The 72089-nt window shown below is 42.6% G+C and overlaps 1 protein-coding gene across 1 annotated transcript; it reads right to left on the bottom strand.

The window, feature by feature from the left end:
- Window positions 1-35147: 35147 nt before the first annotated feature.
- On the bottom strand, window positions 35148-38892 carry LOC111898611 (ruBisCO large subunit-binding protein subunit beta, chloroplastic). Its single transcript, XM_023894508.2, has 12 exons — window positions 38749-38892; window positions 38149-38391; window positions 37776-38039; window positions 37344-37682; window positions 37006-37240; window positions 36677-36924; window positions 36515-36586; window positions 36339-36443; window positions 35889-35981; window positions 35704-35796; window positions 35488-35611; window positions 35148-35385 (listed from the first exon to the last, which is right to left on the bottom strand). The coding sequence occupies exons 2-12, from the start codon at window positions 38389-38391 to the stop codon at window positions 35372-35374; spliced, it is 1830 nt and encodes a 609-aa protein (XP_023750276.1). The 5' UTR covers window positions 38749-38892; the 3' UTR covers window positions 35148-35371.
- Window positions 38893-72089: the final 33197 nt, after the last annotated feature.

Below are 72089 nucleotides of genomic sequence, written 5' to 3'. Positions count from 1 at the left end.
TTTTACAAGATTCAAGAGATGAAAAGAAGATATTCTTCAAGTGTTCTTGGCCTCCAAAAATGCTCCAAACTCCAGAGAGAAAGTATGAAAATCGGACCTTCAAGATAAGGCTAAAGAGGCACACCAAACTTCCCAAAATAGAGCTCTAAGAAAAATCCCGAAATTGCCCTAGTCAGGAACCCACGCGGGCCGCGGGGAATCCTACGCGGGCCGCGGGCTCTGACGGGTGATTTTGGGCTTCTTCAAGTTTTGGGCCCCCACAGCTAATCCATTGGCCCAGTTCGAATCCAATCAACTCCTAGCCCATTTTTCTTCAATATTTCTTCAATTAAATCCCAATTTGTCTATCCACATCATTCTAAACTTCCGCAAACTCTTAAATATTGATCTTGCACACTTAAGAATTCTCCCGCGTCTTTCAAATTTAAAGCTCAATTCTTCCAAGACTTCAAGCAATTGACAAGTCCACCCCATGAATCACCTTTACAGCCATCAATCACGAGATCCCCAATTCCTTTCAAGCCCAATCGCCTCCCAAGAGTGCCGCCCCGCTAGTTTCCAAGAAAATCTGCAATAATGCTCAAGAAACTAGAAAGTACCCCGAAATGGTCATAAAAATAACAAAAGGGAAAATATGCATGGAAGTTAACTAAAATGCGAATGAAATGTACTAAAATAAACTATAAAAAGAAGTAAATAAAATGAAGCTATCAGCTTTGCTTTGGACTTTTGGACTTTGGGCCATTAGTGGGCTTGAGAGCTTATCCAGTGTTGGGCAGGAATGAGTTAAGGGTAAATTGGTCAATTTATCCTTGGAAGGGTATTGTTCTTAGCCTAATGATTATTTGTGCTATGTTGGCTAGTTCGGGATTTTCGGTGAGTCGGTGATTTGAGAATCTGCTTCTTCAGTTCAGAGTTTCGGCAGTGGCAAGGTGAGTTATCCTCACTTTATCAACAGGGTCTAAGGCACCAAGGCCGACCCTTTATCGGATTGACATCCGAGTATTGTTGTTATGTTATTGCTTTGATATGTTTGCATCCTAGTAGCTAGGATGTTATATGTTAGAGACCCGGTTAAGGTCGGTATCCTATTATGTAGGGTGATGCTATGCTAGTGACCGGTTAGGTCGGTATCCTGGTTAGGATGATGATATGTTATGTGATCTGCTAGATCGGCTTGTTGACTGTGAATTGTTATATGATTGTATGTTTATGTGCACATGGTTGTTTGGATTGGGGTTGGGTTGAGGCGGGTCCTGCTTTGTGCTGTAGGCTAATATACCCAGGGCAGACCGGTTGTCCTGAAGGCCCAGCAAGCGGTTTGGATAGGCTGTAGGCCCCAAGAGGGCGGACCAGACGTGCCGAGGCTCGGAGAGTGGACCAGGCCGACTGAAGGCCCGGTGCGGGCGGACCAGTCATACTGTAGACTCGGAGTGTGGACCAGGCCGACTGAAGGCCCGGTGCGGGCGGACCAGTCATACTGTAGACTCAGAGAGTGGAGCAGGTGGATTGAAGGCCCGGTGCGGGCGGACCAATCACACTGCAGACTCTATGTATATGGCTAGACTCGGAGGGTGTACCAGGTGGACTGTTGGCCGGTGCGGCAGACCAGTCACACAGTAGACCCGAAGTGCATGGTTGTTATGTGTTCTGATATGATATGGCATGTTATGCGTGTATGGTATATGTGGTTGGTATTTTGGAAATATCTCACTAAGCTTTCGGGCTTACAGTTGTGGTTTAATGTTTTTCGGGTTCTTTAGGAGACCGTGGAAAGGAAAAGGCATGATCGTACCGCTCCTCATGATTATGTTTTATGATGTGATTCTGGGAAGACTCTAATAATAATTGTATTGAAAACCTTTTTGTAATAACATTGAGAAAATGGGTTGTTTTTGAAAAGTTAAAAATTGGTTGAATTTTTATGGTCGTTACAAGTTGGTATCAGAGCCTTGGTTTGAGTGAATTGGAGGGACATTCGTGTGAATCCAGTCTCAAATCAGGGAGAGTTTTTAAAAGGGAATTTAAAATGGTTTTCAAAATGAGTAAAAGGAGGACGCGGAGGTACGATCAGCCGGAGCCAGTAAGTAACCCCAAAATACCATACATGATATTTGTTTTTGAGCTTTGATAGAACATCATGCTAGTACTAGGCTAGAGATCTTCAGGGTTTCATGATAAGTGTTGCCTGATTTATGATGCCTGCTCGCCTAGGGTCCTCTATGGGAGATTTCCGGTGTTCCTCTAGGAGTGAGGATTGAGCGTTTGTTATGTATGTTTTCACTAGGGTGTTGTGGTAGTACTTCATACAAATATGGGTAGGTGTGGAAGGTAGTATGGGCCCGTACTACTGAAAGTACAGGACCCATACGCGTATCAGGGAAACCATGACTTCTAGGGTTGGGTTGAGAGTTGGTTCCCAGGATAGTGGGAAGTGTCTGAGATTTTGTGGTGTTTTTCAGTATGGTGGTCATGAGGCATGCTGGGAGTGGATCCGGGTCAGGATCAGGAGACGGAGAGGGCGATCAGAGTGGGTCGGTACCGCTCGAGGTTATGGGTCAGATGAGCACAGGCGAGTTGGATGCTAGGATTCATGAGATTCTGCATAATGAGGTTGTTGCGTTGTTCCGGGCTGAGTTGTCGGAACTGTTTGGGTCGATCAAGACCGCCATGGTTGAGTATTTTGATGAGCGCTATGCGGCTCTCACTGAGACGGCTGCCACGGCGGCTACAGTGGCTGTAGCAGCGGCAGGGGGAGGAGCCGGTTGAGGTTTTCAGTATCGAGACTTCGATAATATGAAGCCTCCTACCTTTGATGGAGTTCAGGACCTGATTGTTGTTATGAGGTGGTTGTCGGACGTGGAGGGGTGTTTCTTCACGTGTTCATGCCCTGCTGATCAGAGGGTGAGGTGTGCTCTGAACCTGTTGAGGCTCGGGGCGAAGGATTGGTGGAGATTGACCACGGGGTCATATTCGGATGCGCAGAGGCTGCGGTTTCATGGGATCAGTTCAAAGAAATGTTCAGCACTCGTTATGTTCCGCGGGTTGAGAGGGAGAGATTGGCTCATGAGTTCCTTGAGCTGAAGCAGGATTCGGAGTCGGTGACGGAGATCACCAGGATGTTCACTGGGAGGGCGATGTTTTGCCCTGAGTTCGCTTCGGAGCAGGCTCAGATGTCCCGATATCTGAGTATGCTCAAGAGAGATATCAGACAGTTTGTGTCTATGCAGAGGTGAGAGACTTTGTTGGAATTACAGGAGGCCACCAGGCGGCGTGAGTTAGAGATTGAGTTGCAGTTGCGCGAGCTGAGGCAGGCTCCGGTGCAGTCACAGCCGGCGCCGGAACGGTCCAAGACCGTTGATTCTAGGGTGGGAGATCAGAGCAGCCACGCTTGTGGGAAGTGTGGGAAGGGTGACACCGGAGTTTGTAGGGTCGGTGGTGCTTGCCGCAAGTGCGGAAAGGAGGGGCACTATGCGAGGGAATGTCGACAGTCAGCCCCGGTTCGGGATTTGAGGATTTGTTATCATTGTCATCAGGTTGGACACTTGAGAGTCAACTGTCCACAGCTTGTTGCAGGACCGGTGCAGGCTCCAGCACCGGCCACTTTGAGGATCACGGGCGGAGGTCAGGGTGGAGCGGAGCCCCCAAGGGCTCAGGGTCGTGCTTTTCAGCTTACAGCAAAGGAGGTTAGAGAAGTGTCGGATGCAGCGGCAGGTATGTTTCTTTCTTGATATCTTGTTATGTTGTGATTATTGTGGAGTATTGTTTATCTGCTAGTCTTGTTGTGTGGTTGTCGGTATGGTACTCGTTGTTCTTTGAGGGTTATGGTATGGTTATGGGTTTAGTATTGGGAATTCCATTGGTTATCATTCATGAGGGTTATTAGTGGAAATATGACGGCTGGTTTGAATGTCGGGTAGCATCTACATTCTGAGGAGTGGTTAGCTGCAAATTGAGTTTCTTTCAAGCTCGGGATGATCAGTGTTGTTATGTGATTTTGTGAAGGTTGCTCGTGCTAGTGGGGATCAGTTCACGTGTAAGTGTTTGTGTGGTGTAAGGTGGTTGAGGGAGGTCGTTGATGACGACCGGTGATAGATAGTCAGTGCTACAAGTGGGGGAGAATTGGAAAATTCTCCGGAAGATCGATGAGCATGTGAGGTTGTTTAGCTGCTTGGGATTCAGCAGTGTTCTATCAGCAAAGAGCGTAGGCTGGTATGAGTACATGGCAGGCATGCGGGGCGGGATACAGACCAAGGGTATTTCATTGTGGAGGGCCTTGGATCAGGCCGGGATTGAGTGTGTATGATGGAGATAGAGTTCGGAACCCCTAGAGGGCTAGAACAGTATGCATGGGAGGGTTTCCCGGAGAGATAACTCAGAAGGATGAATGCTAGTTGAGCGGTCCGGGTAGACTGAAGGCCGGTAGGCGTACCAGTAAGGCCGAAGGCTCGGAGAACGGTCCAGCCAGGCTGAAGGCGCTGGAGGGCGGTCCAGATTGGCTAAAGGTTCTGAGAGTGGTCCAGATTGGCTGAAGGCCTGGTAAGGCAGTCCAGTCATGTTGAAGACTCTGCAGGTATTGTTAGATCGGTTCGAGGAAATGGATTGAGTATGTCGTGATGTGTTAGCATCAGAAGGTCTGGCCCTGGGTATTGATCTCGATTAGTGGAGATAGTGCATGGACTCAAGAGTCCTTGCGAGCAGATTCAGAGCATGTGTGTTGCATGGATAGCGGTTATGCTATAGGGGAGTGGTGTAGCGTTGGGCGAGCACCGTGGCACTTGTCGCAGTGACAAGGCGGCCAAGTGGATTTCCTTGGTAAGGAAAGAGAGAGGAATGTAGTTCCGAGAGGGAGTGTAAATTCACGGAAGTGAAAGCGGCAGTGCAGAGTTATGATTGGAGTGATCCAATTATGGTCATTGAGCAGCGTGATTGCGACAGTGGTATGGAATCACATCCGGATGGGATGTCTGCTGAGGTTGCGGAAGGATTTCCGCGGGGGTAGAGCCAAGAGGCTCGGAAAGGATGCAGGGATGGAGTCTTGGATTCCCAGTTTGACTCTGATCAAGGAATTGTGTATGTAGTGGTGATTCATCCTGGGGAATGTTTGGAGGTGTCGTCAGTGTGACGGGTTTTCCCATCCCGAGGGTGCTAGAGCTAGTTCAGCATGTGCATGCGATTGCAAGAGGAGAACTCATGGGAATTGCTCTGAGGCTGAAGAATGTGTCATTCTGTCAGCATGGAATGGATAGAGTTGGACTCGGATCGGGAACCCGGTGGTTCAAGGTTAAATCTAACTCGTAAGAGTCAAGTGATTGTTGTGATTAGGATTGAGAAAAGTGCCATGGAGTGGTACTCGGTTGATAAGTGTAGAATCTGATAAGTGTGGTTATTAAAGGGTGAAGCCGGTGGCTGGCTTGAGGCAGTGGTCAGAATACCGCAAGAAAAGGGAAGGTTGAGTTTCGGATTTCAATGGTTGTGTCTTAAGGAACCAGGTTTGGTTAATGCCAGGTGGTGCGTTGCGGGAGAAGTTCTAGAGTCGAGTTGTCGCAGGCTTCGAGGGTGAAGCCTAATTTAAGTGGGGGAGAATTATAACGCCCCGTTCCTAAAAGTACTTATTTGTGAGTCCCCGAGATTTAAGAGGAAGGGTATTTTGGTCCTTTTGTGGGAAAAGTGGAAAAAGAGGGCCAAATATGAAAGTTCGGACACGCCGAGTACGCCCATCGTAGGCTGGGTTACGCCCAGCGTAAGTGCGTAATTGGACGCGGGTGCAAGGTTGAGTACGCCCAGCGTACTAGAGGTACGCCCAACGTACTCTCAGAGTTCTAAAACCCTAAAATTAGGGTCAGCCACTATATAAGGAACATGTTGGTTCATACCCTAGCCTCCATAAGCTCTCTCTTAACCTCAGAAACCCTAGATAGCCGTTCCACCTCCATTGTTGGGTGTGTTTGGCCTTGGAAAGCTTATTTTGGCAAAGGAGAGGCTAGAAGAAGAAAGAGGAAGTTGTCAAAGAAGGAGTTGAGTGGCTGGAGCTTATAGATCTGGAAAGATATCATCCTTTGGAGCCTATCTGAGGTATAAAGCTTCTTGCTTGTCATTTATATTGCATAGATCTAAGTGTTGTGAAGTTTTGACATCATTCTTGTCCCAAAAGTCCTCATCTTGATGCATGTTTTGAGTTGGTCGAGATTATTTGTCCTTTCATACCTTTGGAGAGGTCTTGAGTGAGAAAAATGAGGTCCCAAGGGCTTTGGTTGCTCCATGTGTGAGATAAGTAGGTCTTAATGGATTAAGACCTTGGATTAAGAGCTTTATGGACGTCCCAAGTGATAAAGTTTGAGACTTTATGAATCTTAGGCATATTTGGCCTAAGGTCTAAAGTTTGGGCTCAAGAGCTTAAGCCATTAGGAAGTTATGAGGACTTAATGAGCAGCGAAGTTACGCCCCGCGTAACAGAGGAGTACGCCCCGCATAGCGGGTCAGTGCCCCGATCCCCGGTTGCGAATCAGCGTGTACGCCCAGCGTACCAAGGAGGGTACGCCCAGTGTACTCCCTTTGTTGGGTTTTTCATTTTGGGCCTTAGGGATTGGGCTTTTATTGGGCTGATGGATTTTGGGTCGTGACTGGACATTATGGATGGAGTATTGTGGACCCATTAATTATATTGGACCATGGGTCTAGGCCCATTTGGTGAGGTGGGCCCAATTTAGTAAATTGGGCCAATAGTGGGCTTTGCTTTGGACTTTTGGACTTTGGGACATTAGTGGGCTTGAGAGCTTATCCAGTGTTGGGCAGGAATGAGTTAAGGGTAAATTGGTCAATTTATCCTTGGAAGGGTATTGTGCTTAGCCTAATGATTATTTGTGCTATGTTGGCTAGTTCGGGATTTTCAGTGAGTCGGTGATTCAAGAATCTGCTTCTTCAGTTCAGAGTTTCGGCAGTGGCAAGGTGAGTTATCCTCACTATATCAACAGGGTCTAAGGCACCAAGGCCGGCCCTTTATCGGATTGAGATCCGGGTATTGTTGTTATGTTATTGCTTTGATATGTTTGCATCCTGGTAGCTAGGATGGTATATGTTAGAGACCTGGTTAGGGTTGGTATCCTGTTATGTAGGATGATGCTATGCTAGTGACCGGTTAGGTCGGTATCCTGGTTAGGATGATGATATGTTATGTGATCTGCTAGATCGACTTGTTGACTGTGAATTTTTATAATTGTATGTTTATGTGCACATGGTTGTTTGGACTGGGGTTGGGTTGAGGCGGGTCCTGCTTTGTGCTGTAGGCCAATATACCCAGGGCGGACCGGTTGTCCCAAAAGCCCAGCGAGCGGTCCAGATAGGTTGTAGGCCCCAAGAGGGCGGACCAGACGTGCCGAGGCTCGGAGATTGGACCAGGCCGACTGAAGGCCCGGTGCGGGCGGACCAGTCATACTGTAGACTTGGAGAGTGGACCAGACCGACTGAAGGCCCGGTGCGGGCGGACCAGTCATACTGTAAACTCAGAGAGTGGACCACGTGGATTGAAGGCCCGGTGCGGGCGGACTAATCACACAGCAGACTCAATGTATATGGCTAGACTCGGAGGGTGGACCAGGTGGACTGTTGGTCGGTGCGGCAGACCAGTCATACAGTAGACCCGAAGTGCATGGTTGTTCTGTGTTCTGATATGATATGGCATGTTATTCGTGTATGGTATATGTGGTTGGTATTTTGGGGGTATCTCACTAAGCTTTCGGGCTTACAGTTGTGGTTTAATGTTTTTCAGGTTCTTCAGGAGACTGTGGCAAGGCAAAGGCGTGATCGTACCGCTCCTCATGATTACGTTTTATGATGTGATTCTGGGAAGACTCTGATAATAATTGTATTGAAAACCTTTTTGTAATAACATTGAGAAAATGGGTTGTTTTTGAAAAGTTAAAAATTGGTTGAATTTTTATGGTCGTTACAAGCATTGTTAGCAAATATCAGGGGAACCCTGGCAACTGTAACGACCGAAAAATTCCAACCAATTTAAACTTTTCAAAAACAACCCCGTTTCATTAAATTATTAGAAAAAGGTTTTCAATACAATTAGTTTTAGAGTATTCCCAGAATCACATCACAAGATAAACATGAGGAGCGGTACGATCATGCCTTTGCCTTGTCACGGTCTCCTAAAGAACCTGAAAAACATTAAACAACTGTAAGCCCGAAAGCTTAGTGAGATATTCCCAAAATACCAACCACATATACCATACACGCATAACATGCCATATCATATCCGATCACAGAACAACCATGCACTTAGGGTCTACTGTGTGACTGGTCTGCCGCACTGGCCAACAGTCCACCTCGTCCACCATCCGAGTCTAGCCATATACATCAAGTCTGCAGTGTGATTGGTCCGCCCCCACCGGGCCTTCAATCCTCCTGGTCCACTATCTGAGTCTATATTTTGACTGGTCCGTCGGCACCGGGCCTTCACTCGGCCTGGTCCACTCTCCGAGCCTCGGCACGTCTGGTCCGCCCTCTTGGGGCCTACAGCATATCCGGACCGCTCGCTGGGCCTTCGGGACAACCGGTCCGCCCTGGGTATCTTGGCCTACAGCACAAAGCAGGACCCGCCTCAACCCAACCCCAGTCCAACAACCATGTGCACATAAACATACAATCATATAACAATTCACAGTCAACAAGCCGATCTAGCAGGTCACATAACATATCATCATCCTAACCAGGATACCGACCTAACCGGTCACTAACATAGCATCATCCTACATAACAGGATACGGACCTTAACCAGGTCTCTAACATATACCATCCTAGCCACCAGGATGCAACCAAATCAAAGCAATAACATAACAACAAATACCCGGATCTCAATCCGATAAAGGGCTGGCCTTGGTGCCTTAGACCCTATTGATATAGTGAGGATAACTCACCTCGCAACTACCGACTGAACAGATAAACCCGAGCTGTTCCGACCACTGATATGATCTCCACCACCGGCCAACCACCAAAACACTGAACTCAAAACAATAACCAACAATTACCAAAATTCTCCCGGAAGATAACCGGACCACCCTTGGTCAAGGACAAGTCAAAGTCAACCCCTGACTGACTCTACTCGCCGAGTCAACCCGATGACTCGCCGAGTCCCCATGCTCAGAATTCCCCCAATCCATGACTCGACTCGCCGAGTCACCACGAGACTCGCCGAGTCCAGCAACTCTGAGTCCTTCCCCACTCGACTCACCGAGTCATCCCTTGACTCACTGATACACAACTCACCCTGAAGAAGGATTAGGACCTCACGACCAGACTCGCCGAGTCTAAGGCTATCTTCAACCTACTCGCCGAGTTGTTCTTCCAAATCGCCGACAATCATATAACAATTCACAGTCAACAAGCCGATCTAGCAGATCACATAACATATCATCATCCTGACCAGGATACCAACCTAACCGGTCACTAACATAGCATCATCCTACATAACAGGATACGGACCTTAACCAGGTCTCTAACATATACCATCCTAGCTACCAGGATGCAACCAAATCAAAGCAATAACATAACAACAAATACCCGGATCTCAATCCGATAAAGGCCGGCCTTGGTGCCTTAGACCCTGTTGATATAGTGAGGATAACTCACCTCGCAACTGCCGACTGAACAGATAAACCCGAGCTGTTCCGACCACTGATATGATCTCCACCACCGGCCAACCACCAAAACACTGAACTCAAAACAATAACCAACAATTACCAAAATGCACCCGGAAGATAACCGGACCACCTTTGGTCTAGGACAAGTCAAATTCAACCCCTGACTGACTCTACTGACCAAGTCAACCTGATGACTCGCCGAGTCCCCATGCTCAGAATTCCCCCAATCCGCGACTCAATTTGCTGAGTCACCACGAGACTCGCCGAGTTCAGCAACTCTGAGTCCTTCCCCACTCGACTCACCGAGTCATCCCTTGACTCACTGATACACAACTCACCCTGAAGAAGGATTAGGACCTCATGACCAGACTCACCACGTCCAAGAATAGACTCGCCGAGTCTAAGGCTATCTTCAACCTACTCGCCGAGTTGTTCTTCCAAATCGCTGAGTTCCAGTCCATCTTCAAGCAACTCGCCGAGTACACCTTTGTGACTCGCCGAGTGCCTCTAGATCTCATCCCATACAGAAGCCTTCCAGGCCATGCAATTGATCCAAAACGTAGATCTACCCTCCTACAACCCATCCATCACGTAAAGTGGCAAACTTTACGTGAATCCAAAGAGATCTAGGCATTTTACACTCTAGGGCTAGGGTTTGGGACAAGATGGCTTCACCAAACACTCAAGAACAGAGACTTTAATGCACTCTAGACCTTCTCCATTCCAGATCTGAGGTAGCAACCTCAGATCTATCCTTCAAACTCAAAATACCACAAGCTAAACCTCCCACACATCCCAAAAATGATGAATCTAGATGAATAGCAGCCCAAGAACGAGATAATACCTCAAAAGGAAGGCCCAACAGCAAGGAAATCTGAATCTTAGCAAAGCCCTTTGCTCCAAGCCTCCTAACTTTCCAAGATCTCCTCCAAAATCCCTTCTCCAAGGCTCAAATGCACTCCAATCCTTCACAATTGCGTTCTAGGGTTTTTTGGACTTCAAAGGAGGGTAAGGAGGCTGGGGAGAGGATATAATGTCCTTTATATAGGGCTCATCCTCCGAAATTAGGGTTTTCTCCACTCGGCACCAACTCACCGAGTCCAGCCGCCGACTTGCCGAGTTGGCCACTTAACACGCGACCAAAATCGCGACCCTACTCGCCGAGTCCACTCGTGGACTCGCCGAGTTGCCCTTTCCCAATTACACTTTTAGCCCTTCAACTTTACTCTTGATATTCCGGGATGTTACAATTCTCTCCCACTTAATTTAGGCTTCGTCCTCGAAGCCTATGGCAACTCAACTCCAGAATTTCTCCCGCAACACACCACCTGGCATTAACTAAACCAGGTTCCTTAAGACACATCCTTCAAAATCCGAAACTCAACTTTCCCTTTTCTTGCGGTGTTCTGACCACCGCCTCAAGCCGGCCACCGGCTTCACCCTTTGATAACCACACTTATCAGATACTACATTCATCAACCGAGTACCACTCTATGGCACTTTTCTCAATCCTGACCACAACAATCACTCGACTCTTACGAGCTAGAAATAACCCTGAACCACCGGGTTCCCGATCGGAGACCAACTCTATCCACCCCATGCTGACAGAATGACACATTCTCCAGCCTCAAAGCAACTCCCATGAGTTCTCCTCTTGCAATCTCATGCACATGCTGAACTAGCTCTAGCACCCTCGGGTTGGGAAAACCCGTCACACTGACGACACCTCCAAACATCCCCCAGGATGAATCACCACTACATACATAATTCCTTGATCAGAATCAAACGGGGAATCCAAGACTCCATCCCAGTATCCTTTCCGAGCCTTTTGGCTCTACCCCCGCGGAAATCCTTCCGCAACCTCAGCAAACATCCCATCCGCATGTGATTCCATACCATTCCCGCAATCACGCTGCTCAATGACCATAATTGGATCACTCCAATCATAACTCTACACTGCCGCTTTCACTTCCGTGAATTTACACTCCCTCTCGGAGCTACATTCCTCTCTCTTTCCTTACCAAGGAAATCCACTTGGCCGCCTAGTCACTGCGACAAGTGCCATGGAGCTCACCCAACGCTAATCCACTCCCTTATAGCGTTACCGCTATCCCTGCAACACACATGCTCTGAATCTGCTCGCAAGGACTCTCGAGCCCAAGCACTATCTCCACTAATTGAGATCAACACCCAGGGCCAGACCTTCTGATGCTAACACATCGCGACATACTCAATCCATTTCCTCGAACCGATCTAACAATACCTGCAGAGTCTTCAGCATGACTGGACTGCCTTACCAGGCCTTCATCCAATCTGGACCACTCTCAGAACCTTCAGCCAATCTGGACCGCCCTCCAGGGCCTTCAGCCTAGCTGGACCATTCTCCGAACCTTCGGCCTGACTGGTACGCCTACCGGCCTTCAGTCTACCTGGACCGCTCAACTAGCATTCATCCTTCCGAGTTATCTCTCTAGGAAATCCTCCCATGCATACTATTCTAGCCATCTAGGGGTTCCGAACTCTATCTCCATCATACATACTCAATCCCGGCCTGATCCCAGGCCCTCTACAATCAAATACCCTTGGTCTGTATCCCGCCCCGCATGCCTGCCACTTACTCATACCAGCCTACGCTCTTGGCTGACAGAACACTGCTGAATCCCAAACAGCTAAACAACCACCCATGCTCATCGATCTTCCGAAGAATTTTCCAATTCTCCCCCACTTATAACACTGGCTATCAACCACCGGTCGCCATCACCGACCTCCCTCAACAACCCTACACAGGACAAACACGAACCCGCGAACTAATTCCCTCTAGCACTAGCAACCTTCACCAAATCACATTTCAACACTGATCATCCCAAGCTCGAAGAAACTCAATCTTCAGCTAACCACTCCTCAGACTGCAGATGCTACCCGGCATTCAGACCAATGCCAGATTTCTACTAATAACCCCCATGAATGATAACCAACGAAATTCCAAACAATAACCCATAACCATACCATAACCTTCAAAGAACAACGAATACCATAACGAAAACCACACATCGAGACTAGCAGATAAACAGTACTCCACAATAATCACAAGATAACAAGACATCAAGAAATAAACATACCTACAGCTGCATCTGGCACTGCTCTCACCTCCTCTGCTATAAGCTGAAAAGCACGACCCTGAGCCCTTGGGGGCTCTGCTCCACCCTGACCTCCACCCGTGATCCTCAAAGTGGCCGGTGCTGGAGCCTGCACCGGTCCTGCGGCAAGCTGTGGACAGTTGACCCTCAAATGTCCAACCTGATGACAATCATAACAAATCCTCAAATCCCGAACAGGCGCTGACTGCCGACAATCCATCGCATAGTGCCCCTCCTTTCTGCACTTGCGGCATGCACCACCGGACCTACAAACTCTAGTGTGACCCTTTCCACACTTCCCACAAGCGTGGCGGCTCTGATCTCCCACCTTAGAATCAACGGTCTTGGACGTTTCGGTGCCGGCTGCGACTGCACCGGAGCCTGCCTCAGCTCACGCAACTGCAACTCAATCTCCAACTCACGTCGCCTGGTGGCCTCCTGCAACTCCAACAAAGTCTCGCACCTCTGCGTAGACACAAAATGTTTGATATCTCTCTTGAGCATACTCAGATATCGGGACATCTGAGCCTGCTCTGAAGCAAACTTAGGGCAAAACATCGCCCTCTCAGTGAACATCCTGGTGATCTCAGTCACCGACTCCGAACCCTGCTTTAGCTCCAGGAACTCCTGAGCCAATCTCTCCCTCTCAACCCGCGGAACATAACGAGTGTTGAACATCTCTCTAAACTGATCCCATGAAACCGCAGCCCTTTGCGCATCCGAATATGACCTCGTGGTCAATCTCCACCAATCCTTTGCCCCGAGCCTCAACAGGTTCAGAGCACACCTCACCCTCTAAGCAGCAGGGCATGAACACGTGAAGAAACACCCCTCCACGTCCTACAACCATCTCATAGCAACAATCGGGTCCTGAACTCTATCAAAAGTAGGAGGCTTCGTATTATCGAAGTCCCGATACTGAAAACCCCGACCAGCTCCTCCCCCTGCCGCTGTAGCCGCCGCGGCAGCCGTCTCTGTAAGAGCTGCATAGCGCTCATCGAAATACTCAACCATGGCGGTCTTGATCGACCCAAACAGTTCCGGAAACTCAGCCCGGAACAATGCAGCAACCTCATCATGCAGGATCTCACGAATCCTAGCATCTAACTCGCTTGTGCTCATCTGACCCACAACCTCGGGGGGTACTGACCCGCCCGGAACTCCTCTCCTGCTCCCGATCCTAACCCGGATCCACTCCCAGCATGCCTCGGAATCTCCATACTGAAAAAAAACCCACAAGATCTCAGATTCTTCCCACTATCCTGGGAACCAACTCTCAATCCAACCCTAGAGGTCATGGTTTCCCTTATACGCGTATGGGTCCTGTGCTTTCAGTAGTACGGGCCCATACTACCTTCCACATCTACCTATATTTGTATGAAGTACTACCACAACACCCTAGTGAAAAACATACAAAACAAGCGCTCAACCCTCACTACTAGGGGAACACTGGAAATCTCCCACAAGGAAACCCTAGGCTAACAGGCATCATAAATCAGGCAACATTATCATGAAATCCTGAAGATCCCTAGCCTTGCACTAGCATGCTGTTCTATCAAAGCTCAAAACAAATATCATGTATGGTATTTTGGGGTTACTTACTGGCTCCGGCTGATCGTACCTCCGCGTCCTCCTTTACCCATTTTGAAAACCATTTTGAATTCTCTTTTGAAAACCCTCCTCGATTTGAGACTGGATTCACACGAGTGTTCCTCCAATTCACTCAAACCAAGGCTCTGATACCAACTTGTAACGACCGAAAAATTCCAACCAATTTAAACTTTTCAAACACAACCCGATTTCATTAAATTATTACAAAAAGGTTTTCAATACAATTAGTTTTAGAGTATTCCCAGAATCACATCACAACATAAACATAAGGAGCGGTACGATCACGCCTTTGCCTTGCCACGGTCTCCTAAAGAACCTGAAAATCATTAAACAACAACTGTAAGCCCGAAAGCTTAGTGAGATATTTCCAAAATACCAACCACATATACCATACACGCATAACATGCAATATCATATCCGATCACAGAACAACCATGCACTTAGGGTCTACTGTGTGACTAGTCCGCCGCACTGGCCAACAGTCCACCTGGTCCACCCTCCGAGTCTAGCCATATACATCAAGTCCGCAGTGTGATTGGTACGCCCGCACCGGGCCTTCAATCCTCCTGGTCCACTATCTGAGTCTACAGTTTGACTGGTCCGCCCGCACCGGGCCTTCAGTCGGCCTGGTCCACTCTCCGAGCCTCGGCACGTCTGGTCCGCCCTCTTGGGGCCTACAGCATATCCGGACCGCTCGCTGGGCCTTCGGGACAACCGGTCCGCCCTGGGTATCTTGGCCTACAGCACAAAGCAGGACCCGCCTCAACCCAACCCCAGTCCAACAACCATGTGCACATAAACATACAATCATATAACAATTCACAGTCAACAAGCCGATCTAGCAGGTCACATAACATATCATCATCCTAACCAGGATACCGACCTAACCGGTCACTAACATAGCATCATCCTACATAACAGGATACGGACCTTAACCAGGTCTCTAACATATACCATCCTAGCCACCAGGATGCAACCAAATCAAAGCAATAACATAACAACAAATACCCGGATCTCAATCCGATAAAGGGCTGGCCTTGGTGCCTTAGACCCTATTGATATAGTGAGGATAACTCACCTCGCAACTACCGACTGAACAGATAAACCCGAGCTGTTCCGACCACTGATATGATCTCCACCACCGGCCAACCACCAAAACACTGAACTCAAAACAATAACCAACAATTACCAAAATTCTCCCGGAAGATAACCGGACCACCCTTGGTCAAGGACAAGTCAAAGTCAACCCCTGACTGACTCTACTCGCCGAGTCAACCCGATGACTCGCCGAGTCCCCATGCTCAGAATTCCCCCAATCCATGACTCGACTCGCCGAGTCACCACGAGACTCGCCGAGTCCAGCAACTCTGAGTCCTTCCCCACTCGACTCACCGAGTCATCCCTTGACTCACTGATACACAACTCACCCTGAAGAAGGATTAGGACCTCACGACCAGACTCGCCGAGTCTAAGGCTATCTTCAACCTACTCGCCGAGTTGTTCTTCCAAATCGCCGAGTTCCAGTCCATCTTCAAGCAACTCGCCGAGTACACCTTTTTGACTCGCCGAGTGCCTCTAGATCTCATCCCATACAGAAGCCTTTCAGGCCATGCAATTGATCCAAAACGTAGATCTACCCTCCTGCAACCCATCCATCACGTAAAGTGGCAAACTTTACGTGAATCCAAAGAGATCTAGGCATTTTACACTCTAGGGCTAGGGTTTGGGACAAGATGGCTTCACCAAACACTCAAGCACAGGGACTTTAATGCACTCTAGACCTTCTCCATTCCAGATCTGAGGTAGCAACCTCAGATCTATCCTTCAAACTCAAAATACCACAAGCTAAACCTCCCACACATCCCAAAAATGATGAATCTAGATGAATAGCAGCCCAAGAACGAGATAATACCTCAAAAGGAAGGCCCAACAGCAAGGAAATCCGAATCTTAGCAAAGCCCTTTGCTCCAAGCCTCCTAACTTTCCAAGATCTCCTCCAAAATCCTTTATCCAAGGCTCAAATGCACTCCAATCCTTCACAATCACGTTCTAGGGTTTTCTGGACTTCAAAGGAGGATAAGGAGGATGGGGAGAGGGTTTAATGTCCTTTATATAGGGCTCATCCTCCGAAATTAGGGTTTTCTCCACTCAGCACCAACTCGCCGAGTCCATCCGCCGACTCGCCGAGTTGGCCACTTAACACGCAACCAAAATCGCGACCCTACTCGCCGAGTTGCCCTTTCCCAATTACACTTTTAGCCCTTCAACTTTACTCTTGATATTCCGGGATGTTACAGCAAGGCTCACTAGACTGCGGTAAAGAATATTCTCAAGTACCTGCGGAGGACTACGTATTGGATCCTTACCCTTGGTGGGAGTGATGACTTGAGAGTATTAGGGTATATTGATGCTAGCTTTCAGGATGATAGGGATAACTTCCGCACTCAGTCGGGCTGGGTCTTTACTCTAAATGGAGGGGCATTCACTTGGAAGAGTTACAAGCAGGAGGCGGTAGCTGATTCGACATGTGAATCAGAGTACATAGCAGCGAGTGAAGCGGAAAAGGAGGCGATATGGCTGAAGAACTACATCAGAGACCTTGGAGTTGTACCAACTATTAAGGAGCCTATGAAGATTTTCTGTAACAGCAATAGTGCGGTTGCCTTAGCCAAGGAACCGAGAGATCATTGCAGATCAAGAAACATTGACAGAAAATATCACTTCATAAGACATAAGATTGAAAAGGACTCCTCATGGCAAAGAGGGTATCATCAGAAGAGAATCCTGCAGATCCCCTCATGAAGGGACTGCCGAGGGTTATGCATTTACAGCATGCGAGGCGCATCGGGCTGAAGGATAATATTAGTTTTACAGATTAGATAGCTATTTATGAAACTTATAAAATGTAATTGACATTTGATGATGAATAAAAGGTGTGTTTATTTATGAGTAAGGTGTTATAGTCTTTTGTCTATTATTTACTATTATTTCAGCTTTGCATGTTTTGACTACCAGAATAAATTACTTTATTCAAACTTCCACAGTCGGTCATACGTCAGAAGTAGGTATGAATTAAGATTTTCATGAATTGGGCTTGTAGATGACAAAAGATGTTTAGCCATAGCAATGGTTGCTACAACATTCATGAGTGCTCATAACTTTTGAGTATTGGAATAAACCCACGCTCACTTGCATCACTTCATGGAATTTATCTCTAGTGATTGTGAGACGGTAATATCATATAAGTCTTCAAACCTAGAGATATGAGTTATTGCCAATGAGTTGGTTGTGCATTGATTGCACGAAAATGCATCAGTAGCATGATGTTATAAAACGTGCCTTTGTGTATAATTCAACAAGTAGTAGAAACAAGTATATGAGTCGAACTTTATCTGTTCCTTCTAGTCCTTGGAGGATTAGAAGTGATATCTGGGCCCCTCAATGATTTTGTTTTGACCTATGTACCAGGCCCGGTCAGAACCTAATTAATGTATTCAATTTAGTTCTATGTCAAACAAATCGGAAATTGGGAAACAACTGTTGGACAATAAGTACGACGTTGTTCCATGTATTTGTCCGGCTGATATCTTGAGAACAGAGGATTATATGATCACTTATCTAAAATGGCGCTTCATAGTTCAACAGAGTTTTAAGAGCTACGATGTCGGTTGGTTCCTGAAGTAATATAGGCAAATATAGTTATTAGACTTATCCAAGTGGGAGACTGTTGGATAAGGTGTCTAAGTCCATAACTTTATTTGGTATATACTTTACCCGACCCGACATGGTCCATTTGGGTTGCACTTCACCCGAACTATTTGTATGGTTAAACCTTGAGAATTGTATGTTTATGGTTTGTTAATATATTATAAGTTATAATATATTAATATGAAATCATATTATTTAACTAGTATTGATCATAAATTAATTCAGAATTAATTTGGTGATCTAAAAGGTGACTAATTAAATATGGGCTCTTGTATTTATATATGTGTGGGCTAATACTCATTTGGTATGGGCTTGGCATGCATGGGAGTCCATGGATAGTCCATAGAGCTTTTAACCCATGGATCCTTGTAAAAGAAGATTCATGGGTATTAGGGATTACATGGATGTAACCCTAGTCCTCCACACTATATAAAGGAGCTTATGATGCTTAAAATGGCACTAAGTGTGTGTGTGTGTAAGAAGGTGGCCAATTTCTACAAAGCAAACATACACTCTCATAGTTTTTCCAAGTTTGTGGTGATTTGTGATTTCCATTTGAGGCATCCACGTTATTGGGGCTTAGCTCTCAAACTCCAAGGAATCAACTCACTATCAAAATGGTATGTAATTCCTCTAGCCTTTATGTTTAAAGTTCCCCATGACATGCTAGATAGGTTATGAACCTTAGCAAAACAAATTTGCATGTATTCATAGTAAAACATAGATCCAATGTTTTAGGGTTGCATGTACACCATAGGAGTGTTAGGGTGCACAAAACCCATCATCGTATCGTCTCGCACCACTAGAGATGCAGGAGTTGTCCTCTCAGCTCTAGGAGCTGTTGGGCGAGCAGTTTATCCGACCGAGTAGTTCACCTTAGGGAGCACCGATTTTTTTGTGAAGAAGAAGGACCGTTCTCATCGAATATTCATAGATTATTGGGAGTCGAATAAGTTGACGGTGAAGAACTGTTACCTACTTCCAAGGATTAATGAGCTTTTCGATCAACTGCAAGGTACATCTTAATTTTCCAAGATTTATTTAACGTTACCACCAAATGAGAGTGGGAGAGGAGGATGTGGAGAAAACACATTTCTGGGCTCTATATGGGCACTATGAGCTTGTAGTGATGTCGTTTGGGCTCACCAATGCACCTACATCATTTATGGATTAGATTAATCGGGTATGTAGGCCGATGCTCGATAAAACAATCATAATGTCCTTGATGACATTTTGGTCTACTCCAGAACCATGGAGCAGCATGAGGATCACATGCGAGAGTTACTTGGAGTGTTGATGAATGAGAGGTTGTATGTCAAGTTCTCCAAGTGCGAGTTTTGGTTGTGAGTGGTCCAGTTCTTAGGACATCTCATCTATCATAACAAGATTTTTGTCGATCCGTCCAAGATTGAGGTGGTTATACAATAGGAGGTCCCGAATTCTCCATCTGAGATCCGAAGTTTCATGGGTTGACAGACTACTAGCGGAGGTTCATCCAACACTTCTTGTAACATCCCAAAATACGGGCCAAAAATTTCCTTTTTAATTAAACACTTTGCAAAACATTTGTAAATAAAACATTGTCTAATCAAATCATTTCGCATCCATACATCGTGTTTGAAAACCAAAATACGAAATCAACCAAAATATAGAGTACAAATCCCAGAACAATCTTGGAAGGCGGAAAAACAGTGCGTGTGTATGATGTGCCGCTACCGCGCCAGCTCCTTCCCCTTCGTAGAAGAGGTACCTGAAACCAAAACTGAAACTATAAGCACGAAGCTTAGTGAGTTCCCCCACTTTACCACATACCATATAACCACATAACATACATATATTGTCAGGCATATCTGGGTGCCCGACCTACCCCTTCGGTCCTCTCGACCGGATACTGACTAGCATATCTGGGTGCTGGTCTCCCCTTCGGTTCTCTCGACTGGATGCTGACTAGCATACCTGGGTGCTGGTCTCCCCTTCGGTCCTCTCGACCGGATGTTGGGGACTATTTCACCCCCTACTACTACCACATAACACATATCACATAATCTATTTAGCATGACTGGGCATGACTGCCCCTTTAGCCCTATCGACCGGTAATCTAGGGACTATCTCCCTTACTGTCACTAGCACATAGCATCAGATCATACCAGCACATAAACATATCACAGGTAGTAGCAACCCTAGATGAATATCACATAGACAATCATCTAATCATACAACTCCTACTGGTGGGCCGGCATTGTGGTCGTAGACCCACTGCTACTGGAAGGTAACTCACCTCGAAAAGTAGCTGCTGAAAGTCTGCTTGCTAAGCGCCTGACTACTGAACCGGTAATCCTCCGGCTATAAATCATATACATATATTATCCACTCACAAATACCCTTAGTTCAGATGACTGACCCACCCCTGGTCCAAGGTCAACTCTTTGGTCAAAGTCAACTTCCAGTTGACTGGACTCGCCGAGTCCTTCTCCTACTAACCCGGTCCTACTCGACAAGTCCCTATTCCCACTCACTGAGTTACCCTTAACTCACTACTTGGGACGATAGAACCGACTCGCGATCCGACTCGCCGAGTCCAAGAACAACTCGTCGAGTCCCCACCAGCAGACCTCCTACTCGCTTCCAAATCCTCACCAGAGCATCCTTTATGAGGATTTAGGTTTCTGGGACTATTGCTACACGTTAAATTGCTAATTCTGCATGCAGATACGAAGGGTTGGACCTTCAACACCTAAACCCCTCTTACACAGTAACAGTTCATATGACTCGCCGAGTTTGAAGAACAACTCGTCGACTTCCTGGCAATCTTCATAGGACGCGCCGAGTTGTTCATCCAACTCGCCGAGTCTAAGACCATTTTCATAGAACTCGTCGAGTTCCACTTTCGGACTCGCCGAGTCCCTTCGACGCACTTCCCATACAGACCAAATCTGAGACATGCAACGCTTCCAAACCATAGATCTATATTCCTAGGGCATGCTTATCACGTAAAGTTGCAAACTTTACGTGCATGCATGGCCCTATAAGCTCCAAAAGGAAAATCCAAGCTCTTTATGAGGTCATACACTCAATAGGGACCTCAATCACTTCAACCATAGAGACTTTATACTCTAATACATCCATAAGGTCTAGATCTGAAGTCCTTTCGAATCATAGAGCACAAACACATGGAGTTTGGTGTTTTAGGGTATGAAAACCACCAATTAGGGACAAAAGGGGATCTAATGAACTAGTGATCAAGGTAGGGACTTTTCTACCTGAAAGGAAGCCTCTTGCAGGGTAGATGTCGGATCTACTTCCCCTCCTTGCACTCTTCCACCTCCTTCTTCTTCTCTTAAGCTTCAAACTTCCTTCACAAGGCCAAATTCACTCATAAGGACAAAAAGGGGCTAGGGTTTCGCTCTACAGCTCTTCTGTAAGTGTTATGGACAAGGGAGGCCGAGTTAGAGTGTTTAAATAGGGTGCAAACACCCGGGTTAGGGTTTTTGCCCAAACAGGGCCTACTCACCGAGTCCGGGAACCAACTCGCCGAGTCCAAAGCTTAGACCCCACGTCTCATCCGGCTCCTACTCGGCGAGTTGGTCCTTCAACTTGCCGAGTCCAAGGAAAAATGCATTAATTAAGAAATATTAATTACAAGGAATACGTACCAGGAACTAGGTGCTACAAATCTCCCCCACTTATTTTAGACTTCGTCCTCGAAGTCTGCTACTCGATCCTGAAACAGCTCGGGGTAGTGCTCCGTCATCTCTTCCACAGGCTCCCAAGTCCACTCTGATCCCTTCCGGTGCTGCCATTGCACCTTCACGAGTTCCACCCTCTTGTTCCTCAGATCCTTCGACTTCCTGTCGAGGATTGCCATAGGCCGCTCGATGTAATTCAGGCTGTCATCGACCTGAATATCCTCCAAAGGCACCACTGTCGATTCGTCCACCAAACACTTCCGCAACTAAGAGACGTGGAAGGTGTTGTGTATCTGGCTGAGTTTGGCTGGCAGATTCAACCTATACGCCACCTTGCCCACCCAGGCTACAACCATGAATGGCCCGATGTACCTTGGGCCCAACTTGACTCGCTTTCTGAATCGTATGACGCCTTTCCATGGTGACACCTTCAGAAGAACCATATCCCCGACTTGGAATTCCAAGTCTGAACGGATCTTGTTGGTATAACTTTTCTGCCGACTCTGTGCAGTCTGAAGCTTGCTCCGAACTTGCTGAATCTTCTCGATCGTCTTGAGCAGCACTTCGGTGCTCCCCATAACCCTCTGGCCAACTTCACCCCAACATATCGGGGTCCTGCATCTCCGCCCGTACAACATCTCGAAGGGAGGACGGTCATTACTCGTGTGGTAGTTGTTGTTGTATGAGAACTCAGCTAGAGGAAGATAGGTATCCCAACTACCACCGAAGTCTAGCACGCATGCCCACAACGTATCCTCAAGAGTCTGGATGGTCCGCTCACTCTGACCATCTGTCTGCGGGTGAAAGGTGGTGCTAAAATGCAGACGAGTACCCAACTCGTCATGAAACTTCTTCCAAAACCTGGAAGTAAAACGCACATCCCTATCTGAAATCACTGATACTGGCACCCCGTGTCGTGCCACTATCTCCCTGATATAGATGTCGGCCAATTTTTCGGCCGATATGCTCTCATGTATTGGAATAAAATGGGCGCTCTTGGTCAATCGATCCACGACGACCCATATCGAATCCACTCCTCGCGTGGTCCTGGGAAGCTTCGTGATAAAATCCATCGTAATATCTTCTCATTTCCACAACAGGATGTCCGACGGCTGCATCTTGCCATGCGGCCTCTGGTGCTCGGCCTTGACCTTCCTGCAGGTCAAGCAGTGCTCCACGTACCAGGCTACTTCCCGGGTGATAAAAGATCTCGCATCTGCCACCACATTAGCCTTTCCCGGGTGATAAAAGATCTCGCAATCATAGTCCTTCACCACATCCAACCGCCGACGCTGTCTCATGTTTAGATTCGGCTGATCCATGAGGTACCTCAAACTCTTGCGGTCCGTGTATATGGTACACCGAACCCCATATAGGTAATGACGCCAAATCTTGAGGGCGAAGACCACCACCCCCAACTCTAAATCGTGCGTCGGGTAGTTTGCCTCGTGAGGCTGCAGCTACCTCGAAGCATAGGCAATGACATGCCTTCTCTGCATCAGTAACGCGTCCAACCCCGAAATAGACGCATCACAATATACCACAAAATCCTCTACGCCCCTGGCAGGGCTAAGATTGGCGCCTCGCACAATCTCTGTCTCAGAACCTCAAACGTTGTCTGCTGCTCAGGCCCCCATCGAAAGACCACGGCTTTCTTAGTCAACCGTGTCAGGGGTACGACTATCTTGGAGAAGTCCTGAATGAATCTCCGATAGTAGCCCACTAATCCTAGGAAACTCCGAATCTCAGATGGATACTTCGGAACCTCCCATCTCATCACGACCTCTATCTTGGCCGGGTCGACCAGTATACCGTTCTGGTTGACAAGGTGCCCAAGGAATTGCACCTCGCACAACCAAAAATCACACTTGGAGAACTTAGCGTATAAGCTCTCCCTCCTCAAGGTCTCTAAAACCTCTCTCAGATGCTCCTCATGCTCCTCGTGCGTCTTGGAATAAACCAAGATGTCATCAATGAAAACTATCATAGACCGATCTAGCATCGGTCTGCACATGCGGTTCATGAGGTCCATGAACACGGCAGGAGCATTGGTGAGCCCAAACGGCATCACCACAAGCTCATAATGGCCATAGCGCGTCCAAAACACGGTCTTCTGCACATCCTCCTCTCTAACCCTCATCTGATGATAACTTGAATGCAAATCGATCTTGGAGAACCAAGATGCTCCTTGTAACTGGTCAAAGAGATCATCAATCCTCGGGAGTGGGTAACGGTTCTTCACTGTTACCTTGTTCAGCTTCCGATAATCTATACACATCCGATGCGACCCGTCCTTCTTCTTCACAAACAGAATCGGGGCTCCCCATGGTGAACTGATCGGTCTAATGAATCCCTTGTCTAACAGCTCCTGCAGCTGTGTAGACAACTCCTGCATCTCGGGAGGAGCCAGCCGGTATGGTGCCTTGGCTATTGAAGCCGCAGCAAGGACTAGGTCGATCCTGAACTCTACCTGTCGCTCCGGAGGTATTCCAGGGAGCTCCTCTGGGAACACATCAGCGTAGTCTCGTACCACCGGAACCTCGCTCACCGTCACCTTACCCGCCTCTCAGTTGTCCACAACATATGCAACATATCCCATGCAACCCTGCTGAAGGTAGCGCCTAACTCTCGCTGCTGAACATATTGTGGGTCCATGATGTGGCCTCTCACCGTGGATCACCAACTCTCCCCCACTTGGGGTCCTGATCCGCACTAGCTGCTGTGCGCAAACTATCACTGCCCCATTAGGGCTCAACCAATCCATACCGATAATAACCTTGTTCCCCCGCAAAGGTATGGGAACCAGGTCCACCAAGTAGCGCTCCTCAAACAACCTTAGAACACAATCTCTGAACACTGCTGATGCTCACACCGATTGATCATCGGCAATCTCTACCTCTAAAGGGCAATCCAATCGGCCCAAAGACTCAGCAAACCTCTTGCTAAGCGCAAGAGAGACAAACGATCGGGCGGCACCCGAGTCAAACAACACCTGAACTGGGATACCGTTCACATGGAACGATCCTAATGCATATACATAGAGCACATATCAATATCATAACATCATAAAAATAAAACAGAGAGAAAGAATCATACCCGTCACCACATAGGGGGCGGCGTGTGCGTCCTCGGTAGTCAGCTGAAATACCCGTCTCCTCACCACTGGAGCCTCTGCTTTGCCCTGCCGGCCGTTAGTAATCCGCAGGATCATTGGAGTTGGCACCTTCACTGGCGCTGCTGCTGTCAATTGGGGGCAGTTGGCCTTCTTGTGGTCCCTCTGGTTGCAATGGAAACATAGCAACTCAGACGTCTATATCACAGGTGTAGGGGCGGTACAGTCCATGCTGTAGTTCCCCAACTTGTCGCACTTATAGCAGCCTGACGATCCCAACTTACACGCTCCCTTGTGCGTCTTGCCGCATTTACTGCAGCGGCCTCGCCCCTGTTGGCCTTTCGGCCCCGCATCTGGTCCCTTAGGCTTCTTCCCCGAAGCCCCCACAACATGCCCCTCCTCTGCTTTCCTCTTTCAGATGTGCTCCAGATCTATCTCCCTCTCCCTTGCCCTGGCAATCATAGAGTCCAGGGTAGGGCAAGCTGAAAAACTGACATGCTCCTGAATATCGGCTCGTAGCATGTCATGATAACGAGTCCTCCTCATATCATCATCACCCGCGTACTGGGGCACCAACAACGCCCTCTCCCGGAACTTGGCGGTGATCTCCGCCACAGTCTCCATCGTGTGACTCATATCTAAGAACTCCCTGGCCAGCTGCTGAAGCTCGACAGTCGATGCAAAATCTGCCCTGAACCTGGTCACAAAGTCCGACCAGGTCATAGCCTCAACAGTCGAGGCTCCCAACGAGTCACCGACGGACTCCCACCAATCTCTAGCTCGGTCTCGCAAACATCCTGCTGCAAATCTCACCTTCGACCCCTCAGGGCAGAAGCTAGTCAACTGTGCAGACTCAATGTCTGCAATCCATCGCCTGGCAGCTATGGGGTCCTTCGCCCCGTGAAAATCCGACGCACCACTTCCCCTGAAGTCCTTAAAGGACAGTGTGCGAGATCCTGACTGGTCAAATGCCATGTCACTCCTAAACGCCCTGAGGCGGTCCTCCATCAGCTCAACTATCCCTTCCTTGATCGACCTGAAAATGATGGGGGTCGACTCAAGGATGCCTCTGGTGATCTCTGACGCGATGAACTCATGTAGCCTCTCATCTACTTGCTCGGAACCTGATCCCGAACCCGATCTCTCTCCAGAACTGCCACCTGTTGGCCTTTGATGTAGTACCCCCATTCTACAATACACACAGGCAACCATTAGTGATACTGATACCTCTAAAGGGATCACATCTATTACAAGTTCCCTGGTCTTGCCTCAGCCTTCCTTAATTCCGGTACGGATCCTCTGCTTTTAGTAGTACGGGCTCATACTACCTTCCACATCTATCCGCACCTTCCTCAAGGACAGCCTTGACTCCACCAGATCCCTTTTTCCACTACTGACCCTCTGTTATTCCCATTCTAGGCTTGCCCTAGGGAAAAATCTCTGACTCCACCCAAATCGGTCCTTAGCCGCTGAAGGCCTCCTTGTAATGCCAGTTAGCCATTACCTGGATACCATCACATGTGATGAGGCCCAGATAATCCTTCAAGTAACATACTCGTCCCTACAACAGTTAGACTCAAACAAGAGTTGCGCAATAGGGCCAAATCCAGTACTCTGAGATTATTCAACCCTGATCACACGTAATGTGACGTATTCACCTAATGACTAACTTCCATCTCGCAGAGTCCCACGTAGCACAAAGCAAGCAGCATTCGGACGAAGGAAAACTACTCAAGCAAATCTATCCTCAACATGAGAAGCTGAACTAGCACATAATGCTAAGCTCATACTACTAGGCATAACCTAATTAGGCTATCCTAGCACTGTCTACCCAATACTAGCATGCAATTCTCATAAGTTGAAGCACATAAAGCAGGCACATAAGACATCACTCCTAGATCCTTAGTCCTATTCTAGCATGATGTTCTATAGAAACTGTTAAACATAACATAAACTTGTATGGGTACTTTGGGGAATACTTACTTGAGCTTGGCCGGTCACGCACATCACACACTTCGTTCTTTCTTAAAACTCTTTACTTAATCCTTTAGAAAACCTTTTTTTTCGAAATTCCTTAATCCCTTGATTTGAGTTCAGACACCCCCGAAGGTGTGTCCGAATCCCTCAAACCAGGGCTCTGATACCAACTTGTAACATCCAAAAATACGGGCCAAAAATTTCGTTTTTAATTAAACACTTTGCAAAACATTTGTAAATAAAACATTGTCTAATCAAATCATTTCGCATCCTTACATCGTGTTTGAAAACCAAAATACGAAATCAACCAAAAGTCAGAGTACAAATCCCAGAACAATCTTGGAAGGCAGAAAAACAGTGTGTGTGTGTATGATGCGCCGCTACCGTGCCAGCTCCTTCCCCTTCGAAGAAGAGGTACCTGAAACCAAAACTGAAACTGTAAGCACGAAGCTTAGTGAGTTCCCCCACTTTACCACATACCATATAACCACATAACATACATATATTGTCAGGCATATCTGGGTGCCCGACCTACCCCTTCGGTCCTCTCGACCGGATACTGACTAGCATATCTGGGTGCTGGTCTCCTCTTCGGTCCTCTCGACCGGATGCTGACTAGCATACCTGGGTGATGGTCTCCCCTTCGGTCCTCTCGACCGGATGCTAGGGACTATTTCACCCCTACTACTACCACATATCACATATCACATAATCTATCTAGCATGACTGGGCATGACTGCCCCTTCGGTCCTATCGACCGGTAATGTGGGGACTATCTCCCCTACTGTCACTAGCACATAGCATCAAATCATACCAGCACATAAACATATCACAGGTAGTAGCAACCCTAGATGAATATCACAGAGACGTTCACTATAAACAATGCTCTGATACCAATCTGTCACACCCCAAAACCGAGAACGGCGGAAACGTTCTGGGGCGGAGGACGTCATGTAATGTATTACAACAATGTAAAGTAGTAAACAAGCAACAACATCATCCATTGCATTAATATTATAATTTTAATTACAAGTGTGTTCTTTCATAAAATACAACAATAAAATGAATAATCAGAATAAGACGAGTCTGGACTGCTCCGTCTTCACAAACCTGGTCGTCGTACCTTTCTATTTGTGACCTGAGAATACAAGTTATTTTGAAAGCTAGTATCAGCCAAAAAGCTGGTGAATTCATAAGTATTAATGTGTCTTTGATTTGTAAAACTGTAAAGTAATGACTTGAAAACCTTTGGAAAAAGATTGTATAAGTATGAACTGTTTGAAAGCAGTTGAAAGCGTTTGAATACCCTAGCAAATCCCTATGATTTCTATTAGTATAAAGAGTAGCCTTCTACCAAGACTCGAATGTTTAGAAAGTAGTCTTCTACCAAGACTCAAATGTACGAAAATTAGTCTTCTACCAAGACTCAAATGTATGAAAAGTAGTCTTCTACCAAGACTCAAATGTATGGAAAGTAGTCTTCTACCAAGACTTGTATGTTTTGCTAAAACAAAGATGGTTTTCCCCTCTATAACTACTATTAACAATATAAAGTCTACCTCGTCGTTTATGTGAATGTATCACAAAATAAAGTAATATGAAAAATATAGCCATGTAAGTGTTATCCTTTTGTATTAGGATTAACTGGACATCGCGACTGCCGAAAAGGTATTAACCTTGAACATCCGTAGATTGTTCATTTTCCTCTGTAGTTGGCAGCAGGTTTAAGGACTGGTTAGTCCCGTAAAGGTACTCCTAATATAAGTATTAACCGTAGCCATTTGTAGATGTTCATTTCCCTCTGTAGCTAACAGCAGGTTTAAGGAATGGTTAGTCCCGTAAAGGTACCCCTAATATAAGTATTAACCATAGGCATCCGTAGATGTTCATTACCTCTGTTACTAACAGGTGGGTTCCGGAATGGTTAGTCCCGTCTAGTTATCCTATTGAACTAGGATAGGCAGAACTAATTTACATGTATAATATGTAATAGCAACTCATCATATAGAATCTAGGTACAAATATCCATGTATGTGTATACAAGTAAATGTATTTATGTAAATGTATTCATGTAAGCGTATCTATGTAGATGTATTCATGTAACATGTAAGGTATAGTATAGACTCATGAATGAACTGACTCTGGTGTAATTCCTTGTAATAGGGATAATGTTTTGTATCTCCTAACTATCCTTATAATAGTTTACTGGAAGGTAATTGATGTCTAAGAAGGTTTATACACCCTTGCTACACAAGAGTGTGGGAACTTAATGAAGGATGAAAACCATCATATCAATACATATATATAAGAACATAAGTGTATAGAAATAGTTTTGATCAAGAGGATGAAAAATGGTTTTGTAAGACATTGAAGAGTTTTGAACAATAACTAACAATGACTTGATGTCATTTTAATAAACATTTCAAAAGTATATCCTTTGATAACAAAGTATAACAGAGTTTTGTAAAAACCTTTGTAAAGTTTAACAACTAAGAAAGATGACTTGATGCTAGTTTGTAAAACGTTTTGGAAAGCCATTCACAGAAATCTGTTTGGTAAAACAGCTTAAAGTGTAGTAAATCCTTTAGTATGCTGGTTATTAATCACATAGATGATATAATAACTAGCATGATTCAAACTGTATCCCCCCCCCCCCATTAAAGCATTTAGAAACATTTAAAAGATTGATGTAGGGGTATGAACTCACCTGCAGTGAGCGGATCAGAAGGAAGTGTCGGACAAGTGCTTGGTGTCAAGTGAAGACTTAGACACACACAATGATCCTAATTACATATGAAGACATATGTATATAAACAATTAGTGATTTTAACACTAATTAAACATGTATAAACATCTTATTGCAAGGAAAACACTTTGGTCAAGTGCTAGGAGGCTATCGGGTTGTAACAAAGGAGTGCAAAGCCTCATACGGGAGTTTATGGTCCAAGGACCATCTTTATTGGAGTTTACGGCCCAGGGGAGTTTACTCCTGGCCATAAACTCTCCATTAGTCACCAAAATGGGCTTAAAACTCTAAGGGTTTAAGTGGTTAAGTGTTCCAAAGCTTTAACCAAGTGTTTGGATGGGTTTAAGGTCCTAAAATGACCTAGTATGGTGTTCACGGACCTGGGACGACTCCCCCATGAGTTTACGGCTGTAAACTCATGGTAAGGAGTACCATTTCGTGTATTGGGGCCCCTAGTTTAATGGTGTACGGTTCTATGCTAATATCCAAGGCTTACTAGGGTGTTAGGGTGTCATTTGTACCCTTAAAAGGGGTTTACGGCCCAAGAACATGTCTTGGCCGTAAGCTCCTTGAATCTCATGATTTCTTATGTTTTCTAAGCTCTAAATATGATAAACATGGTGTACAACGAGTTGGATCAAGAGTACTTATAATCTACGAGCTCAAATGGTCGATAATGGCTAAGAACACGAGTGTGTGTTCTTGGTGGATCTTGAAAATCTACAATATGGAATGATTTCACGGATGAAATCATGTAAGATTACTAGATCATCTAAGATATCAACTAGTTAGGGCAAGAAACTTACGAGTTTTGAAGATCGGGAACGAAGATCGGGATGGTACTTGAGAGGATTTGGGCCCAGGAAATGAAAGAAATGAACAAATGACCTTCATCTTCACCATATAAGGTGATTTTACGGCCCACATGGAGTTTACGGCCGTAAACTCCCATGTGGTGGCCGTGAACTCATGGTTAATGTGATTAAGGCTCGGTATTTGTGCTATAAATTCAGCAGATAAACCCCGACACTTCTTCCTTAAGTGCTCAAGGCTCAGAACTCTCAAATGGACTCTAAATTATGCTGAATGATAGCAGGAATGAGTTTGACTTTCTATTGACTTGGTATGTTGTACAGAATGGAAATTTCGGGTTGTCACACAATGCTTCCAAACCATAGATCTATGTTCCTAGGACATGCTTATCAAGTAAAGTTGCAAACTTTACGTGCATGCATGGCCCTATAAGCTCCAAAAGGAAAATCCAAGCTCTTTATGAGGTCATACACTCAATAGGGACCTCAATCACTTCAACCACAAAGACTTTATACTTCTAATACGTCCATAAGGTCTAGATCTGAAGTCCTTTCGGATCATAGAGCACAAACACATGGAGTTTGGTGTTTTAGGGCTTGAAAACCACCAATTAGGGACAAAAGGGGATCTAATGAACTAGTGATCAAGGTTAGGGACTTTTCTACCTAAAAGGAAGCCTCTTGCAGGGTAGATGTCGGATCTACTTCCCCTCCTTGCACTCTTCCACCTCCTTCTTCTTCTCTTAAGCTTCAAACTTCCTTCACAAGGCCAAATTCACTCACAAGGACAAAAAGGGGCTAGGGTTTCGCTCTACAGCTCTTCTGGAAGTGTTATGGACAAGGGAGGCCGAGTTAGAGTGTTTAAATAGGGTACAAAGACCCGGGTTAGGGTTTTTGCCCAAACAGGGCCTACTCGCCGAGTCCGGGAACTGACTCGCCAAGTCCAAAGCTTAGACCACGCGTCTCATCCCGCTCCTACTAGGCGAGTTGGTCCTTCAACTCGCCGAGTCCAAGGAAAAATGCATTAATTAAGAAATATTAATTACAAGAAATACGTACCAGGAACCAGGTGCTACACTTCCCCAAGATTGTTATTCCTCTTACTTGTTTGACGAAGAAGAGTGGATTTTCGTTGGGAGCTTGAGTGGTTGTATATGTTTCATGTTAGGTGGAATTTAATGGGCCTACCATATATAAAGTTAAGAAAATATAAAAGTTATATTATTATTTATTTTTAATACAATTAAAAATATGTTTAAATTTATATTTTTATTAAAATTATTTCTTTATTTAAAAAATTATGCTAAAAGGCTAAAAACAAGTTGGATGGTTTTGCTATACCAAATTACATTGGCACTTCAAGCCTCTATAAAACTTGGGGCTTACTTGTGTCCTTTTCAAAGGTCAAAAAGGTGGTGTCACGTAGCATATTGGACGGATTTTCTTTTACGTACGGAATTAGGGACGGTAAATTGGGCAATTATATCGTACGTGATGTAACACAATGATGTAACATAATGTGTTTTTTTAAATAATATAAAAATGAACCAATTAAAAAAAACAATAAATATGACAAGACACAACAAATATAAGATAAAATAACTAGTTTATTTAAAATTATTAATTATTAATTATTTATAAATTTGTTTTTTCAAGGTAAATGTCACTGTAGTCCAACCAACTTATGTGTTTTGGTTTAAAAGATCCTTTATGGTTTTTTTGGGTGGTCTAAATATATAAACTTTTATTTTACCAATTTAAAAGGGGATCCACCATATAAGTTTTCGGTTTACCGGTTACAATTGGTATATTTGACTTTTCTATATATTTTTTTTAAAAGTTCAAAATTTAAAACAAATTCATGTGGGTTTTTCTTAATTATTGGGGTATTTCGGTACAAAGAAACGAAGGGGAACGCGACCCTCCTCTTCAAAGAATGGTTCCTTCAACCTATGATATTCCGATTGAATTTGTGATCTGAAAAAAAAAAGGTTTCCATCTTCATCGTCTGTAACCAGAACATCATTTCCTTTTGTGGTCGCTACCAAATTGGGTGGTGGCACAGAGATGTTGTTTAATGATGGGTGTCATCGTCTTCGTTTGATTGCAGTAGTGGATGAGTTCGCTGGAACCGCCGATCTTTCTATGATATCTTCATCTACATATATACTAAGTTCATTTAATGAGTATTTTACTCTTAAAATCCATGAACAAGGTGAAACAGAAATAGATCTCAGATTCAAACTTGGTGATAGGTTATGATTCTCTCTGATTTATTAGATCTCTTGGTTGCATCTTCATCCCGGTAGGCCCCGCCACCACTCCGAAAGGGATGCCACACTTGCTGACTTCGACTTTTATGTGTGGCCATACGAGCATCATCGATTCCTTCAGGATCGGTGTTCGCCATCTCCGTCGACATTTTGGGTCGCAAAAATGGAAGCTTTGTGTGTATGTGTGTGTGTTTCTACAGTTATCAGAATCGATGGGTCTATATGGATTTGCACGAAATCTAAACGATGTTAATTAGGTCTTGGAATCGGAATCACAAAAGTATGTGTGTGATGTACGTATGCTTTTGAGTTGCAGGTATTACAGAGAAAGAATATATGTTGAACGAAGAGAGAGAGAGAGAGAGAGAGAGAGAGAGAGAGAGAGAGAGAGAGAGATTAATTGATGATGTGATAGTGACTATCATAATTAATCTACTGATCACGAAGAGGCTAACCGGATGACCCCTTCATTTTTCTCAAAGGGACCTTTTGAACCCTAAAAATATGAGTTCATACCCTTATAACGCCAAAATAAATAAATAAATAAATAAAAGACCTTATAAACCAAAACACCTAATTTGGTTGGGCTTCACTAACATTTATCTTTTTTTAAGTCAAGTCTTAACAACAAATATGATGACTTGTCATAACTCATATGTTTTAAGCTGTACAGAACCATTGCTGACTGATCACATCAATTTCAAGCCAATGAGCCAACCCAAGTAATGCTGATGTGGAGCTCTTTCACAAGAGTGAAGACTATCCTAGGGGTGAGCATTTGGACCGGTGGACCGGACCGGACCGGACTGTTTTTTTGGACCCCCGGGCCGGTTCTCGGTTCTAAGATTTCTCGCCGGCCCGGTCCGGTTTTTTTCCCGGTCCGGTCCGGTTTTTACCGGGTTTAGAACCGGTTGGACACGATTAAGATTTTTGTGACGTTTTTTAAACGCACATAACTCATTCGTTTTAAGTCGGATTGACCTACGGTTTTTTCCAACATTTAGTTTATAGTTTGTAGATGAATTTAGACTATAATTTTGTTTATTTTGGTATTATATTCACCGTGTTACAATCCTTCAAAGTAGAGCTATCAAAGCTGAAAAAATTCAGCTTTTCAGCAACATTTTGTAAGCTGTGACGTTTTTTAAACACTCATAACTCATTCGTTTTAAGTCGGATTGACCTTTGATTTTTTCCAACATTTAGTTTACAGTTTGTAGATGAGTTTAGACTATAAATTTGTTTATTTTGGTATTATATTCACTGAGCTACAATCCTTTAAAGTAGAGCTATCAAAGTTGAAAAAATTCAGCTTTTTAGCAAGATTTTATAATCTGTGATGTTTTTTAAACATCCATAACTCATTCGTTTTAAGTCGGATTGAACTACGGTTTTTTTCAACATTTAGTTTACAATTTGTAGATGAATTTAGACTATAATTTTGTTTATTTTGGTATTATATTCATTGAGTTACAATCCTTCAAAGTAGAGCTATCAAAGCTGAAATATTTCAGCTTTTTAGTATTATTTTATACTATAATTCCGAGTCCGCGTTTAGCACTTGTGATAGAGTTGTAAGTGAGTATCAAACTAGTTTATCGACATTGATAGTTGAAGCTTTGTTATGCACCCAAGATTGGGTGATAAAGTTTACAAATCCGATAGTTAACAACGTTGGTGACATCTTGAACGATGATGATATAGCTTTGGGTAAAAAAATTACAATATTTATTCTTTTTTTATACAATTATTACTTTTTATTAAATACTAACAACATTTTCATTTGTATTTATGTAGAGATTGCACAAACTTTAAATATGTTACATATGGATGACAATGATATGGGGAAGAAACCAATGGAAAATTAGATTATGAGTTTATGAAATTTGTTAGTTTGATTGATTTTAAAGTTTAAACTATGACTTTGTTGTTACGGTAATACTTTTGTATGTTTGTCTTAAAATTGTTTAACTTTTGTTAGTGAACTTGATTTATATGTTAGTTGCTTTTATTTGGAAAATTAATTTTTGCAAATTGCAAGTTATAATATTATACATCAATATCAATGTAGATTACTTATTATACTCTATGCAATTAAAGTTGTACCGGTCCAAACGGGTCCAATACTCTATGCAATTAAAGTTGTACCGGTCCAAACGGGTCCAAAAACCGGAAAACCCGTACCTGGACCCGGACACAGACACGGACACGGACACGGCTCATCCGGTGGCATGGAACTCCGTAGCAGCTTTTTCTATCTCATTTATTTTTTCACACAAGCATCATACCACACCTCTCTTCTTTCCTCATGACGATAATTATCAGTTTTATAAATCAAAAGTGGAGAAATTGAGTGGTTGAGCTTTTAGACTTTCTTCAGTCTTTAAGAAATGTTTGTCTTCCATACAATAAATCCAAAAAAAATGTAGTCATGCGTATTATTTTTAATATTGACGAAACCTTATTTTTTTCATTAATTTATACTCATAAAAATCCTTCATCATCATCATACATGATACATACCTTCCCGCATCCCGGAGATCTCATCAAACACAGGATGATTACCTAAATAACATCTCAATTTTATGAATTTATCCCAAAACCAATTCCTACCTTATCTAACTTTATTACCCGACCCAGACTACACCCATGACCCGCCTCCTTAATATCCATACCCTGAAAAAAAACAACACCAATATTAACATCAAAAAACTTAATCCACAACAACAATTAAAAAAAAAAAAAAAAAAAAAAAAAAAAAAAGATAGATTTATGTACCAGAATTATCCATGGGGTTTCCAGCAACAACAGGTTCAGGTTCCTTAATCTCCACCACCACACAATCTGACATCAAGAATGTTTTTGCCACAGATGAAGCATGCTCCAGACAACACCTCACCACCTGAAATTTAATTTTTAATTTTAATTTCCCTTCCATGTCAGGGTTTTACAGATCAGGGTTTAGGGTTTAGGGTTTTGCAGTATCTGACTCACCTTTGTTGGATCGATGATTCCAGCCGACATTAAATCTTCGTATTTATCTGTCGCTGCGTTATATCCGTATCTCGCATTATCATTCGCCAAAACCTAAAATAAAATAAAAAAATACCAAAATTTATTAAATAAAGAGAAAATGACCATAATAGGCATGTATGTATGTATGTATTGAACTTGTATACCTTCTCACTAACTACACTTCCATTAACACCTGCATTTTTTGCAATCAACTTAAGAGGGTAACTCAAAGCTCTCTTCACAATATCCGCTCCAACCTACAAAATTCATCAAGATTCACAAGGGTATTTACGTCATTTGCACACATAACATCAAGAACAAGAAATTGTCTTATAACCTTTTCTACATGGGACAAAAAGTTATAGTTTTTGTCCTATTCACATTGGTCTCTATCCAATGGACATCAAACATTTTACTATATTGTCTTGTTCTATGTAAGAAATAGGGCCACAAGGGCATTTATGTCTTTTGCACAAATAAAATCAAAGAACAAGACATTGTCTTATAACATTATCTACATGGGACAAAAAGTTGTACTTTTTGTCCTATTCACATTATTGGACTCGGTCTGTTTTGTCTTGTTCTGTGTAACAAATGGGCCCACAAAAACATACCTTTTCCTCATCATTATCAAGTGTCTCCTTGATAGCATCCACTTTAGAGGCAAGCCTCAACAAAGTACATCCACCACCCACAACAACTCCTTCCTCTACAGCAGCCTGCAACCAAATTAGGGTTTAGGGTTTAAGGTTATTTAGGGTTTAAGATTTAGGGTTTAGGGTTAACTTACCTTTGTTGCATTAAGAGCATCTTCTACTCTAAGTTTCTTCTCCTTCAATTCGGTTTCAGTTTGAGCTCCAACCTAAAGTGTAACAAAACAAGATTTAAACCAATCTACTTTCATACGACACAAGAAAATCAAAATCCCTAAAATACCCTTCTCACTACTAACCTGAATGACAGCAACACCACCCGAAAGTTTAGCAATTCTCTCATTAAGCTTTTCCTTTTCATAATCCTGTTCAGCTGCCTCAATAAGATTTCTAATTTGAGCTACACGCTTTTCAACTGCAGCTTGAGAGCTTCCATCACCAACTATTGTTGTGTAATCTTTCCCAAGAACAACTTTAGCAGCATGCCCTAATACTGAATTGTCAGCTTTGTCTAAAGTAAGCCCCACTTCATCTCTAATCACAGTCCCTATACTCACAAAATGTGTGTATTAGTATATCTATGACAAGGGCAAAATTGGAAATTTGGAATAGAAGTATTAGTAGTTACCTCCAGTTAAAATGGCAATGTCATCAAGATACTGGCTTTTTCTTTCTCCAAATCCAGGAGCTTTTAAAGCAGCTATCTTTAATGCCCCTCTAAGTCTATTCACAACAAGAGTTGCTAAAGCTTCTTGTTCGATGTCTTCAGCTATTATAAGAATTGGGTAACCGTTTTTTATAGCATCTTCTAATACACTGATGAGATCTCTTGCATTTGTCACTTTCTTGTCTACTAAGAGCAACTGAAAGAGAGATCAAAAGGGTGTTTATGTCTTTTCACTTTTGTGTATTGGAAGGAAAATGTGAGGAGATATGTAACATGGGTTTGGATTTTTTTTTTTTTACCTTGCAGTTTTCATATTCAACTACCATTTTCTCACTATCGGTTACAAAGTAAGGTGAGATGTAACCTCTGTCAAATTGCATGCCTTCAACAACATAAAGACTGTTTTCAGCACTTTTTCCTTCTTCAAGAGTTACTACACCTTTTCTTCCTACTTTACTCATGGCTTCTGCTATCATGTTTCCTACTTCATAGTTGTTTCCAGCACTAACTGCTGCCACGTCAGCAAGTTCACTATCTTCAACTTCTTTTGAGATCAATTTAAGCTCAGCTACCAAGGCTTTAGTTGTCTTTTCAATGCCTCTGGTAATTAGGACAGGATTTGCACCTGCTGCCACAACCTTGTAACATGTAACAACATTTTATTTACAAAGATTGAACTATGAATCTATGATAAATATGAAAATGGTGAAAATGGGAAGAATTATATGTACCTTGACACCTTCTGCAATAAGACCTTGTGCAAGGACTACTGATGTTGTTGTTCCATCTCCAGCTAAATCATTGGTCTTTGCAGCAGCTTGTCGAACAAGTTTTGCACCAATGTTCTCCACTGGATCATCCAATTCTACCTCTTTAGCAACAGTAACTCCATCGTTGACAATTTTAGGGGTGCCATACTTGCTTTCTAGAACTACATTTCTCCCCTTTGGACCAAGAGTAACGCCGACTAGATCTGCAAGTTTGTTTACACCAATCTGTAACAGAAAATAGATTGATGAATCAGAAAAAACATGGAGTGTGATAAGAGTAAGAAAGAACGAGTTGTGTATAAACTAAGGACGTTAATGGTGATTGTTAACTCACTTGAAGCTTTTTGATAGCTGATCCGTCTTTGTTGAAGTACAATTCCTTTGCTGCAGCTTTGATTTGGGGAGTTCGTGGGGCTTTTCGGAGTGAAAGATTTTGTCTCCTGACTAACGAAGTAGAAGATATTGAAGCAAAAGATGATAGCTTGTTTGATGGAATTGACAGATTCTTATCTATTACTCTGTTACTGGAACATGCCAAGGATCCAACAGATGAGACACCAGCAAAAGTCGAAGCCATCTGTCACAAACACACAACACAATGTCAAAACGAAACTGCGAAATAACATAAAGCAGAAATGAACACATCTACTCCCTCTGTTTCAAATTAAAACCTACACTTCTATCTCGAACCTAAACCCTGATGCAAAATCGCAAACCCGATATGAACAACGTTCGAAATCTGTGCTATTCGTTTCAGAAATAATAATTCAATGTTGTAGCATTTTTTTTCTTAAGGATTCAAATTTCAAAACTTTGTCAAATTGCAAGTAGAGAATTCGAGAGAGAGCAATGTTTAATCATCTACAATTAAGGAATGATCCGATAACAAAACAATGAACGAAGAGTGATGTAATTTGTATATGAATTAACTTACCAGATAAAGAGTGTAGAGTTACAGTCGGATTTCAAAGAAGATTGGAGCCGTATGCACGTAAATGGAGGAGTTGCGAAGAAGTGACAGTGGGGTTTATCAAGTTAGGTTAATTGTCGAGATTGAGCTTATAGTTATATAGTAGGACAACGGCCCCGTTTTGGTCTTGAAGGTTCGAATTGATTGGGGCCGTTAGATTGGATTTGTCATTGCACCAGAATTCTCTAGAAAGGCATATAATGCATCCAAAATTAAGTTTTTTACTTTGGTTTTTTTAATATTTTGTTTATTATTATAAAACTAAGGTTGCATTTGGTAATGTCCTAAATTTTCAAGTAAGACTTTTTAAATAAAATAAGTAAAAATATTTATTTTTATAAAGGGAAATACTGAATTGTTTAAAAACAATAAAACCGAGTCATGATAGATAATGTATCAAAACATCATAACCATCTATAGTTTAAAAACATAGCGTATATGATGAGTATACAATCTAGTCAAACTGGAATCTTCTCACGATCAAGGGAACTACATAAATACATTTAATCAACAACTGAAAACATAAAATTTAGTAAGTTTTCGAAAATATAACATAATACAATACACATACATACAATACATATCTACAGCAAGACTCTCGACTCTAGTGTAGATCAATCATACAAACAAAGGTTCTCGATTCCAGTACCTATCTACATGGCAACTAATGTCTCGTGTCATCTAGTCATCAACATTGGTATTCTAGGCTTTCGGCACCACTATCAATCCACCATCAACCCCTTGACACAACATATCAACATATCATGTAATCAAACAATCAACATAAAGGAGAATATATTAATATGCTTGCATAATCAACATACTACAGTACACCTACATCATATTATATAAATGATATATACTATATCACATAATATAGTGAGATAACTCGTCTAAACCGAAAGTTAGGAATCACAGCTACATGCGCACACCAGTAGGAAACGGTCTCACGAAAAACCTAGATACCAGCTAGAGTTCGAACCTTAGTCTTTATGCGTAAATTAGTTGGTGGTGAATAGATTTGTGGAAGTTCCCAAGAGGCATCAGACGCCTGATGAGACAAAAGTGTTGACTGTATGTTTTGCAACATCACATTTTCTACAGAGTAAAGTCCTATCTTCGAAACAAAAGAAGTAGCCAACTGTTTCATGTACATAAATCCGTTGTGAAAATCTGTATACCTCGAGTTACCTAACAATAGTTGAATTATACTAACCGGTGTAAATTCATGGATATTTGTATAGAATTTCATTAGAAAAATTGAAATTACAAAGCATATACATAAACTTATCTACAACAAACAACCCAACAATAACAAAGAAGGATTTTACCTTACATTTTTTTAGTTTAATTCATAAAATCAAGGTTCTAAATAACGTAAGGCGTGACTTGGCGGCAATGTCAAGCCTCAAGGTTTTCCGAGCCTTAGCGAGTCATGACGTTTGTAAGGCGTGACTTAAGGCGGCAATTTTCTATATATTTAATATTTTTATATGTATTTTCAACTATTATTAATTTTTATGCACATATATAAGTTAAGGCGGCGTTTTGGCAAAGCTTGGCGGCTGGTGCAAGCCTTGGAGTCGTGGCGCGCCTTGGTGGAGCCATGGCGAGCTTTTTAGAACCTTGCATAAAATAGACAAATACTAAGGTAAGAATGTCAAATTTTTTAACATAAGTCATCAAATCTGCCTTAAACATTTCGAAATTTGCATTAATAGATCAAAAGTGCCAAAACGAGCTACAAAGTAAAATTAATGAAACTCCACAACTATCTAATTTCAGCAAATTAATGAAACTCTAGCTTAAATTCGACCATTAGATGCAAATGAGATCCACTTCGGTTCTCAAAATTGCAATAACAAAAGGCATAAGATCATACCTTTGATTCCTAGGTTAATTAATCAATTGATTGAGCTTCAATCCACTTTAGTACTCACGATCTCCCTCTGTTGCTTGATAGCTCCCTCCCTCTGAAAATTTCAATCAAAATTCTCCCTCTATTACAACATCAGGATAGGCGGAGGACGACAGGAGGAATCTACATCAAGAGATGCAAAGGTCAGCGACACTACTTGTGGCGGCGGCGGCGAAAGTGTCCGATGGGAAGGATGTTTTGAAGGAGGAAGAGTCGTTTGATGGGCTTTGTGAAGGCGTTGGAAGGAGGAGATATGTTTTTTACTGGGGCACGAATCTATTTCTTCCATCACCTACTCGGTTAACTGGTATTTTCTTTAGCACCGAGTCAGGAAGTAATGACGGGTCATAAACATATTTAGCATGTATCAAACACGTTGGCCGGACCGAGTCAGCCAAAAGGTACTGACCGGACCCGGTCAACACAATATCAAATAGGCCCTTAGTTAGAATACTTGAACTGTAACATCCCAAAATTTAGAAAGTATGATTGAAGGACTTGAGTGTAAATTGAAGAAGGTACTCGACGAGTAGGTATGCTTACTCGTCGAGTCGGAGCGGGTTCTGGTCGTGAGTTAAGTGGCCAACTCACCGAGTCGGCAACTGGACTCGACGAGTTGGTGTTGAAAAGAGAAAACCCTAATCTTAAGGGTTGCACCCTATTTAAAGGACCATATGTCCTCCCTTCAGCCTCCTTATTGCCCTTGAGAGTCAGTAAACCCTAAAATCGTGTGAGATTCCATTGTTAAATAGATTTGAGCTTTGGAGGAGGAATATTGAGAAGGGAGCTTGAAGATCAAGAGGCTAGCATCAAGGGATTGGTGTAGATCCAGAATCTACTTCAGCTTGGGCACAATTTGGAGGTAACAAGTTGTTACCTTGACTCTATTGCTTTTATATCTATTCAAGAATGAGACTTGGGGCCATTTTGGCATGTTAAGGATCCATTTCGGGTTAGGGTCTAGATCTGAGGTTACTACTCCAGATCTAGACTTGTCTTGGTCCAAAAACCCACATAGTATCAGCCCTTGGTTTGTTGGTGAAGCATTCTAGTCTTAAACCTTAGCCCTAGAGTGATTTGGGCCTATAGCTCTTTGTTTCCACGTAAAGTTTGCAACTTTACGTGAGAGTCGTGTCCTAGAAGAGTGGATCTACAGTTTGGAGCCCCAACATGGCTCGAAAAGCCTCTGTATGAATAAAGGACTGAAGATACTCAACGAGTCACTTGGGTGGACTCAGCGAGTCATATGAAGATAGGCATGAACTCGACGAGTTGGAGGAACAACTCGGCGAGTCGGTTGAAGATTTTCGTGGACTCGGCGATTCTGTTCTTGGACTCGGCGAGTCAGAACACAAAACCCCAACCTCTTCTAGTTAAGACTCAGATCAATGAGTTGAGTGATGACTCAGTGAGTTGGACATGATAGGACTCAGAGATTGTTGAACTCGGCGAGTCGAGTCGTGATATGAGAGTTTTCTGAGTTTAGGAACTCGGTGAGTCAGTGGGCTGACTCGGTGAGTAGGGTCAATCGGGAAGGTTGTGACACCCCGGAACTTCTACCTTGTTCAACTATTCAATACTATCAATGTTAAACTCGTTTCAGCTATCTTTTAGCATTGTTTTAAGTCTATTTGGATGATCTAAAGCCTTGTACAACCAAAGTTTGACTTAGGGATGGGTTGGTTTAAGATTTGGGGTTGCAAAAAGGCCAAACACTCCCTCTAGAGGAATGTGTGGCCGCACACCCGAGTGTGTGGTCGCACACATGAATGTGTGGCCGCATACCCGAGTGTGTGGCCACACACCCATTATCTATATATAAATGAGGCTCATTTTCACTTTATTTCCTCTCTCCTCAACCGTACACACCTCTCTCTCTCTCTCTCTCTCTACTTGTATCAACCACAAACAATTTTAAGGCTTCAAAAATGTAAGTATTCCATCGTTTTAGCTTGCTATACTTGAAAGACTTTATGATTTGAGCCTTGATTCACCTTAAAATCGACCACACACTCTGACCGCACACTCTGACCACACACTCCGACCACACACTCGGACCGCACACTCTGACCACACACTCTTTTGTGTGGCCTTACACTCCTTTCATACAATCATATGTGATTGTAACACTTGTCCCAAGTGTTTCCTAGTCCCATAGGGCGTCACTTATCATGATTAGTTGTATTATACACTAATTATGTCCATACATGTATCGTTATATGTTAAATAGGGTCCGTTTGTGCTCGAGGTTGCACTTGACACTCAACATCCCTAACGATCTTACATTCGAATCACACGTCAAACGGTGAGTTCATACCCCTACGTTTTTCCAAGTTTTCATTTTTCATGGGGGGTGGGGGGGGATACAAGCAAAAGTACAAGGAAACTTGTGCCCAAAATATATTATTTCGTTTAAGTTAATAATATTTTTAGTATGCTTTTAACATGGAAAACAGTTTTTACCAAACGATTAAGAAATCAACTCATAGAAACAATTTTCAAAACTAGGATAACAAACTTGTGAATCATGAAGTAAAATGTATTATCTTATAAAGGATTCATGCAAATTATAAACAGGATTTTCAGTATTATTACTTGTAAATTTGTTAGTCTAAGTTGGAGACACGTCCTTGGTAACACTCCCACATAATCAGAGTGTAGGACTAGCACTTGTAACCATAATCTCTTGTAGGGAGAGCGTGACTGTTGTGTATAGATCTATACGGGACTGACAACCCCGCACCTTGCTGCTAGCTACAGCCGGACTGGAAGGTCTACGGGTGACAAAGTCATTAAGGATATCGGCCGTTGCGGGCCATATCCAGTTAGTTATGGTTATAAAACTCACAACCTAGATAACATATATTTACTTTTGTAATAATGAATCAAGTGAACTAACCTCAAAGTAATAATCGATATGATTACTAGAAGTTATTAATAATACCTGCATGATTTAGTTCACCACGTGCTTATTAGTTTTATTTATGTAATAAGGCTAATATACCTTACTGGGAGTAACCAGGGTTTTTTCAAGGAAACTACGTTTAACGATATAAGTATGGTAGATACCTGTACACTTCATTTTAGAACGGATAACCAACAACCTACTTTTAGGGAAAAAATAGGATTTTCCCAGGATAACTCGGCTTTTCATAAACGGATTGTTTAACAAGTAACTAACTATGACAACCCGAAATTTCCGTTTGTTTTAACTCCGTAAGTAAGCACGTCAAAAATTAGCCAAATTTATTCCAAAATATTTTTGGCTGGATTTAATCTCGTTGGAATATTTTATATAATATTCGTCAAGCGAACAAAAAAAATAAGGAAGTATAAATTTAGAGTTGCCGTGTTTAGCGTAAGTCGTGGGACTCCAAAAATTTGGAATTTACGGATGAAAACTTGGAGTTTTTGACCACAAACCCCCGAGAGTATAAATATGACACTTAGTCATTTTCTCTCATTTTCCAACTTCCAACCTCAAGAACACCCAAGGATTCTCTCAACTATCATAAATCCATCCCGTCAAATCCGCCAAAAACGATCATCCAAGCTCCTAGAACGTAACTGCACTTACCCTGGCTTCTTGTGTGCTTAATAGAAACTTGTTTACACTTGAAATCATCCAAGAAACACCAAGAACAAGGTGTTTACGGTCCAAGGTGTTCTTGGACCGTAAACCCCAAAATAGGTGCCAAACTGTGCCTTGGTTCATCCTAAGCCTTGACAACTAGCATAGATCCCCTTCTTGATGAGTTTAACACTCGAAAATCATCCATTTCCCAAGCAAACATGAGTTTACGGTTTGGGGAGATCATCCCAAAAACCGTAAACACCTCTAAAGGGTGTTTAGATGCCCCTAATGCCTCCTAATGGTTGTGTGATGGAGTAGAACCTTAATTGCATGAACTAGGGACCCCAAGAACATGAAATGAAGGGACAAAGATGATTTTACTGTTTGGGAAGGTCTCCCAAAACCGTAAACACCTTCTAAGAGTGTGTAAGTGCCCTTAACACCTTCCAATGCTTGTTCAAGTGACTAGAACCTTGAATGCATGAGTTAGAACCACCAAATCACAAGAGAAATGGACTAACATAAGTTTACGACTGTAAACTCATGTGTTTACGGCCGTAAACTCCCAAGGGAGTGGTCCAAGGACCGTAAACTCCATAAAGCGTCCATTTCAAGCCCCAATCACTTCCATAGCCCTTGATTCGAGTCTAGCATAATTCCTTGAGTGAGTTAGGACCTTTGAACATCCAATGACACCAATTCCATGAGTTTACAACCATAAAATCATGGGGGAAGTGTTATGAAAACCGTAAACACACCTAAGGGCCACCATTTGAGGAGTAAACTCCAATGTGAGTCCATACCCTCCTTATATGCAACCCTTGGTACTCCTAGCACTTGTAGCAAAGTGTTTTCATGTAGTAGGACATCCTTACTTGCTTAAATTAATTATTAAATGAATAATTAGATACTTAAATGTATCATTACTTGCTAAATAGGATCCAGGTGTGTGTTCAAGACCTCACTTGACACCTAGCGTCCTATACCGTTCATTCATCCGAATCGCCCACGTCAGGTGAGTTCATACCCCTAAATCAACCTTTTTAATGATTTTAATTGCTTTTATAGGGGGGGGGGGATACAAGTTGAACTGTATAGTTATTAGATAAATCACATGTGATTAATAACTGTATAGCAAAATAGATTTTGCATATTAAACTGCTTTATCTAGCTTAAGATTTCCAAATCGTGTTTTCGAATCTTGTTAAAGTATGAGTATCTTTTTTTTAGATTATAAAAAGGTTATCCAAAGTTTTTCAAAGCTTGTTTACTAAAGAGACATCAAGTCATAATTTCTTGTTAAAAGTTTCCTAAGGTTTTCTTCACTTAAACTATTTTATCAAATCCTTTTCAGAAGCTTGTTATAAACTGATATCGAGTCATAAATACTTATTTGTAAGATTTTTCCAAAGGTTTTACCAGAGTTTTCTTCTATGCTTTTATTTCGTTAAATGCATGCCTATATTTGTATAGTATATAAATAATGCTTAAAGGACTTAAAACGGCTAGTTCGCCTTATTTCCTTTTCCTCGTTGGGATGTGGTCTGGTGGGTATCGGTTATCCGTCCGAAGGTCGTTTAAATATTAGTTATATATCATGTATACATGTATAGACATAAAGGTTTCCATCGACCAATTCATTTCCCTTGGGTAGCAAGGGCATCCTTCCATTCATCAATCATATACCTGAAACATTAGTAACTATTATAGGAATAGTTAGGAGATTCTATTTACTCTTTCTAGTACGGAGAATTCCAAAGGAGTCAGTTCATTCGTGAGTCTATATCATTATTCCAATACTTATAATAGAATTCGAAATACGAGATACATCTTCAGGACACGGATTTCACCATTGTCAAGTTGGTAACCAGAGTCTCCTGGAGGGAGAGCGGGCATTGTGTGTATAGATCTATACGGGACAGACACTCCCACACCCTGACTGCTAGCTACAGTCTCGGCCGACCAAGCCAAGGGGTGACAAATGTCACATTCATTCCGACGCCAGCAGGTCGTCAAGTATTCGATTGTCAATCAGTATGGTTACGAGTATCTTTATGTTTACCTTATAATTCATGGCTTTAAGGTAACAAGAATTAGCACGGTATTTTTGAAACCATCTTAACCTATTTTCCTAGTTATATACTAGGTCACGTTTTAAACCTTTAAGCCAACCCACTTAGGATTACCGGATGTTTTAGACTTTGCTAGCTGTATCGTTCATTCGATACTGTCTGGAGTCTGTATTTCCTTGTTTTAGACTTTGCTAGCTGTATCGTTCATTCGATACTGTCTGGAGTCTGTGCTTCCTTGTGTTAGACTGAGCCAGGCGTATCATTCATTCGATACTCTCATGGAGTCTATGTTTTCATTTGCTTTAGTCAGCAGTATTACTGCTGAGGTATATGTTATTTTCCCCTAGTATTTTTACTTGTGATATCCTCATAGTTCCTTCAAAGTCAAAACTGTATTTTGGTAATGATAGTACTTTGGGGAAAATTACTCCTTAAAACATAAATCTGTCGGGTCTTGGTAGAAGACAACTTTTATTTAGAAAATATAGAATTTTCTGGAAAGAATTCTAATACTCTGTAGATTCTAAACTACCATTTTCATGAGGTTATTTTGAATATCAATGTGTATTTATGCTTTTCCGAAGTCAGCCTAGTACCGAGCTGCATCTATGTTATATTATGTATTTACTTTGATGTTGCAATGAAATGTAACCTATGTAAAATTATTACTATTAATGCAATGGTTGTTGTACTTTGATTACTATACTGCATATGATGTGACACTTGACATGACGTCCTCCACCCCAGAACGTTTCCGCCGTTCCGGTTTTGGGCTGTGACACTAACGGATGTTGATATTCATTCCATGACACCCTGAATTGTACATATCTTATATGAATCTGGAAGTCATGGAAGGAATGGGTTTTCAAACATGCTTTTCATAAGAAAATATGAGATTTTCTTGAGGAACACTTTTCAAAAGGATCAAAGAACATTTTCCACTAAAACTAAATGCTTATGAACTCACCGGCTTTATGCTGATACTCTTTTCAAAACTGCTTGTATTCTCAGGGAATTAGTAGACACGTACTTTTAGGAGATTTTAGAAGTCGGAGCATTAGAGTCACGTCTTTCTATTTGATATGAACCAAACTATGTATTAAGACAATGTAAACCTTTTTCATATATGTATTCAATGTTTGGTTGTGTTTACTACGTTTGCTATGATACAATTGTTGTGATACTACGCATGACGTCCTCAACCCCGGAGCGATTCCGCCGTTCCGGTTTCGGGGTGTAACAGATTGGTATCAGAGCCCTTGTTTATAGCGAACTAAATATACCGAACCTTACATGGTATACAACTATAAACACTACGGGGCCTAAGTGCTCTAAACTAAAAGTATATTTTCAAAATATAAAGTATTTTGTAAAAAGTATACTAGTATGCATACGTAACAAAACCAGAGTCATAGATAGAACGAAAGAAAAGTATTTGGATGTTGGGACACTGTGGTTAAATCTGGGCAGTTATGTAATCATGTCTAGGATCAATATAGCCTGATCAACTATATTCATTCGATACATGACCAACATGTGCTTAGGAGTGACTATGGTGTTACAACAAGACTAAAACTTACCAAGAACAAAAGCATCCCACATAAAATACTATAGGAGGATTTTAGCTAGAGCCAAATTCAGTATACAGATTCATTCCAAGTGTTGCTACCTCTTCCTTCTTAAGCGATAACTTACTTGCGTTAGTAACCTTTTTGTGCTTATCGCTTGGTAGAATATTTTTTATCATCAGGATGAGATATACCTTGTTTCATTTATCTTGAGGACTTACCATCCTCTTCTTCCTGTTTGTTTCTAGAACAAGATGCCTCCTCGACGAAGACCCATCAGAAGAAACAACGACACCCCACCACCACCACCACCCCCTCAGTTCGACCCGTCATGTTTCAGGCAGCAGTTACTGCCGCCGTGACTGCAACAATGGAACAAGTGAACTCTGGTGGGGCTGGAGGTGGAACCGACCCTCAAAGACAAGATGGAGGTCAGGGACATCAAAAGGAGTGTTCCTATAAGGACTTCATGATCGCAAAACCCAAGTCATTCGACGGATATGGAGGTGTCATCGCTCTGACTCGATGGTTCAAGAAGATCGAATCCATCTTCAAAATTTGCACCTGTTTCGAAGCAAACAAGGTGAAGTTTGCCGCCTGCACTTTCACCGACAGAGCTTTGACCTGGTGGAATGGTCAAGTCAAATCCCTGACTCTGCCAGTGGCTAATTCCATAGGTTGGGAAAGACTGAAGGAATTCATGCTTGCGAAATATTGCCCGAGGGGCGAGGTGCAAAAGTTGGAGCACGAACTCTGGAACTTGAAGATGAAGGGTTCCGACATCGCTGCCTACACCGCTAGATTCTGTGATTTGGCTCTCCTCTGTCTGGGAATGGTCACCCCGGAGAGCAAGAAAATAGAGAGGTACATTTGGGGACTGACACAACCAACCAAAGCAAATGTCTTGGCTACTCGGCCAACTACATTTGATAGCGCCAAGTGTCTGGTGCAGACTCTGAACGATCATGGATTCGATCTTGATGAGGTGACAGTTGTTCCTGAACCACAGAAGGAGGGTGGTGGGAAGAAGAAATTTCGGAACAATTGAAAGGGTCAATCCTCTTAGGAGCCCTCCAAGAAACAACAAACAGTGGCAGTCCACGCTGCTACTACTCCTGCTGCAGTCCCCGTTACTCCAACGAAATCCAGTCGTTATGCTGGAAAATTATCTCTATGCAACAAGTGAAACTACCATCATCAGGGACAGTGTCGGGAGATGTCGTGCACCAGTTGTGGCAAGAAGGGACACATAGCTCGATTCTGCAAAGGATCAGTCCAACCAACCAATCAGGCTCCTGGAGTGGGTGCTGGTCAAGCCGATTATGGTTGTGGAGAGGTTGGGAACTTCAGGAGAGATTGTCCCAAGGCAACAACAGGTGGCAATACAGGAAGGGTGCTGTCAATGGGCCAAGGGGAAGCGGTCGCTAATCCTACCGTTGTTACGGGTACGTTCCTCCTTGACAACTCCTATGCATGCATTCTTTTCGATTATGGTGTGGAGAGGAGGTTTGTTAGTCATGCATTCAAACATCTAATCAAATGTAAATCCCAACCTTTAACCGAAACATTCACCGTCGATATGGCTAACGGAAAGAAAGAGAGCACTAGCGACATATTCATAGGTTGTACCCTTACCCTAAACGACCATTTGTTTTCAATTGACCTCATGCCCGTTTCCATAAAAAGCTTCGATGTCATCATTGGCATGGATTGGTTGAGCCCCAATCGTACATATATTCTTTGTTATGAAAAAGCCATTCGTCTTAATTTGCCATCCGGTGAAACCCTCATGATCTATGGCGATAAACTCAGCTCGAACCTTCGTATCATTTGATGCATCAAAGCCCAAAAGTATATGAGAAAGGAATTCCATGCGTTCCTAGCTCATGTTGTTAATGAGAAATAGGAAGTTAAAGACCTCGAGAGCATCCCCGAAGTCTACAACTTTCCTGATGTCTTCCCTGAAGATCTTCCTGGAATCCTTCTCGAGTGCCAAGTTGAGTTTCGTATCGACTTAATCCCCGGAGCTACCCCTATAGGTAAGTCCCCATATCATTTAGCACCAGCTGAAATGCAAGAATTATCTAGCCAGCTCAACGAGCTACTCAACAAAGGATTCATCAGACTGAGTTTCTCACCTTAGGAAGCCCCAATTCTGTTCGTGAAAAAGAAGGATGGATCCTTTCGGATGTGCATAGATAATCGTGAACTGAACAAGATTACCGTCAAGAACCGTTACCCCTACCCATAATCGACAATTCGATCAACTTCAAGGAGCCAGTTACTTCTCGAAAACAGACCTGAGATCAGGGTACCATCAGCTACGAGTCCACGAGCCTGATGTTCCAGAAACCGCATTTCGGACTCGGTACGGTCACTACGAGTTTGTAGTAATGCCCTTTGGTCTAACCAATGCACCCGCGATATTCATGGATCTAACGAATCGGGTGTGCCGCCCTTTCTTAGACAAGTTTGTGATAGTATTCATTGATGATATACTTCTCTACTCTCAGAGTGAGGAAGATCACAAACAACACTTGAGGTTAGTTTTAGACACATTAAGGGCAGAGAAGCTATACGCAAAATTTACCAAGTGTGAATTTTCGATCAAGAAGGTAATGTTCCTAGGTCACGTGGTTAGCGAGGAAGGCATACACATGGACCCATCCAAAATTAAAGCGATTGAGAATTGGTCAGCACTAAAGACACCCATGGAAATCCGTCAATTCTTGGGTCTCGTTGGCTATTATCACAGGTTTATCCAGAACTTCTCCAGAATCGCCAAGCCTCTAACCACCCTGACTCAGAAAGGTGTACCTTTTTGTTGGGTAGAAAAGCAAGAATCTACGTTTCAAACCTTAAAGCAGAGCCTATGCAGCGCACCTATCTTGTGTCTGCCTGAAGGGATGGAAGACTTCGTAGTCTACTGTGATGCATCCAATCAAGGCTTAGGTTGTGTGCTTATGCATCGAGGAAAGGTTATCGCCTATGCCTCAAGGCAGCTGAAAACACACAAGATCAATTACACAATCCATGATCTAGAGTTGGGAGCAGTGGTCTTTGCATTAAAGATTTGGAGACACTATCTCTACGGAACCAAGTGCACTGTCTTCACTGATCATAAGTACCTACAACATATTTTCAACCAGAAAGAGTTGAACATGAGACAACGACGATGGGTAGAACTACTCAGCGATTATGAGTGAGAGATACGCTATCATCCAGGCAAGGCCAATGTGGTAGCAGATGCCCTCAGCCGGAAAGAGTATTCAAGTCATAGAGTGAAGGTACTGACAATGACCATCTATTCCCATTTATCCGCGCAAATCAAAGAGGCTCAGCTGGAAGCCTTAAAACCGGAGAAAATATCGGATGAAGCCTTAAGGGGAATGGAAAAGAACTTGGAGATCAAGGGAGACGGCGTTCACTACTTCATGAACCGGATCTGGACCCCAAAGTACGGCGGGTACCGAGAGATCATCATGAACGAAGCTCACAAGACTAGATACTCCATTCACCCAGGTTCGGATAAGATGTACCTGGATCTCAAGAAGTTATATTGGTGGCCAAACATGAAAGAAAATATCGCTACCTTCGTGGGCAAGTGTCTGACTTGTGCTAAGGTGAAGGTTGAATATCAGAATCCCTCAGGATTACTCCAACAGCCAGAAATACCTGAGTGGAAGTGGGAGAGGATTACTATGGATTTTATCACTAAATTGCCCAAATCTCCGAGTGGGTACGACACCATATGGGTGATTGTGACATCCCCAAAATCACGGCTAGAAAAGACCGATTTCATTTATGCTTTTAGAATAATTTCAGAGTAAATCCTTTTGATTTAAAAGAGTTGCGGAATTTGTTCCCAAAAACAAAACGTGATAAAATAATATTTACCAAAGCATTTCATAAAGAAATGTATTTTCATTATATAATCAAAACTCGGGATGTCATGTTCCGATACACACCATAAAGCATAAATGAAATCGGTCTTTTCTGGCCGTGATTTTGGGGATGTCACAGTTGGTATCAGAGCATTAGTTTAAGCGAACTAGGAATTTGTAGGATTTCTGGACTTAAACTTAGAATGCTAAGTGAAATTGTGAGATGTGTGTCTGTTATATTTTATGCACGAGCACTAGTTTATTTTAGGAAAATTACCTAAAATGCTTTTATGTGCTAAATGTTATATGTTTCCATATATGATATTATTTGTTCGGATCTATGGTCTGTTGCCGACCGGATCTAGAAACCTTATGTGTGTAGGATTCTAAGCGTACGTCTACGATATTAGAACTAGCATGTAAACGTTTCGGAGTGATAAGGATGATTTGAATATCTATCGTGAATGAGGATCTAATTTCACCTTATTCGGTGTATAGATCAAAAATGGTGAGAACAAGGAGTATAGTTGGAAATAATGATGAAAACAGGAATTAACCACCAGTGATTGAACAAATACCTGTTATAGCTGCAGCACCGGAGCCAATAACAATGGCTGGTGTACAAATGATGATTCAAACAATGTTGGATCGTCAAATGGAGGAGACTAGGTGGTTGCTTCAATGGAATCATGAAGAACTGTCAATTCATGTGGAAGAGCCCGAATTAAATGAAGGGCACTCGGAAGGTGGAAACTTCAGTGGGTCTGTTGGTCAAGCCAACCCACCGATAGATAGGCAGAACAACCAGGATAGAAGGAATGGGATGCAAGTATAAGGATTTTCTGACTTGCAAACCATTGACCTTCACTGGAAAGGATGATCCGATTGGAGTTATGGATTGGATCTCAGAAATGGAGCTAGCCTTCATGACGTGTGGTTGCAGAGGCAAGTTGCAAACTACGTTCGCTGTACGTCAATTCAGGGGTGGAGCTGTTCGTTGGTGGAACACTCTAGGGAAGACTTTAAGCCCTAATGATCCATTGCAATTGACATGGACAGAATTCTTGGTGCAATTCAAGAGCAAGTTCTGCTCGGCTCAAAATCTGTTGGAGTTGGAGAATAAGTTTCTGACATTGACGAAAGGCAGCATGTCAGTTGATGAATACACTAATAACTTTACAGGCAAGATGGAGTTTGCTTTGCACATCATTCCAGATGAGCTGACAAAGGTTGACCGGTACGCAAAGGGACTCTCATGGGAGTACACAGTGCCAGTTCGTCAGGCACCTACTCTGGAGGCAACTATTTGGGCTGCCAAGTCTGTTGAGGACATGATCAAGGGAAGATCCGCCAGCAAGGTTGAAGTTGGCGAGAAGAGAAAGTTTGAAGGAACCTCATGTTCCAATAAGAAAAGAAATTTTCGAAGTCTGATTCGAAAAAGTTTGGAGGAAAAGGAGGCGAAGCGAAATGGTGTGAGAAGTGCAAGAAAAAGCACTTTGGGAAATGTAGTGACGATGTAACCTGCTACAAGTGTGGAAAAATTGGACATTTTGCCAATTAGTGTCCGTCCAACAAAAGGATGTGTTTTGGTTGCAATGAAGAGGGGCACATTTTGAAATACTGTCTGAAGAAGAAGGAGGCAGCTAAGCCCAACATTCCACCAAAGCCGAAGGCGAGAGCCTTCCAGATGACACTGGAGGCTACAAAAGATGAAGCTGATGTCGCTTCAGGTACCTTTCTCATAAACGAATTACCTGCTCAAATTTTGTTTGATTCCGGAGCCAACTACTCCTTTATTTCGCATGAGTTTGGTAGAAAACTAGCTTTGCCTATTGATAGACTAGATAATGCTTTATTAGTCAAAGTTGCTAGTGACAAGTTTGTACCTGTTAGCCATCGGATGAAAAACATCTTAATCGACCTTAATGGGAATAAGTTTCATGAGGAATTATTGCCTATCGAACTTAATGGTTTTGACATCGTTTTGGGAATGGATTGGCTTAGCGCCAATGACGTCGAGATATTGTGCAGAAAGAAGATAGTAAAAGTAAAGCCGCCAGGGGAAGAGTCATTTATGGTGTACGGGGACAAACGTCGAGTAAATTCTGGAATCATTTCCCTAATGAAAGCTAGAAAGTGTTTAACCAAGGGATGTAAATCATATTTAGCATTCGTGATCGATGCTAAGAAGGAAAAGAAGGTGATGCAGAGTATTCCAGTGGTGTGTGATTATCCGAAAGTATTTCCCGAAGATCTTCCTGGATTACCACCTGATAGACAAGTGGAGTTCAGAATAGACTTGCTACCAACAACCACGCCAATAGCAAAAGCACCTTATCGATTAGCACCGACGGAGATGAAGGAGCTGATGATGCAACTTCAGGAGTTATTGGACAAAGGTTTCATTAGACCTAGTTCATCACCCTGGGGAGCTCCGGTGTTATTCGTGAAGAAGAAAGATGGAAGTATGAGAATGTGCATCGATTACAGAGGGCTGAACAAGGCAAAAATAAAGAATAGATATCCGTTGCCGAGGATTGATGACCTATTCGATCAACTATGAGGTTTAAGTTATTTTTCAAAGGTCTACCTAAGGTCAGGATATCATCAGCTAAAAGTGAGAGAGCAGGATATCGAGAAGACTGCATTCAGAACTAGATATGGACACTACAAGTTCTTGGTTATGTCGTTTGGACTAACCAATGCTCCAACAGCATTCATGGATTTAATGAATAGGGTTTGTAATCCGTTCCTTGATAAATCCGTGATATTTTTCATAGATGACATTCTGATTTACTCGAAAAGCCAAGAGGAGCATGGCAGACACTTGCGAGAAGTGTTAGAAGTCTTGAAGAATGAGAAGTTGTATGCAAAGTTCTCCAAATGTGATTTTTGGATTCGTGAGGTCCAATTCTTGGGTCACGTGGTCAACCAAGAAGGGATAATGGTTGATCCAGCAATGATTGAAGCTGTGATGAAGTGGGAACAACCGAAAAGTCCCACGGAGATCCGAAGCTTTTTAGGATTAGCCGGATATTACCAAAGGTTTATCCAAGGCTTTTCTTCGATTGCTACTCCATTCCCACAAATGAGCTACTTATGCTTGGAGTGATAAACATAAAGAAGCATTCGAGAAGCTAAAGAAGAAGCTATGTGAAGCACCGATTCTTTCTTTACCCGACGGAGTCGAAGACTTCGTTGTTTGTAGCGATGCGTCTGGTGTTGGATTGGGTTGTGTTTTGACCCAAAGAGAAAAGGTGATCGCATATGCATCTCAACAGTTGAAGGAGCATGAAAAGAACTACCCTACTCAAGATTTGGAGCTGGCAGCGGTAATTTTCGCTCTAAAAATTTGGAGGCATTATCTCTATGGCACAAAGTGCAAACTTTTCACTGATCATAAGAGTCTCCAATATCTCTTTAATCAGAAAGAGTTAAATATGAGGCAACAACGCTGGCTAGAGTTACTCAAGGACTACGACTGTGAGATACTTTACCACCCCGGTAAAGCTAATGTTGTTGCTGATGCTCTTAGTCGGAAAGTCAATGTTGAGAGAAAAAGGCCAAGAGCGTTGAGAATAGAAGTTGTCTCGACAATTGTGGAGAGTATAAAGAAAGCTCAAGAAGAAGCTTTAGAGAAGAATGACCTAAAGGAGGAACGTTTGGGTAAAACGTTAGTCTTCGGTATAAACAGTCACGGACTGAAGGTGTTCCAAGATCGGATTTGGGTACCTAAGTCCGGAGGAATTAGAGATCTTTTGATGGAAGAAGCTCACAAGACCATGTACTCGATTCATCCTGGTAGCACTAAAATGTATAGGGACCTGAAACCCTACTACTGGTGGCCAACGATGAAGCTTGTGCGAGAGTCAAGACACAACATCAAAAACCATATGGGAGTTTAGAACCTTTACCTGTGCCTATGGGTAAATGGGAAGAAATTGCGATGGATTTTGTCACTAAACTACCCAGAACAAAAAGTGGTCACGACATGATTTGGGTGGTCATTGATCGATTCACTAAGAGTGCGCATTTCATAGCAGCCAATGAGAAATGGTCTATGGAAAAGCTTGTGAATTCTTACGTGAAGGAAATTGTGAGGCTTCACGGTGTTCCGTTAACGATTGTGTCGGATCGTAACAGCCGATTCACCTCAAGGTTTTGGAAAAGTCTACAAGAGGAAATGGGTACCAAGTTGTGTTTAAGTACAGCTTACCATCCACAAACTGATGGTCAAAGTGAAAGAACAATACCAACACTTGAAGATATGCTAAGAGCATGTACCCCAGAATTCCAAGGTAATTAGGATGAACATTTACCTTTGGTAGAATTTTCCTACAATAATAGTTTCCACTCGAGCATAAATATGGCACCTTATCAAGCTTTGTACGGACAAAAGTGTTGTACGCCGTCTTGTTGGCTTGAGGCTGGGGAAAAGCAGTTTATGGAGCCTGAGATGGTCCATCAGACTGCTGAGAAGTTGAAAGTGATCAGGGAAAGAATGTTAGCAGCTCAAGATCGTCAAAAGAGCTATGCTGACAAGAAGCGAAGACCGATGAATTTTGAAGTTGGGGATTCGGTTTTACTTAAAGTCTCACCGTGGAAGGGACTTATAAGATTTGGTAAAAGGGGAAAGTTGAGTCCAAGGTTTATTGGACCGTTTAAAGTTCTTCAGAGAATTGGGAACCAAGCTTACAAGCTCGAATTACCCGAAGAACTGAATGGAATTCATAACACTTTTCATGTGTGTTATTTGAGGAAGTTCATGGGAGAAGTTCCTGACATAATTCCAAAATCTGAATTGAGAATTGATGAAAACAAGAGGTTAATTGAAGAACCAAAGGCAATTGTTGACCGAAAGACTAAGAAGCTTCAACGCAAGATGGTCGAATTAGTGCTTGTCCGATGGAAACATTCGAATGGGCCAAATCTCACCTGGGAAACAGAGAGTGACATGTTGAGTCGCTATCCGCATTTGTTTGTTGATGTGTGGTTCCGGGGACGGAATCATCCTAAGGGGGAGAGAATTGTAACGCCCGCATTTCCAGGCTAGGCATTATCATTAATGTAATAGTCTAGGTTAACCCTTGTAACTCTTTTTGGAGTATTAATGATGAAATATTTGAGTATTATGTGAATTATGTGAATTATGTGTTTATTTTCTTAATTATTATAATTTAATGAATTAAGAATAAAATAAGCGTCAAATTTGAAGTGTAGGATAAGCCCGATATCTTTACATAAAGCTTTAGTGGTCGAAACAAGGATTCCGAAGATATAAAGAATGCCGAAATCCAAGTTATAACGAAGAAGTTATGACCTGTTGAAGTTTCGCGACAGAACAGACAACACTGAATGACGTAAAAAGTGAAATTTACGTTAGAGCAATATTTAGCCTTAGTGATCTAAACCAAAGTCGTAGAGTTCGTTAAACGGAGAGCGTGCATAAAAAGAACGCCCAAATCTGACTTCGTATGAGGAAGTTATGATTTTTCGAAGTTTTGACTTAGCAGTATGCAGCCCGAATACTCGATTTGAGATCGAGCGGTTTTTAGCCGAAACAATCTAAACGAGAATTGGATATCTCGTTAATAGTAGTGAAACGATGAAAAGATAGGCGAAAACGGACGTCGGATGAAGAAGTTATGGATTTATAACGAAGTTTTCCTGTCCCGGCCTACTAAAAATAAATAATAAAAAATAAAGTCAAAATTAGCCGAAGGAGTCTAAACAAAAGTTGTAGGGCGTAGTCTCACCTACGTGGGGATATAAAGAACGTCGAAAACGGAGTTCGTATGAGGAAGATATGAATTTTTGAAGTTTATTAAATATTTTCGATATTTAATTTAAATATAAAATATCCGATATTATCCAAAGGGGGGAGTCACCGAGATGATCCACATTACGCCCAACCTAATTTGGGTTTCCAGCCCCCTATAAAAGGATGTCGAGGGCAGCCGAGTTCTTTGCTCATTTCTTCCCTTTCTCTCGCGTTTTTGCATCGTTTTTCGTGCAAGAATTATCCCGAAGCCTCGGTATCATTCCCGAGCCCCGAAGCAAGTCCTGAGGCCCCGAAGATCCCGAGAAGTGCAATTCCCGAGCCGAAGCAACTTGGGTGTTCATTCGTTGTACTCCATCCCCCTCATGGTTGCCTTATTTGACATATATTGTCGGGAAACCCCCGAATGCATGCGTTGTCGCCTCGATGAAATATTCTAAGACTAGGTCCCTTGTGTTAGTTGTTTTAGGGATGTAAAGTGAGAATAACGGGAATGGGTAATTGGGATATTGTTGGTTGGTGGAATTAAATATAATTATTTATTGTGGGTTGAAAACCCTATATGCTCACCAGACTCCCAAGCCTGAAGGGCATAAGATGAATGAATCATCAAGTTGTTTTGTTTACAAGTTTGTATATGTATATATTTGTTGAATGACTTGTAATGTTATCGTTTATGCTTTATGGTCTGTATCGGAACATGACATCCCGAGTTTTGATTATATAATGAAAATACATTTCTTTATGAAATGCTTTGGTAAATATTATTTTATCATGTTTTGTTTTTGGGAACAAATTCCACAACTCTTTTAAATAAAAAGGATTTACTCTGAAATTATTCTAAAAGCATAAATGAAATCGGTCTTTTTTGGCCGTGATTTTGGGGATGTCACAGTGATCGTCGATCGATTGACCAAATTTTCCCACTTCCTGCCAATCAAAGAAACATTCAAAATGAAAAGACTTGCACGAATTTACATTCAAGAGATAGTTCGTCTGCATGGTGTGCCTGTGTCCATTATCTCCGATCGGGATAGCAGATTCATCACCTCGAGCTTCTAGCAGTCACTACAGAAGGCTATTGGAACTAAGATGGATATGAGTACAACTTATCATCCACAAACCGACGGACAGAGTGAGAGAACCATTCAAACCCTCGAAGAAATGCTGAGAGCGTGCGTTATCAATTTCGGCAAGTCATGGGACACCCATTTGCCCTTAGTTGAGTTTTCCTACAACAACAACTACCATACCAGTATCAAGGCTGCGCCATTCGAAGCCCTTTATGGCCGTAAGTGCAGATCCCCTCTGTTCTGGGCTAAGGTGGGGGACACGCAGCTAGCTAAGGGTCAAATCCCCGATAGCACTCTCACTGGCCTAGAAATCATTCGAGAAACCACCGAAACGATCGTACATATCCGAGAACGACTAAAAGCCTCCAGAGATAAACAAAAGAGCTACGCTGATAGAAGACGAAAAGCATTGGAGTTCTAGGTTGGTGACCGTGTTATGTTGAAGGTCTCACCCTGGAAAGGCATGATACGCTTTGGTAAGTGTGGAAAGCTGAATCTAAGATACATTGGGCCATTCAAGATCCTCGCTAGGATCGGCCCCGTAGCATACAAACTCCGGTTACCCCATAATCTTAGTAACATTCATCCCATCTTTCATGTGTCAACTCTTAAGAGGTGTTTATCTGATGAAACACTTGTGATCCCTATTGAAGAGATCGAGATCAACGAGAACCTCAATTTCGTGGAAGAACCACTCGAAATAATGGATATGGAAGTCAAGCGGACGAAACAAAGTCGCATCCCAATAGTAAAGGTTCGCTGGAATGCCAAGCGGGGACCCGAATTCACTTGGGAGCACGAGGACCAGATGAAACAGAAATATCCACATCTTTTCCCTAGTCCATAATTGTATCGATTTGGAATTTCGAGACGAAATTCCCTTTAACGAGGGGATGATGTGACACCCCAGAACTTCTACCTTGTTCAACTATTCGATACTATCAATGTTAAACTCATTTCAACTCTCTTTTAGCATTGTTCTAAGTCTGTTTGGATGATCTAAAGCCGTGTACAACCAAAGTTTGACTTAGGATGGGTTGGTTTAAGATCTAGGGTTGCAAAAAGGCCAAACACTCCCTCTAGAGGAGTGTGTGGCCACACACATGAGTGTGTGGCCGCACACCCATTATCTATATATAGATGAGGCTCATTTTCAGTTCATTTTCCCTCTCCTCAACCGTACACCTCTCTCTCTCTCTCTATCTCTCTCTTTACTTATATCAACCACAAACACTTTTAAGGCTTCAAAAACATAAGTATTCCATCCTTTTAGCTTGCTATACTTGAAAGACTTCATGATTTGAGCCTTGATTCACATTAAAATCGACCACACACTCTGACCACACACTCTGACGGCACACTCTGACCACACACTCCAACCATACACTCCGACCATACACTCTTTTGTGTGGCCTTACACTCCCTTCATACAATCATATGTGATTGTAACACTTGTCCCAAGTGTTACCTAGTCCCGTAGGGTGTCACTTATCATGATTAGTTGTATTATACACTAATTATGTCCATACATGTATCGTTATATGTTAAATAGGGTCCGTTTGTGCTCGAGGTTGCACTTGACACTCAACATCCCTAACGATCTTACATTCGAATCACACGTCAAACGGTGAGTTCATACCCCTACGTTTTTCCAAGTTTTCATTTTTCAGGGGGGGGGGGGGGGGGGGAATACAAGCAAAAGTACAAGGAAACTTGTGCTCAAAATATATTATTTCGTTTAAGTTAACAGTATTCTTAGTATGCTTTTAACATGGAAAACAGTTTTTACCAAACGATTAAGTAATCAACTCGTAGAAACAGTTTTCAAAACTAGGATAACGAACTTGTGAATCATGAAGTAAAATGTATTATTTTATAAAGGATTCATGCAAATCATAAACAGGATTTTCAGTATTATTACTTGTAAATTTGTTAGTCTAAGTTAGAGACACGTCCTTGGTAACACTCCCACCGAATCAGAGTGTAGGTCTAGCACTTGTAACCAAAATCTCTTGTAGGGAGAGCGTGACTATTGTGTATAGATCTATACGGGACTTACAACCCCACACCTTGTTGTTAGCTACAGTAGGACCAGCAGGTCTACGGGTGACAAAGTCATTAAGGATACCGGCCGTTGCGGGCCATATCCAGTTAGTTATGGTTATAAAACTCACAACCTAGATAACATATATTTACTTTTGTAATAATGAATCAAGTGAACTAACCTCAAAGTAATAATCGATATGATTACTAGAGGGTATTAATAATACCTGCAGGATTTAATTCACCACGTGCTTATTAGTTTTATTTATGTAATAAGGCTAATATACCTTACTGGGAGTAACTAGGGTTTTTCAAGGTAACTACGTTTAACGATATAAGTATGGTAGATACATGTACACTTCATTTTAGAACGGATAACCAACAACCTACTTTTAGGGAAAAAAAGGATTTTCCCGGGATAACTCGGCGTTTCATAAACGGATTGTTTAACAAGTAACTAACGGATGTTGATATTCATTCCATGACACCCTGAATTGTACATATCTTATATGAATCTGGAAGTCATGGAAGGAATGGGTTTTCAAACATGCTTTTCATAAGAAAATATGGGATTTTCTTGAGGAACACATTTCAAAAGGATCAAAGAACATTTTCCACCAAAACTAAATGCATATGAACTTGTACATATCTTGTATTCTTAGGGTATTAGTAGACAGGTACTTTCAGGAGATTGGAGAAGTCGGAGCGTTAGAGTCACGTCTTTCTATTTGATATGAACCAAACTATGTATTAAGACAATGTAATCCTTTTTTCATATATGTATCCAATGTTTGGTTGTGTTTACTATGCTTGCTATGATACAGTTGTTGTGATACTACGCATGACGTCCTCCACCCCGGAACGATTCTGCCGTTCCGGTTTCGGGGTGTGACAAAGGTTGACTTTGGGCAGGACTTGGACTTTGACCAGTTTGATCTTCAAGGGTATTATGGTAATTTGGATATTTATGTCAATGGATCATTGATGGCTATAGGTGTTGGAGTTTGGGGTAGTGCTTCGGGATTGTGTTTTCGTGGTTCGGTTCGGCAGTTGCAAGGTGAGTTATCCTTACTATACCCAAGGGTCTAAGGCACCAAGGCCGGCCCTTTGATTTGTTAGTTGAAATAGTTACTGCTGTGATATGTTAGTTGGCATCCTGGTAGATAGGATGGCTATATGACGGTATGCTCTGTTAGATCGGTATTTCTGGTAGATTGGATGTGGCTATGCTTAGTGACCTGTAGTTGGTCTGACCGTCCGTATGCTGGTAGGAGATTACCTATTATATGTGCACGTGTTGAGCAGTAGTAGAGGGTATTCCCTACCGGTAGGATGATAAGGTCCTAGTATGTTGTCTTGTAGACTGTTATATGATTATTTGATAGGTGCACATGTTTGCTAGTATGTGGGCATTCCAACCCGATGGTTGTGGGCCAGGAGTATTCCATCCCGATAGGATGATTGGACTCATAGTAGGTGGGCATTCCAACCCGATGGTTGAGGGCCAGGAGTATTCCATCCAAGTAGGATGATTGGACTCATAGTAGGTGGGCATTCCAACCTGATGGTTGAGGGCCTGGGGTATTCCATCCCAAGGGATGATTAGATCCATAGTAGTTATTGTATGTATAGGTGTGTGGGAATTCCAACCCGATGGTTGTGGGCCGAGAGTATTCCATCTTGAGGATGATTGGACTCGTAGTATGTTGGAATTCCAACCCGATGGTTGAGGGCCTGTGGTATTCCATCCAGACGGTTGATTGGACCCATAGTATGTTGTTCATTGTTGTATGTGTATGGTTATGTGTGTACGGATATTTTGGGGGAACTCACTAAGCTTTCGAGCTTACAGTTTCAGTTTATTATTTCAGGTACATCAGGTGATCGTGGCAAGGCAAAGGTGTGATCATACCACTCCTCATATTTCATGATTCTGTGATTTGGTTCTAGGGATACTCTGATGTTTAAACTATTTTGAAAACAGGTTGTAATAACTTAATGGTTTCTTTTGAATGGATTAAAATGTTTAAATTGCCGTGAATTTTATGGGTGTTACAAGTTGGTATCAGAGCCTTGGTTTGAGTGAATTGGAGGAACATTCGTGTGAATCCAGTTTGAAATCGAGGCAAGATTTTCAAATGGTTTTCAAAATAAGTAAAGGAGGATGCAGAGGGTACGATCAGCCGGAGCCAGTAAGTTGACCCCAAAATACCATACAAGTTATTTGATTATGTGATATGATTAGAACATCATGCTAGTACTAGGCTAGGGATCTTCAGGAATTGCATGATAGAATTGGCTGATTACATGATGCCTGCTAGCCTAGGGTTTCCTTTGTATGAAATTGACATCATTATTGTAGATATTTAGTGTATGCATCACGGTTATACATAACTAAGATCTTATAGCCTGAGAATGTTTGATTTGGCCTTATGTTCTGTTCTTGTCTGATTGGGAGCTTAGGGAAGGATTGGATATTCAAAAGTCTATAGGGTCCAGCATTATGTATGACTAGCGTACACTAGTGTTGCAGGGTTGGTGAAAGTTTCATGGTTGGGTGAGTTGTGGGACTGGTAGGTCAGTATGAGATATTTAGCTTTCCTCTAGGAGTGAGGATTGAGCGCTCGCTATGTTTATTTGTGTTGTTAGGGTGTTGTGATGATACTCGAGACAAACATGGGTAGGTGTCGAAGGTAGTATGGGCCCGTACTACTGAAAGCACATGACCCATACGCATATCAAGGAAGTCACAACCCCTAGGGTTTTGGTTGGGAGCTAGTTTCTGTGTTGTTATTAGGAATATCTAGTGTCCTTTTTGGATGTATTTCAGTATGGTGGTTACGAGGCGCATTGCAGCAGGATCCGGTTTGGGATCAGGATCAGGAGAGGGTGGTCAGGATGGATTAGCGCCACCCGAGGTCATTGGTCAGATGAGGACGGATGAGTTAGATGCTAGGATTCGTGAGATCCTTCATGATAAGGTTGTTGCTATGTTCTAGGCTCAGTTATCGGAAATATTTGGGTCGATCAAGACTGCCATGGTTGAGTACTTCAACGAGCGCTATGCAGCTCTTGCAGAGACAGCTGCCGCAACAGCCGCAACGGCAGGGGGAGGAGCCGGTCAGGGCTTTCAGTGTTGGGACTTCGATAATACAAAGCCCCTACCTTTGATGGAGTTCAGGATCCGACTGTTGTGATGAGATGGTTTTCGGACGTAGAGGGATGTATCTTCACGTGTTCATGCCCTGCTGATCAGAGGGTGAGGTGTGCTCTGAACCTGCTAAGGCTCGGGGCAAAGGATTGGTGGAGGTTGACTACGAGATCATATTCTGACGTGCAGCGGGCTGCGGTTACTTGGGATCAGTTCCGAGACATACTCAGTACCCGTCATGTTCCGCGGGTTAAGCGAGAGAGGTTGGCTCATGAGTTTTTGGAGCTGAAACAGGATTCAAAGTCGGTGACGGAGATCACCAAGATGTTTACAGAGACGGTGATGTTTTGCCCTGAGTTTGCTTCGGAGCAGGCTCAGATGACCCGGTATCTGAGCATGCTCAAGACGGATATCAGACAGTTCATATCTACGCAGATATGTAGTACCTTGTTGGAGTTGCAGGAGGCCTCCAGGCGGCGCGAGTTAGAGATTGAGCTCCAGCTGAGGGAGCAGAGGCAGGCCCCGGTGCAGTCGCAGCCTGCGCCGAAACAGATGAGGGCCCCTGATTATCGACAGGGAAGTAAGAGGAGTCGCACTTGTGGGAAGTGCGGTAAGGTACATGATGGAGTTTGTCGATCCTCTTCTGGGTGCCACAAGTGTGGCAAGGAGGGCCACATAGTCAGGGATTGCAGGTAGCAGGCTCCAGCTGCCGGAGTCTGAGTTTGTTATCATTGTGATCAGGTGGGCCATATGAAGGTCCAGTGTCCTCTCTTGGCTGCCAGGCCAGTGTAGGTCCCAACACCAGCCACTTTGAGACTTACTGACGGGGGTTAGGGTCGAGCAGAGCCTCCGAAGGCTCCAAGGCGTGCTTATTAGCTTGTGGCCAAGGAGATCGGGACCGCGCCAGAGGTGATAGCCGGTATGTCTTTTATTCTATATCTTGTTCATGATATTATGAGTTGTTTGTTTCCTGCATAAGTTATTAGAGCATAGTTGATGATAGTGAGAAGTTATTATCGAGAAATTATAGAGGGGTAGTATCTGGTGATGCATTCAAGAGAGAGGAAGGTCATGATCCAGAGATTCAGATTCATCGACGAAAACTAGGATCCCTTGAAATTCGTTGTCTCGGATTGGGACGATTGAGTCGCGTACCAGCTTTGCCGTCGGTCGACAGTAGTTAGTGCTCTAAGTGGGGGAGAATTGGAAATTTTCGGATGGGGCGTGGCTTGGAAGGATGTCGCCTGACGCAATTTGGATGTCGGTTACGGGAAATGGTGCGATGAGGCGTTCCAGTTATGGTAAGAACCCTATATGTATGGTGGATCTTAGAGCGAGCAGTGATGATACTGCTATGCTATAACAATCAGTGGGGTTATTCCCAAGTGTTGAAAATGTTGAGGGGCATGCGGAAGACTCTTTATGGATTGTAGGTTATGCAATTAGTTTTTGAGTATATATACGTATTATGGGATAGAGAAATGCTCCACAAGTGGATGATGTAGAGTGAGGTTCCGACATTTCGGCACCGACTGATGATGCGAAGTCATGGTTCAGGTCTCATTAGAAGAGGAGAAGGTGAGTAGCTCCAGATTGGAGATTTGGATAGAGGAGCTAGAGATAGCAGAGTGGATAGACTCGGGAGCAGTCTAGATCGGCGCTGAGAACCGTGTGAGGATATTCCAGTCATAGGTCGTGGACCTAGAGATCGTGAGAGTAATGTTCCCTGTCATGGTACGTTTGGAGTAGACATGATGTCGAGATTTGGGTGAGTTACACTCGGTTGTGTCGAATCAGAGTAGATTGAGGGAGCTACAAGGTTGGATCCTTGGGCTTCAAGTATGGTTGTAGGCATGGGTTGTGAGTAGTGGTATTCTAATCTAGGGTATTCCATCATGAGGATGACCGGGCAATATGATTAATTGGACCTGGTGTGTTTGGTATTCCAACTCGAGGGTTGATTGGGCCAAGCATGCGTAAGAATGCGAGGGTATACCATCCTTGGGATGACTGGACCCGTTATAGGCGTACCTGGTATTCCAGCCCGAGGCTGATTGGGCTAGGTACGAATGGTTATGTGATATAGCTGATTGATTCATGGGAGTTGCTAGAAGCTGAAGGATGCAGTATCCTGTCATTGTAAAAAGGGAATAGATTCGGGATAGTAACAAGATTCGTTCCCTATTGCAGGTTATCCGAGTTATCGCCAATTTTGGGTGGAGGAAAGGTGGATTAGTGTTATAGTAGAGCTCAGTGGATTATTGTGGTGTCTAACTTTCGCAAGTCTCGAAGGCATGTTCATGACAGGAAGGTGGCAGTATCATCAGGTGATACTGGTTTGATGTGTTTTGGCATTAGGTAAAAAAGGCCGGTGGTCGGCCGGGGAGTATTGGCAAGGATACCACACGAGAAGAAGTTACTTTAAAAGGGGTACAATGGTAGGGTCTGGAAGGACCTGAGTTGATTGGGAAATTAGAGTCTGCAGTACAAGAGGTATATTCAGAATCGTATACTGCAGTAGGCTTCGAGGACGAAGCCTAATCTAAGTGGGGGAGAGTTGTAACATCCCAAAATTTATAAGTATGATTGAAGGACTTAAGTGTAAATTGAAGAAGGTACTCGACGAGTAGGTATGCTTACTCGTCGAGTCGGAGCGGGTTCTGGTTGCGAGTTAAGTGACCAACTCGCCGAGTCGGCAGCTGGACTCGACGAGTTGGTGCTGAAAAGAGAAAACCCTAATCTTAAGGGTTGCACCCTATTTAAAGGACCATATGTCCTCCCTTCAGCCTCCTTATTACCCTTGAGAGTCAGTAAACCCTGAAATCGTGTGAGCTTCCATTGTTAAAGAGATTTGAGCTTTGGAGGAGGAATATTGAGAAGGGAGCTTCAAGATCAAGAGGCTAGCATCAAGGGATTGGTGTAGATCTAGAATCTACTTCAGCTTGGGCACAGTTTGGAGGTAACAAGCTGTTACCTTGACTCTATTGCATTTATATCTATTCAAGAATGAGATTTGGGGCCATTTTGGCATGTTAAGGATCTATTTTGGGTTAAGGGTCTAGATCTGAGGTTGCTACTCCAGATCTAGACTTGTCTTGGTCCAGAAACTCACAAAGTATCAGCCCTTGGTTTGTTGGTGAAGCATCCTTGTCTTAAACCTTAGCCCCAGAGTGATTTGGGCCTATAGCTCTTTGTTTCCACGTACAGTTTGCAACTTTACGTGAGAGTCATGTCCTAGAAGAGTGGATCTACAATTTGGAGCCCCAACATGGCTCGAAAAGCCTTTGTATGAATAAAGGGCTTAAGAGACTCGAAGAGTCACTTGGGTGGACTCGACAAGTCATATGAAGATAGGCATGAACTCGAAGAGTTGGAGGAACAACTCGGCAAGTCTGTTGAAGATTGTTGTGGACTCGGCAAGTCTGTTCTTGGACTCGGCGAGTAAGAACGCAAAACCCCAACCTCTTTAGGTTAAGATTTAGATCAGTGAGTTGAGTGGTGACTCAGTGAGTTGGACATGATAGGACTCTGAGATTGTTGAACTCGACAAGTCATGGGGTGACTCAGCGAGTCGAGTCGTGATATGAGAGTTTTCTGAGTTTAGGAACTCGGCGAGTTAGTGGGTTGACTCGGCGAGTAGGGTCAATCAGGAAGGTTGACTTTGGCCAGGACTTTGACTTTGACCAGTTTGACCTTCAAGGGTATTATGGTAATTTGGATATTTATGTCAATGGATCATTGATGGCTATAGGTGTTGAAGTTTGGGGCAGTGCTTCGGGATTGTGTTTTCGTGGTTTGGTTCAGCAGTTGCAAGGTGAGTTATCCTTACTATACCCAAGGTTTTAAGGCACCAAGGCCGGCCCTTTGATTTGTTATTTGAGATAGTTACTGACGTGATATGTTAGTTGGCATCTTGGTAGATAGGATGGCTATATGACGGTATGCTCTGTTAGATCGGTATTTCTAGTAGATTGGATGTGGCTATGCTTAGTGACCTGTAGTTGGTCTGACTGTCTGTGTGCTGGTAGGAGATTACCTGTTATATGTGCACGTGTTGAGCAGTAGTAGAGGGTATTCCATCTCGGTAGGATGATAAGGCCCTAGTATGTTGTCTTGTAGACTGTTATATGATTATTTGATAGGTGCACAAATTTGCTAGTATGTGGGCATTCCAACCCGATGGTTGTGGGCAAGGAGTATTCCATCCCAGTAGGATGATTGGACCCATAGTAGGTGGGCATTCCAACCTAATGGTTGAGGGCAAGGAGTATTCTATCCCGGTAGGATGATTGGACTCATAGTAGGTGGGCATTCCAACCTGATGGTTGAGGGCCTGGGGTATTCCATCCCGAGGGATGATTGGAACCATAGTAGTTATTGTATGTATAGGTGTATGGGTATTCCAACCCGATGGTTGTGGGCCGAGAGTATTCCATCCCGATAATGATTGGACTCGTAGTATGTTGGCATTCCAACTCGATGGTTGAGGGCCTGGGGTATTCCAACCTGACGGTTGATTGGACCCATAGTATGCTGTTCATTGTTGTATGTGTATGGTTATATGTGTACGGGTATTTTGGGGGAACTCACTAAGCTTTCGAGCTTATAGTTTCAGTTTATTGTTTTAGGTACATCAGGTGATCGTGGCCAGACAAAAGCGTGATCGTACCGCTCCTCATATTTCATGATTTTGTGATTTGGTTCTGGGGATACTCTGATGTTTAAACTATTTTGAAAACAAGTTGTAATAACTTAATGGTTTCTTTTGAATGGATTAAAATGTTTAAATTGGCATGAATTTTATGGGTGTTACATGAACCTATCTCTTTCTCTTTCTCTCTCTCTCTCTCTCTCTCTCTCTCTTTATATATATATATATATATATATATATATATATATATATATATATATATATATTCATGTCGATCTTAGTTTATGGAGCATGTTTCAGATACAAAATTTCAAGTTATTCAAGCTCGAATCTTTCTAAAGTCGAGCACAAGATTAATTACATAGAAAACTTCATTCAACTATCAAACCGAGTTCAAGCTTAGCCTCACATGGTAACACCATCATGTCAAATTCAACTCAACTGGCACCACATGACTTATCTCCCTAGTTTATAAGACATTATCAAAAAAGAGAAAACATAATTTTGCTGAAATTTTTTCTGCAATAGCTAGGCATCATCATGATATCATGTAATTAAGATATTGTTAGAAAATCTTGGGACCATTCTATAAATGAACATATATATTGTTATCATTTAAATCCAAAATATTATGGCAAGTGTATAAGATTGTTGATGGACCGATATTCACTTACCATTTGTGGGTTGAGTTCCCGGTTTGACTCAAGATCCTCAAGATCCCCTGCGAATGCTCTTGAACCTGATAATCAAATTGCAATGTGTGACAATACACATGTGCCTAGTAATGAATTTGGATTCTGCAAGTGGATGATGGTTTGTTTCGTTTGTTTCATTGTAGGGATGATGTATGCTTAGTTTAGTGTAAGTTGTAGGGTATTATGGTATGGTAGGGATGATGTAATCTTTTGGTTTGTTATCATGATGTAATAGATAAATGTTCTTGTGGATCATGTAATGTTTTGGTTAATGAAATGGCAATATGTTATTATGGTTTGCATAAATGGTGTACACTAGACAAATATAACCATGATTTAACAATTGGTGTTGAATTTGGGACTAAAATGATCACCATTGACAACAAACCAATAAAGCTCCAAATCTGGGACACAGTTTGTCTCCTTCTTTTCTTCTATACCTTATTCTCTTGTTACATTTATTATAAAAAGAAATCTTAAAAAAATCTCTTCTTTTTTCTTTATCTATTTGTTAGGCTGGTCAAGAATCATTTAGATCAATAACAAGATCTTACTACAGAGGTGTTGCTGGTGCCCTTCTTGGTTTGCATAAATGGTGTACACTTGACAAATATAACCATATTAAGGGCATTCACAATGTTTCAATGTGGCTAAAATAATTAAACAACAAACTCCAATATGTCATTACCAACCATGTTAAGGGCATTCACAATGTTTCAATGTGTTTACAAAAGATGTACAAAATATGGTTATCAGTAATTTAAGGGCATTCACAAAAGATATACAAAAGTAGCATTCACAAAAGATGCACAAAAGTAGCATTCACAAAAGATGTACCAAAATACCCTTACTATCCTTAACACCCTAACACCCTAATCCAACTCCAATGCTGAATTTGAAGAAGTCCCAACACATCCCATCTTCTTCAGCTTGGTTTTAACAATCCTCTGAGAGGGCCTTCTTTTTTTTCACAATCCTAAGGTGTACTGGTAATTCATGGGTGTCATTAATGCCTTCTTCTTCTTCCTCACTTTCTGGTTGTGTCTCAGGGATAATTTCTTCAGCCCCATCTTGTGTCTCAGTCTGAGGTGGATACTCCTCTTCCTATAAAACATCAAGCAATTAATAACATAAATGAATGTAAACATTAAGGTAATATAGAGGGTTTACCATAGACATAGGAAGAACTTGTTCAATAGTGTCATTGTAATCATTGAGTTGTTTCATATGTGAATCTGTCAGACTAAGTGACTTTTTAATTTCTTCAGTTGAATACCCTGATAGTTTCAAATCTTGCATTGCCTTCCATAAATGAACTAAATATTTTTCAGGAATAGTGTCATCCTCATTTTCAACTCCACCACCTTCAATTCCAACAGATGTCTTACTACCCCTACCACCTCTTTTACTACCCCTACCACCTCTCTTACTACCCCTACCACCTTTGTTAGCCACTACATCACCTGTGTTACCCACTGCACCACCTCTGTTACCCCTTCTACCACCTCTACTACCCCTTGCACCACCTCTACTACCTCTGACACCACCTCTTACACCACCTCTAGTCCAATGACTGATATCAGGATCTAATCTTGGTCTACCCATTTTTTTCTTGGGTTTAGGTTCTGGTGTGACCTTGGGATTCTTACAGGATGCCTTGTTATGACCCCTTTGAAGACAATTTTTGCATTGGACTGTCCTTCCTATTCCAGTAACCTTCATCTTATTTTGGGAGTATTTGTCTTGAGATTCAGTGGCATGCCTCTTTCTTTTCAGAGTTGGTCTCCCTGGCATTCTTCTAGCTAAAGGGGGTAGAGGCTTTATGTATGATGTTCTAGGCCATAAATTTCTACCATTCACAGGCAGTATATTGTTTGCATATATGGCCTTGAACCTGTCCACATTAAACCACTCACTTATGAAATGAACAGGATCTTGTCCAGTGAATAATATTGCACACTGTGCATGTACACATGGAATTCCTGAGATATCCCAAAGCCTACAGCTGCACACTCTGCTTTGTAAGTTAACCACGTACCCTTCTATTCCATTCCTGGCTTCAAAAATAGTTGGTCCACTTGGATTCACATTCCAATTCCTACAATGGCATTACTAAATGAAATCATAACAATGAAATTAGAATAATGATAACAAGGAACAATAAAAATGCTAAGACAAACCTCAAATCCTCTCCAAACTTGTTCATTTTTTTGATAGCAGCTGGACAAACCACTGATTCCCACTTTTCTGCCTTTTGTAACATATAGTAGAACCTATCCATCATGTACAACCTAATTTCTTCAAACATTTCTAGAAGGGGTTTCTTTCTAGCATCCAATATGATGGCGTTGAAGCACTCTGCAATGCCATTTTCAACTGCCTCACATGCTACATCAGTCCTAAAAAATACCCTGCACCATGTGTGAGGATCTCTTGCGATCAAATGTTCATAAGCATTTGGATTAACCTCTTTTATATCATCCATTTTCCTCAGAAATTCACTCTCTACAGCTGATAAGGAAGCTGCCCAGAACATATTCTTGAACTCCACTCCAGAATAGGTCTTCCTAAAGTTAGCATATATGTGTCTTGCACACTGTCTATGCTCCACATTTTGTAGGACTTCTTTGGTTGCTTCAAGCAATCCCTACAATTTAATGAATACATAAACATATAAGATGATGTTCAGGAAAAATCATAAATATGCTAAGAAATTACAAACCTTATGTTGATCAGAAATTACAGTAAACCCTCCTCCATCTAGCATATTAAGATCCTCTGTGAGCAGTTTCAGAAACCATTTCCAATTAGCTTTGTTTTCAATGTCAACAACTGCCCAAGCAATTGGATAAACTTGGTTGTTTGCATCCCTCCCTATTGCTGTGAGTAATTCTCCT

The sequence above is a fragment of the Lactuca sativa genome, chromosome 2, assembly GCF_002870075.4.
Source record: "Lactuca sativa cultivar Salinas chromosome 2, Lsat_Salinas_v11, whole genome shotgun sequence".
Taxonomy (NCBI): Eukaryota; Viridiplantae; Streptophyta; class Magnoliopsida; order Asterales; family Asteraceae; genus Lactuca; species Lactuca sativa.
This window is presented reverse-complemented; position numbering and strand designations above follow the sequence as displayed.

What these genes read in the sequence shown, in the direction of transcription:
- LOC111898611 (XM_023894508.2), bottom strand. Translation starts at nt 38,391, where the DNA reads ATGGCTTCGACTTTTGCTGGTGTCTCATCTGTTGGATCCTTGGCATGT. An exon ending in TTGAATATGAAAACTGCAAG is followed by an intron (nt 37,241 to 37,343) that starts GTAAAAAAAAAA and finishes TCTCTCTTTCAG; the next exon opens with TTGCTCTTAGTAGACAAGAA. An exon ending in ATGCTCTTAATGCAACAAAG is followed by an intron (nt 36,444 to 36,514) that starts GTAAGTTAACCC and finishes ATTTGGTTGCAG; the next exon opens with GCTGCTGTAGAGGAAGGAGT.